The following is a 64,019-nucleotide window of genomic DNA, read 5'->3' as shown; positions in this document are numbered from 1 at the left end:
GTTTGGACACAGACCTGGATAACATGACAGAACTCTGCAGGCTGTCTCTGCAGTAGATTGCAACTCCACCCCCTTTGGCAGTTCTGTCTTGGCGGAAAATGTATACACATACATAGAGGAATTTTTCAGCTATGATTTTACCACTCAGAATCCAGAATGGATATGACAATGGGGCCAGCACAGGACGTAATACACCCTTACAACAATCTACGTTTTGATCTTCTTGACTTCTTATCTGGTAAACTGCTACTATGTGTCAAGAAAAGAGCCCCAATTAGGGGTTAGTGTCCTCCAGTAAAAAAGGGCTTGTTTCGATTAAAAACTATTGCCCTGTGTCCCCGTTCATAGGGGCATGAGAGACTAGTCAGTGGTAGAATTGAGTTGGCACTTTATTGGCCCAAACACCCATAGACCCACAAGGTTGAGGTTAGGTTCATGGGCAGTAATTAGTAATATATATTTTTTTGCATTGATGCTTTTTTTCTTCTAACTGTCCAAGAATAGCATCCAAAGTGTTAGGAAATATTTGTTATCATATGTGGTTGTACAGTTTTTTTGGATCAATCCTCGGTGTGATCGCTCAACGACGTGGTTGTTCTCATTTGGGACCGCGATGGTTATGGATCAAACGGATTAGTAGCAACATTTGTTGCGAAGCGTTCAACTACCACCCAACCTACCGTCAGACCGGATACCTGCACCCTCCAGACGACAGCTAAATCCCTCTCTTGTTCTCTTTCTCTCTTTCTCTTCACGCTATGTTCCAGTGCTTTACACTGCAACCGACTCTATTTCCTAAGTACATTGAAGTTTCATTGGAGCTGGACTAGTGTGTATATGAACACCACACATTCATACCCTCTGCACTCCTTCCCAGGAAGAAAATACAAACTATTGCAAATCCTCTGTGTGATGACTGGGTTCATTCATTATTGTATGAAGTTGCTGTTTATTTGCTCTGCCATTATTGTTATATGAGGTATGTTTGGTGGGGTTACCAAGAATTGTGGAAGGACTGATGTGATGTGGGATCTATAGGGTGTGTATTCTTTTTTCTCTCCGCTGGCTATCTGGTCAACAGGCTACACTCTAGGCCAGGGGTGTCAAACATACGGCCCGCGGGCCGGAACCGGCCCCCAAGGAGGTTCGATCAGGCCCGCATGATAATTTGAAAGTGGAAAAAATGAATAAAAGACATGGAATTAATATTTTTAATTCGCTGCAATTCATGGATTATCCGCTAAGGGGCGCACTCTTTCCATCAGAGTAGAAGACAAGCCGCATCACTGAGACAGACTGAAAACAGCAGACGGTATCAATGCGCCATCTGCTGCTTGTTACGACGTTGTTAATACCTTGGTCTCTACCTCTCCGCTACACCCTCATTAGCCAAAATGTCGTTATCCAAACGGAGAAAAGTAGATAAGGAGTGTAGAATTTTCAAAGAAAAATGGACCACGTCCTATTTATTTACAGAGATGCACGGAAAACCTTCGTGCTTGGTGTGTTTGCAACAAGTTTCGGTATTGAAGGAATATAATATTCGACGCCACTACGAGACTCATCACAGCGAAAAATATGACGGCTTGCAAGGACAACTGAGAAGAGATAAGATTAACGAATTGCTGGCGGGTCTGAGGAAACAGCAGTCAACTTTCATCCAGAGCCGAGAAGTCAGTGAAGCAGTGGTAAAAGCCAGCTACCTAATTGCTAGCGAAATAGCATTAGCATCGAAGCCGTATTCCGACGGTGACTTTGTTAAACGATGCATGATGAAGGCGGCTGAACTTGTATGTCCCGAGAAGCGACAAGCTTTTGCCAATATTAGCCTGACGAGGAATACTATAGCAGAGAGGATTTCGGAACTATCGGCAGATTTAGACAGTCAATTGAAACAGAGAGTCAAGTCATTTATTGCATTTTCCGTGGCAATTGACGAGAGCACTGACATCACAGACGTGGCCCAACTGGCCATATTTATTCGAGGAGTTGATGAGACATTGACTGTTACTGAAGAGTTTCTTGAGTTGGTGCCAATGATGGACACCACAACAGCCGAGGACATTTTCGGCTCTGTCGTTGCTGCATTGGACAGAGTTGGAGTGGACTGGTCCCGCGCTGTCAGCCTGGCTACAGACGGCGCGCCATCCATGGTCGGAAAGAAAGCAGGTGTCGCGACAAAGTTCAAAGACAAAGTACAAGCCCTTAATGGAGGAGATCGTTTCTGGACATTTCACTGTATTTTGCACCAGGAGGCATTGTGTTGCAAGTCGCTGAAAATGGACCACGTCATGGAGGTGGTTGTTCGCACTGTAAATTTCATCCGGTCCAGAGGTCTGAACCATCGTCAGTTTGACAAACTTCTCAGCGACAGCAACATTACCCACAGCCTGCCATACCACACTGAAGTGAGATGGTTAAGCCGAGGCGCTGTGCTGAGGCATTTCTTTGATCTACGAGAGGAAATCGGACAGTTCATGGAGAAAAAAGGAAAACCGGTGTTGGAATTACAATCTCAGGAATGGCTACGGGACCTTGCATTCTTGGTTGATATTACTGAACACTTGAACAATCTGAACAAAATGTTGCAAGGCCGCAAAAAAGTTGTCACACAGTTTTCTGACAACATACATGCATTTAAGTTGAAGCTGACTTTGTGGGAGATGCAACTGGCAAATGGCAACCCTGCTCATTTCCCCTGTCTGAGAGATGTGTGTGTGACCAGACCTGATGCGGACATGAAACGGTACAAAGACAAAATTGCAGGACTACTGCGGGAGTTTGAGAAACGTTTTCAGGTATTTGGTGAACTTGAGACAGAATTTTCAGTTTTTCGCTCACCTTTCACAGTTAAAGCTTCTGATCTGCCGGTCGAAATTCAGCTAGAGATAATTGATTTGCAGTGTGATGCAGATTTGAAGGGCAAATTTGCCTCTGTAGGTCTGGACAGATTTTATCAGTATCTACTACCAGGGTACCCCAAATTAACAGCCCTGGCTGCTAAAATTTTGTGCATGTTTGGGACAACCTACCTTTGTGAACAAATTTTCTCAGTGATGAATATCAATAAAACAAAAATGCGTTCAAGGCTCACAAACAAGCACTTAAATGACATTCTGAAAGTGACAGCTAGTCAGGACATGACACCTGGTGTTGATGCACTTGTACAGGCCAAAAGATGCCAAGTTTCAGGAACAAATACAAGTCCAGACTAGACTAACACCTTTAAAATGCTGCCTTAGATACTGTTTGCATTGAAAGAATACAGCTCTGTGAAGATGAATCCTTACTGTGGTGATTTAAAAAATGTGCACTTTAATGTTAGTCAGCAGCTTCAAAACAAAAGTTGTGTGATGGAATTCTACTGTTCATACAACTCCATAAATTTTCAGTATGTATTGTAGGTGTATGTATGTTTCATGTATGAAGTTTACAGATTTACAGGACAGGCGAACACTTTCTTCATTACACATTTAAAATCACTCTCCTTAGTTTGTAAGGTGTACGCAGGGATTACATTTAGATTTTATATGCGTATGTGTAAGTGGTTTAAAAATTCCTTTCTTTAAAAGTCTCATTTAATCTTAAAGTGCATTACTATATTTTTCAGTACCAATTAAAGTTTTGTGCCTTTGTACAATCAGTGGGATCAGTTGCAATGCATATTTGTGAATGATAAAAGTAAATTGCACATTTGTCTAAGGAAATATGAGGTGTTTCATGAAATGTTTTGTAAAAGGATAGTTCATTAAATTTCAATATTTTCCTAATGTTCTTGTGCTTCTTTACACCAAAACAAAGGAAAGACATGATATTTTGGTTATTTATAGCAGAGTATGGTATAATTTTAATGGTCCGGCCCACTTGACATCTCCCTAGGCCGTATGTGGCCCACGATGCGAAATGAGTTTGACACCCCTGCTCTAGGCAGTCTCTTCTGTTGATGTGTGTGGGTCTGGTAGTGGTACTCTCGCTGTTCTACTATTTTCCTTTCGGCAGGGTTAATACCTGCCTGGTGCCCGAACAAAATCTTCTTTACCTTTCTCTAATTAATACTGCTACAACACTTATGAATGTATGTAAAATGCTAATATGTATTAGATCCAGTACAATGGAATAACTAAGACCTGAATTTGAATGCAGCATGTTCCGATTCCTCCTTCTCTTTCTGTCCAGCAGGGTCAACCAAAAACACTGGGCCCGATGGTTCATGCAGATACTGGGGAAGCAATATAGAAATGTATTGATCCCTTAAATAATTTTACTATTAAATGACCCATATCACAACCCTCATACCTCTTCACAAAAATGCACCTAAATCAATTTTGGAAAAAGGATTTTACTCACAAAAGACGTAGGAATTTATTCTCCCAGTTAGAAATAGTAGGCCATGCATCAAATAACTATTTTCATCAGAAAACAAACCCTCAAATGCAATATTGCATTTTGTAAGTTGTCTGCAGGTGGCTTGTTGTGAATGCACTCAAATATCGTCATTATCAGGTTATGTAAACTGCGTTCTAATACTCAACGTAGGAGGAGTTGTCTTAATGTACAGTGTATGAAAGTGATGCTATGAAAAGGATTGACTGACAAATCACTGCCTATTACTGTGACTAAAAAGAGCATATGAAACATTGTTTTTCATGAGGCCTACCTGTGTGCCTTCCTTTAAGCACCTCTGTTTGAACACCTCTCCTGTCCTTGATCCATTCCACATACAGCCATTTGCAGATCTTTTCAGTGTCCATGTGAAAGATAGTTATTGTGAGGATGGAACATTTGTTGACTTAAATTTTTTTTTTAAACACCCATGTAAAATGAAGGCCTGCAAAGCTTACATATTTAAGTCTAATAGCATGAGATGAAAGTAGACACACATCAGAGTGTGCGATATGAAGGTATGACATTCTGTGGACATTCTGAACCTTATTTGAGGTCAGTAGGTCACATGACCAAGGAGGTATTGAAATTCTACATTTTGAAAAATTATTTTTTTAATCCTGTGAGATGAAAAAGGACAAACTAAGGGGTGTGCAATATAGAAGGGTAGTCAGTGGACATTCTGAACCTTGTTTGAAGTCAAAAAAAGTTTGTACTTTGTTTACGCTCCCTAACTAATTCAACTTGGAATACAAAATGCTGCTCACATTTCCACATGTTTATTAGCTTTGGAAAGCGAAGTAATGTCCAAATCGTGAAAATAAGACCTGTGCAATGTTGTGTACAATTTTTCCAACATCATGATACTTATTTGGAGTCTGTGGCTCAAGTGGTTTGTCTGGATTTTAAGTGGAGGTCCTCTCTGTAATGTGATTCTCTCCTTATAGAGGTCTGCAGATGGCGTGGTTGAGTGCCTCTGATCAATGTCGTTTCTAAGGTTAGCAAGTTTTGTAAGATGCCCTGACCTCTTATTCATGCCGGCGTTATATGATACGATCTGGCCACGTAGGTATGCTTTCAGCGCTTCAGGGTGCACATTATTGTCTCTGAAAGCCGATTGAGCTCAAGGAAAAAATCCTTTTGGGCAGATAGATACGTATGTGTTCAATTCTTCATCTGAGAAGAGACGTGGATTGAGTCGCCAAGTGCGTTGTGGGAGAACGTTATCAGGAAAACACAATACCATTACCACTGCACTGTGGTCCGAGATGACAATACCCTCATAATCAGAAGACTTTAGTATTGGGAGCAACTTGTTGTCTAGAAGGAAACTATCAATTCTGGAATACATCTGATGGACTGGGGAAAATAAAGAATAAAGTGTTTAGAACTGATAATTGATTGCATGGTGCGAGAATGAATGCAATGTATTTTGACTACTGAAGGCTATGATGGACTGAGCTTTGTACACTGAACAAAAATAGAAACTCTCAGGATGGAACAATTGAGTTACAGTTCATGTAAGGAACTCAGTCAACTGAAATAGTCATTAGGCCCTAATCTATGGATTTCACATGACTGGGAATACAGACATGCATCTGTTGGTTGCAGATACCGTGGGAAAAAAAGGGAGGGGCGTGGATCAGAAAACCAGTCAGTATCTGGTGTGACCACCATTTTGCCTCATGCAACGCGACACATCTCCTTTTGCGTAGAGTTGATCAGGCTGTTGATTGTGGCTGGTGGAATGCTTCCCCACTCTTCTTCAATGGCTGTGCCAATTCGCCGGATATTGTCATTAACTGGAACACGTGGTCAATCCAGAGCATCCCAAACATGCTCAGTGCGTGACATGTCTGGTATGGAAAATTTCTGGGATCTTTTATTTCAGCTCATGAAACATGGGACCAACACTTTACATGCTGCGTAATGCTCAGTGCACTACTTTTGTGTGTGTGGGGGGGGATTACTAGTTCCCGCGGCTATGACTGAGTGTACAAAACATTAAGAACACCTTCCTAATATTAAGTTGCTCCCCACCCGTTTGACCTCAGAACCTCAATTTGTCTGGGCATGGACTCTACAAGGTGTCAAAAGCATTCTACAGGGATGCTGGCCCATGTTGACTCCAGTGCGTACCACAGTTGTTTCAAGTTGGCTGGATGTTCTTTGGGTGGTGTACCATTCTTGATACACACGGGAAACTGTTAAGCGTGAAAAACCCAGCAACGTTGTAGTTCTTGACACAAACTGGTGTGCCTGGCACCTACTACCATACCCCTTTCAAAGCCACATTGCATTTTTCTTGCCCATTCACCCTCTAAATGGCACACATACACAATCTGTGTCTCAATTGTCTCAATGCTTAAAAATCCTCCTTTAACCTGTCTCATCCCCTTTATCTACACTGATTGAAGTGGATTTAACAAGTGACATCAATAAGGGATCATGGCTTTCACCTGAATTCACCTGGTCAGTCTGTGTCATGGAAAGAGCAGGTGTTCTTAAAGTTTTGTACACTCAGTGTATGTGAAAAGTGGTGCCATTCCCCTACAGGCCCTGGTTACATCTTACAAATGGTTACATGTGTTTTTTTTAATCTAATCAAGGTGATCCAGATACAACAAGTCCCTGTCTACCTCAGTAAGTGGTCAGGAAGATAATCAAAATCAGTCATTTAAATTTTCTACACCGGTCTAAAAATGTGGGCCCAATTTTAACACCAGGTATAAAACAGGACTTCCGTGTGCTGTGATGAGTCTGTGCTTTCTGGCTTGTCATTGTTCCCGTGCGTCCTGCAGCTCCACTGAAGGCTTGAGGATTAGTTGGCTGTGCACAGACAAAGCCCCCCTTGGAGTTCCTAGTTCCCGTTCCTCCATAAGACAGTTGCCATGGCAACGTACCATTTTTCCCTGTGAGATTTGGGAGGAGGACCAAGGTCTGCAGACTGCAATGCAAAGCGGGCGGGGGCGCTTCAAGTAGCTTGGCTGTATTGTACAGGGTTCAGTAGGCACCAAACGGAAAATGACCGGGAAGAACTGCTCATTTCTGTGTTCCGTTCCAAAACGTTTTGCTATGGTGTCAACAACCCAGATTTCAGTAACACAACATGCCGCTCCAATGCTTTTCAAACAATCACTGGTTGGATAGAGAGAGGGATTCTTAAAACCTTGTAATACAAACACTTCAGGGTTTATTTGCAGCTCTGAATAACACGGATGCTGTTGCAATGTCAATGTTCAGCATTGGGAACAAGACAAATTGTTCCCCTAGTTTTCTAGCACATATGTTACAATGTCAAACAGCCTGGCTGGCAGATCTGAAGTCAGTCGTAAGACACAGTGCTCTTGTTAGAACATCTAGTATCAAAACATGTTATCACTTCTTTACCAGTCTTTAATGAGCAAGTATTAATGATTGTAGTAGTTGTGCAACATTGTGAATGCTACTCAGATTTATGACCTTAAACTGTGTATTGGCTCCACATTATCAGAGTTTGTTCACACTAATCAGTGATTTACAGTAATTCAATCAAATGCATAGAAAACCAATCAACGCTAACTCCCTTTGGCCATAAGTCTTGGTATAGCACAGTGCAGTGTTAAGAGGATCGGTATTGTCACATGACCCCAAACCCTACCAAGCTGATCACGATCAAGCACTGAGAGCTTGGTTACTATGGCGCCCATCCACTGTAATAAGTCACTCAAAGCATTGCTTTCATGATGGGATGAAATCACGCACACGCAGACACACACACACACACTTTAAACAGTTACAGGTTGCAATGTGGTCAAGTTCAACACAATTCTATAAGCCTATGGGTCAACAACACACGGGCACGTAACAGGTTTATAATATTAATGACGAATGAGAGAGGAAATGCATTAAACACATGGTTCCTTTAATAAAATCTTTACGAGAATGCTGGTGGGTTGAAATGATATTGCTGCTTGATACATACAGTACATCATGGAGCACAGAGCACAGTAGTTTAGCATGAGTTATTATTAGTACGACTTAGTTTGACCCGTGTCTTATTAGAACTTCAGCATACAAACCCCTAAGAAGTCTTTTCAGTCCAACATGGTTGTTGTGCTGCATTCAAGTCCATTCAAGTCGTCATCTATCACTACATGGTTACACTTTGGGTGTAGACTACCACAAATGGATGGATTACACTACCGTAGCAGTATAGCATATAACCGTGCTCCTCCATATCCCGATACAGAGGGAAGACGAGGAAGTAGTAGTATCGGACACAGAGTATAGGACATGCTGTAGTCTAGGTGTAACAGGCCTAGGTGTCAGGTTGGGGGCTATTAAGTAGAAGGAGTTCCATTGCATATAGTTGCATTGGGATTAGAGATATAGGTATGCACTAGAACATTCTAAATGTGCATTCCTACCGGAGTGTAACGTTCTTGGAACATTTGGTGCCATTTTAAATTCGACATCTCAAACAGAGTTGGACTAAATCTGGACATTACCTATGGTTCTGATGGGGATGACACAGAGGTTGGTAGGAAGAGGTATATCTGGGTTGGGAGTTGGGGGATTAGTCTACTTCCTGACCGGCAGAGGGATCTTGATGTCCTGACCCTTCTCCAGCTTCTTCTCACATTCGATCAGGTAGTTGACGCCGTCTACCACCGTCTGCACTAGCTGGACCTGATCACAGAGAGAAAGTCAGTGGGCGCATTCTTTCTTTCACTCACAGACCTTGCCCTTGCATTCCTCACCGATTGGTTCTGGAGAGCTGCAGTGTGTACGCCCCCCCCCCCCCCCCCCCCCGTACCTGGTTCAAATAATCAACCGCATCGTGATTGGTGTGTGTGTGCGTCTAAATGCAGTGTTAGCGGAGGATCTACAGGTAAGTGCCAAAATGAAAGGAAACACCGACATAAAGTGTCTTAATAGGGCGTTTGGGCCACCACGAGCCGCCAGAACAGCTTCAATGCGCCTTGGCATAGATTGTACAAGTGTCTGGTACTCCGCACACATTGTGGCTCTCCAGGACCCACACCAGCAACACACAATACAGAATAGTCCCATTGTCGTCTTTTATCTATGTCACCATCTCGCATGCAGACACAGGCATGACAGCATGACTGGGTACACAAGGGTGTACACAACACACAGAGGCAAGACGGTCTCTCTCCTCAAGACACTGTTCAATCCTTCCAGTACAACCCATGGCCGCATCTCAGTAGTCTAAAATGGCTTCCTCGCTTGTGTCCTCTCATTTACTATACAGAGCTGTAAAGAAAATGCATTTGGTACTCTTCACCCGTATTGTTTTGACCTACCTTCTCAGATTCTGAATAACAGCTTTTGACTTGCCTTCTTAAGCCCTTGCCTCCTAAGGAGCTGAGGCTATTGATGAATGTCCGCCATCTCAGTCGGTTCCTGGCAAGTTTTTCCAGGTCGTACCTTAGTTGTAATATTCTCATTTGGGATAATAACTTATTGCATTGCCTTGTATTGTAGGCGCAGGTAAAGGAGAAGAGTGGAGAGTACGCCATTTTAGACTATTTGAGATGCACCCCGTGGCTGTGTGTGTGAAGGTCCCCAGTACAGATCTAGGATCAGCTTCCCCTTCCCAATCCAAACGGACTCAAGATCAGTGTCTAAGAGAAACTTCACCCTACACTATGTATTCCTTATTACCTCTGACTGTCCCAGTCTGTCCAGGTTGGAGATGTCAAAGGTGCTGCCCACGGCTGCGGTGTCCACTCCTCCGGTACCTCTCTTCTGCAGACGCAGGTTGTCCAGAATCTTTGCGAAGCGGGGGTCCTGCAGTGGGGTTACAGACACAAACTTTTACAGATGCACCATTGAGAGCATCCTGTCGGACTGTATCACCGCCTGGTATGGAAACTGCACCGCCCGCAACGGCAGGGCTCTCCAGAGGGTGGTGCGGTCTGCCCAACGCACCACCGGGGGCACACTGTCTTCCCTCCAGGACACCTACAGCACCTGATGTCACAGGAAGGCGAAAAAGATCACCAAGGACATCAACCAGCCGAGCCACGGCCTGTTCACCCCGCTATCATCCAGAAGGCGAGGTCAGTACAGGTGCATCAAAACTGGGACCAAGAGTCTGAAAAACAGCTTCTATCTCAAGGCCATCAGACTGTTAAATAGCCCTCACTAGCCGGCCTCCACCCAGTAGCCTGCCCTGAACGTAAGTCACTAGCCGGCTACCACCCGGTTATTCAACGCTGCACCTTAGAGGCTGCTGCCCTATGTACATAGACATGGAATCACTGGTCACTTAATGTAACACTAGTCACTTTAATAATGTTTACATACGGTGTTCTACTGTATTTTAGTCAATACCACTCCGACATTGCTCATCCTAATATTATATATCTCTTAATTCCTTATTATTTATTTTTTTACTTAGATTTGTGTTAGATATAACTGCACTGTTGGAGCTAGGAACACAATAATTTCGCTACACCCCCAATAACATCTGCTAAATATGTGTCACGTTTCTGACCTTATTTCCTTTGTTTAGTCTTTATTTAGTTGGTCAGGACGTGAGCTGGGTGGGTATTATCTATGTTGTCTGTTTCTATGTGGGGTTTCTTGTTTGGCCTGATATGGTTCTCAATCAGAGGCAGGTGTTAGTCATTGTCTCTGATTGGGAACCATATTTAGGTAGCCTGTTTTTGTAGTGTTTTGTGGGTGATTGTTCCTGTTCGTGTGTTCATCTGGTCTCTAGTTCGGGACTGTAGCGTCTTCGGTTCTTTCTGTAAGTTTGTTGTTTTTGTTCGTTGTTTAAGTAGCCTATTAAAATATGGATTATCATCACGCTGCAGTTTGGTCCTCCTCTCTTTCACCCGAAGACAGCCGTTACAATATGTGTATGCGACCAAAACAATTTTTATTTGATTTGATTTTAATGGGGCACAAAACGTAGGAAATTAAGAGATAATATCTGAACTTGTCCAACAGGAAACACTCATTTCCGATGTAAAAACGTTTTGCTAGGGCGTGCCCTCACAAGCACTGCCCTGGTTAGCGAGCGGAGAGGAATTTACAGAAGACAGATGGGCCTCGCATGACTGGAAAGTGGGTATCTTGTTGGTCGCTGGTGTGAGGGTAAACAGGTCTGTGTGTTTGTGAGTGTGTGAATCTGTATAGGGACAAGCCAAACATCTATTATCTTAGTAAGACGTCTTATTAAGAAAAAATATCTTGAAACAAGATTAATTATCTTACCCCACATGTGTCAAGCTTTTTTAGGTCAAAATAAGCAACATTATCTGCTGATGTAGTCAGATAATGTATCTTGGTAAGAAAAAAAATGAATTTTAAATGTATTATCACTCAAAACAAGATTTATATTTTTTTAGGTAAAACTGTTTTTGCCGTGTATATTTGTTGAGGCTCTGAGTAGATATTGCAGTGTGTGTGTTACCTTGCTGAGCTTGGGCAGGTTGACGTGTACTCCAGCGCGGAGCCCAGTGCCCAGGTTGGAGGGGCAAGTGAGGATGTAGCCCAGTCTCTCATTCCACATGAACTCCCAGCCTTTCTCCTGGATCAGCCTCTCCACCTGACCAAACATTACATGAGAACTTGAGATTAGATAAAAACTAGATTGTCATTATATTTCCCCTTGAAATGTGTCTTGCACACATAGACTGTCGATCAACAGCCATACAGTGATCGGGTGGGTGTGTGTACCTTTGTCTTGTCCAGACATCTTAAAAGAAAACAGGTTATTGTACGCTACCATGTTTTATTGTGGGTCCTTCACATGGACTGTCAACTGTGGGACCTTTATATATATGGTATGTACTTCAGGAAAGTATTCAGATCCCTTGACTTTTTCCACATGTTGTTACATTACAGCCTTAATCTAAAATGGATTAAAACAAATTATAATCCTCAATCTACACACAATACTCCATAATGACAAAGCAAAAATATTTTTTTAGACATTTTTGCAGACGTATAAAAAATGTTAGTATTTTTATATATACACACACATATATAGACAATTTGCTATAAGACACGAAATTGACGTCAGGTGCATCCTGTTTCCATTGATCATCCTTGAGATGTTTCTACAACTTGTTTGGAGTCCACCTGTGGTAAATTGAGTTACACATGGAGTAAACAATAGACAAGTCAATAATATGGTAGAAAGAGAATCTATATACAATGTGTGCAAAAGGCATGAGGTAGGCAATAAATCGAATAATTACAATTTAGCAGATTAACACTGGAGTGATAAATCATCAGATGATCATGTGCAAGAAGAGATACTGGTGTGCAGAAAAGTAAAATAAATAAAAGCAGTATGGGGGTGAGGTAGGTAAATTGGGTGGGTAGTTTACAGATGGACTATGTACAGCTGCAGCGATCGGTTAGCTGCTCGGATAGCAGATTTTTAAAGTTGTTGAGGGAGATAAAAGTCTCCAACTTCAGAGATTTTTGCAGTTCGTTCCAGTCGCAGGCAGCAGAGAACTGGAAGGAAAGGCGTCCAAATGAGGTTTTGGCTTTAGGGATGATCAGTGAGATACACCTGCTGGAGCGCGTGCTACGGGTGGGTGTAGCCATCGTGACCAGTGAACTGAGATAATGCGGCACTTTGCCTAGCATAGCCTTGTAGATGACCTGGAGCCAGTGGGTCTGACGACGAACATGTAGCGAGGGCCAGCCGACTAGGGCATACAGGTCGCAGTGGTGGGTCGTATAAGGTGCTTTAGTAACAAAACGGATGGCACTGTGATAAACTGCATCCAGTTTGCTGAGTAGAGTATTGGAGGCTATTTTGTAGATGACATCGCCGAAGTCGAGGATCGGTAGGATAGTCAGTTTTACTAGGGTAAGTTTGGCGGCGTGAGTGAAGGAGGCTTTGTTCCGGAATAGAAAGCCGACTCTAGATTTGATTTTGGATTGGAGATGTTTGATATGAGTCTGGAAGGAGAGTTTGCAGTCTAGCCAGACACCTAGGTACTTATAGATGTCCACATATTCTAGGTCGGAACCGTCCAGGGTGGTGATGCTAGTCGGGCGTGCGGGTGCAGGCATCGAACGGTTGAAAAGCATGCATTTGGTTTTACTAGCGTTTAAGAGCAGTTGGAGGCCACGGAAGGAGTGTTGTATGGCATTGAAGCTCGTTTGGAGGTTAGATAGCACAGTGTCCAGGGAAGGGCCGGAAGTATACAGAATGGTGTCGTCTGCGTAGAGGTGGATCAGGGAATCGCCCGCAGCAAGAGCAACATCATTGATGTATACAGAGAAAAGAGTCGGCCCGAGAATTGAACCCTGTGGTACCCCCATAGAGACTGCCAGAGGACCGGACAACATGCCCTCCGATTTGACACACTGAACTCTGTCTGCAAAGTAGTTGGTGAACCAGGCAAGGCAGTCATTAGAAAAACCGAGGCTATTGAGTCTGCCGATAAGAATATGGTGATTGACAGAGTCGAAAGCCTTGGCCAGGTCGATGAAGACGGCTGCACAGTAATGTCTTTTATCGATGGCGGTTATGATATCGTTTAGTACCTTGAGCGTGGCTGAGGTGCACCCGTGACCGGCTCGGAAACCGGATTGCACAGCGGAGAAGGTACGGTGGGATTCGAGATGGTCAGTGATCTGTTTGTTGACTTGGCTTTCGAAGACCTTAGCTAGGCAGGGCAGGATGGATATAGGTCTGTAACAGTTTGGGTCCAGGGTGTCTCCCCCTTTGAAGAGGGGGATGACAGCGGCAGCTTTCCAATCCTTGGGGATCTCAGATGATACGAAGGAGAGGTTGAACAGGCTGGTAATAGGGGGTGCGACAATGGCAGCGGACAGTTTCAGAAATAGGGGTCCCAGATTGTCAAGCCCAGCTGATTTGTATGGGTCCAGGTTTTCCAGCTCTTTCAGAACATCTGCTATCTGGATATGGGTAAAGGAGAAGCTGGGGAGGCTTGGGCGAGTAGCAGCGGGGGGGGCGGGGCTGTTGGCCAAGGTTGGAGTCGCCAGGTGGAAGGCATGGCCAGCCATTGAGAAATGTTTGTTGAAGTTTTCGATTATCACGGACTTATCAGTGGTGACCGTGTTATCTAGCCTCAGTGCAGTGGGCAGCTGGGAGGAGGTGCTCTTGTTTTCCATGGACTTTACAGTATCCCAGAACTTTTTGGAGTTAGAGCTACAGGATGCAAATTTCTGCTTGAAAAAGCTGGCCTTTGCTTTCCTGACTGACTGCGTGTATTGGTTCCTGACTTCCCTGAACAGTTGCATATCACGGGGGCTCTTCGATGCTATTGCAGTTCGCCACAGGATGTTTTTGTGCTGGTCGAGGGCAGTCAGGTCTGGAGTGAACCAAGGGCTATATCTGTTCTTGGTTCTGCATTTTTTGAACGGGGCATGCTTGTCTAATATGGTGAGGAAATAACTTTTAAAGAATGACCAGGCATCCTCAACTGACGGGATGAGGTCAATATCCTTCCAGGGTACCCGGGCCAGGTCGATTAGAAAGGCCTGCTCGCAGAAGTGTTTCAGGGAGCGTTTGACAGTGATGAGGGGTGGTCGTTTGACCGTGGACCCGTGGCGGATACAGGCAATGAGGCAGTGATCGCTGAGATCTTGATTGAAGACAGCAGAGGTGTATTTGGAGGGCAAGTTGGTCAGGATAATGTCTATTAGGGTGCCCATGTTTACGGATTTAGGGTTGTACCTGGTGGGTTCCTTGATGATTTGTGTGAGATTGAGGGCATCAAGCTTAGATTGTAGGACTGCCGGGGTGTTAAGCATATCCCAGTTTAGGTCACCTAACAGAACAAACTCTGAAGCTAGATGGGGAGCGATCAATTCACAGATGGTGTCCAGGGCACAGCTGGGAGCTGAGGGGGGTTGGTAGCAGGCGGCAACAGTGAGAGACTTATTTCTGGAGAGATTAATTTTTAAAATTAGAAGTTCGAACTGTTTGGGCATAGACTTGGAAAGTATGACAGAACTTTGCAGGCTATCTCTGCAGTAGATTGCAAGTTGTTCAATCAATTGAATTTACCACAGGTGGACACCAATCAAGTTGTAGAAACATCTCAAGGATGATCAATGGAAACAGGAGGCACCTGAGCTGAATTTAGAGTCTCGTAACAAAGGATCTGAATAGTTATGCAAATAAGGTATTTCTGTTTTATATTTGTCATAAATCTGCAAACATTTCTAAAAACCTGTTTTTACTTCGTCATTATCGGGTAATGTGCAGATTGATGAGGATTTTTTTTAATTGAATTCATTGGGGTCTGAATACTTTCCGAATGCACTGTAGTAATACGCCAGCAGCATACCACCCTGCATACCACTACTGGCTTGCTTCTGAAGCTAAGCAGGGTTGGTCCTGGTCAGTCCCTGGATGGGAGACCAGATGCTGCTGGAAGTGGTGTTGGAGGGCCAGTAGGAGGCACTCTTTCCTCTGGTCTAAAAAATATCCCAATGCCCCAGAGCAGTGATTGGGGACACTGCCCTGTGTAGGGTGCTGTCTTTCGGATGGGACGTTAAACGGGTGTCCTGACTCTCTGAGGTCATTAAAGATCCCATGGCACTTATCGTAAGAGTAGGGGTGTTAACCCCGGTGTCCTGGCTAAATTTCCAATCTGGCCCTCAAACCATCATGGTCACCTAATAATCCCCAGTTTACAATTGGCTCATTCATCCCCCTCCTCTCCCCTGTAACTATTCCCCAGGTCGTTGCTGCAAATGAGAACGTGTTCTCAGTCAACTTACCTGGTAAAATAACGGTAAAATAAAAAATAAAAAAATACCTGTGTGTAGTGTAGTCATTGCTACTGTTTGGCCATTACTACTGTTCAATAACAGTCCTTGCTTTAACAATTTGGCGTCTCCTGCATCTAATGAGGAACGTGGAACAATTAGATAAATAACTCAAGTGTGTGTGTGCACCTCTTTCAGGCCTGTGCAGAAGCGGTCAAACACTCTCTTCATGTTGCCTCCCTTCTCCATAGAGATGACCCTGGTGTGATCCTCTTCATTGATCCAGATGAGGAAGGTCTTCGTGTTGTTGTGCCTGGGTTTTGGTACAAATGAGTGGATGGTTTAAAAATCACAAAACACTCTCTTAAATCAATACTTCAATTTATATTGAAATCAACAGATCCCACCGCTGCCACCAGTGTACGTAGACAATTTTTGGAGGAGCTGACCTCAACCATTGATATCGATGCGTTTCCTTAACGTTGGTAAAAAATAAATACAGTGCTCGGAGCCCTCGTCATAATGGATTGAGTTAGACAACATCAATATATGACTAAGAGATCATTTTCCTATTCTCCATTGCACCAGCTAGAGTTAATGTCCCGGGTTCCATTTACCATACATGTACCTACTTTATAACTTCATGCACAAAACATTGAGGTGATGGTCGCCGTATACAGTACTGCCATATACGCAATAATCTCATAGCAATGCATTGTTATGCATACAGTAATGCCATACAATTAATAATCTCATTGTAATGCACTGTAATGAATTGCATTCAGTAAAAACGGACTTCCTAAAAACAATTAGAGAAAGTAATGGATAGGTCTGGAGCCAGGAGAGCGGAGGGCAGGATGAAAGGAGGAGAGCTGTCAAACGGAGAGAGAGAGGGTGAATTATAAAGGAGAGGAGAAGAGTTTGGTATGATGTAGGCACAGAGGGGGGAGGGGTAAGAGGAAAGCTGGTGATCGATGCTGGAGCAGCACCAGGCTATTTCTGGGCACCAGGCTATTTCTGGGCACCAGGCTGAAACTCAATGCGGAGAGGGCATTGTCTGCAGGGCCATAGCCAGGTTCTGAGTTTTAGCGAGGTCTTGAGGGTGGTGAGAGGGGGTTAACTTTCTTAGAAACGTAAAGAAAGTTGAAGCTCATTTACTGCGTTTCTATACAATTTACAAACTCTAAAACGTCATTTGGAGAACAGCAAAAACAAGCACAAATGACCCCAGCTATTATCACATTGGTTGCTGTACTTCATTCACCTCAGTCAATCTACAAACACATAGCCAATTGACTTTTCCCACATTTTGTTATGTTGTAGCCTGAGTTTAAAAAATAATTTGTCACTGGCCTTTAAAAAATACCCCATAATGTCAAAGTGGAGTTATGTTTTTAGAAATGTGTACAAATTAATTCAAAAATAAAGATGAAATGTCTTGAGTCAATAAGTACTCAACCCCTTTGTTATGGCAAGCCTAAATTAGTTCAGGAATACAAATGTGCTTAACAAGTCACATAATTAGTTGCATGGATTATGTGTGCAATAATAGTGTTTAACATGATTTTTGAATGACCATCTCATCTCTTTACGCCACACGTACAATTATCTGCAAGGTCCTTCAGTCGGGCAGGTAGCTTAACGGTTAGTGCGTTGGGCCAGTAACCGAAAGGTTGCTGGATCGAATCCTGAGCTGACAAGGTAAAAAAAAAAATCTGTTCTGCACCTGAACAAGGCAGTTAACCTGAACAAGGCCGTCATTGTAAATAAGAATTTGTTCCTAACTGACTTGCCTAGATAAATAAAGGTTCAATAAAAAAATACATTTAAAAAAAAAGCTGTGAATTTCAAACAGATTCAACCATAAAGACCAGGGAGGTTTTGCAAAGAAGTGCAGACCTTTGAGCATGGTGAAGTTATTAACACTCCGGATGGTATATCAATACATCCAGTCACTACAAAGATAATGGCGTCCTTCCTAATTAAGTTGCTGGAGAGGCCAATGGTGACTTAGCCATTAAACTCTGTAACTGTTTAAGATAGGAGAAAACTGAGAATGTGTCAATGACATTGTAGCTACTCCACAATAGAATACTAACCTAATTGACAGAGTGAAAAGAAGGTAGCCTGTACAGAATAAAAATATTACAAAACATGCATCCTGGTTGCAACAAGGCACTAAAGTAATACTGCTAAAAAATGTGGCTGTAACGACTCCTACCGAAGGTGGCTCCCCTTCCTGTTCGGGTGGCGCTCGGCGGTCGTCGTCACCGGCCTACTAGCTGCTACTGACTTTTCCTCCCCCTCCTTTTTTGTTTAGTGGTTACACCTGTTTGTGGTTAGGGTGATTAGTGGGGCTTTATTACCCAGCAGCCCGGCCTGCTGGGTGTACGGGATTGTTTTGTGTACAGGTTGTACATGCTTGTGTGTCACGGTTCGTGTACGTTGCCTCATGGTATTTCGTGTGCTCGTTTATGTGGTGGAGCATTCATTTTAGAGTGGCGTCGTGTTCACCTGTTTGTGGTATTAAATTAGAACGCTACTCTGAACTCTGTCTCCTGCGTCTGACTCCTTCCTCCACTACACCCCGGGCATTACAGAGGCAAAGAAATTAACGTTGTGTTCTGAATACAACGTGTTATGTTTGGTGCAAATCCAATACAACACATTACTGAGTACTTCTCTCCATATTTTCAAGCACAGTGGTGGCTGCATCATGTTATGGGTATGCTTGTAATCGTTAAGGACTGGGGAGTTTCAGGATAAAAAATGATGGACCAGACACTGGGAGATCAATTGATCTTTTAGCAGGACAATAACATAAAACACAAGGCCAAATCTACACTGGAGTTGCTTACCAAAAAGATGTCACTTAAATCTACTTGAAAATCTATGGCAGGGCCTCCCGGGTGGCGCAGTGGTCTAGGGCACTGCATCGCAGTGCTAACTGCGCCACCAGAGTCTCTGGGTTCGCGCCCAGGCTCTGTCGCAGCCGGCCGCGACCGGGAGGTCCGTGGGGCGACGCACAATTGGCATAGCGTCGTCCGGGGTAGGGAGGGTTTGGCCGGTAGGGATATCCTTGTCTCATCGCGCTCCAGCGACTCCTGTGGCGGGCCGGGCGCAGTGCGCGCCAGCCAAGGGGGGCCAGGTACACGGTGTTTCCTCCGACACATTGGTGCGGCTGGCTTCCGGGTTGGAGGCGCGCTGTGTTAAAGAAGCAGTACGGCTGGTTGGGTTGTGCTTCGGAGGACGCATGGCTTTCAACCTTCGTCTCTCCCGAGCCCGTACGGGAGTTGTAGCGATGAGACAAGGTACTAATTACTAGCGATTGGATACCACGAAAATTGGGGAGAAAATGGGATAAAATTTATAAAAAATGAAAAAAAAGAAGAAAAAAAATCTATGGCAAGACCTGAAAAGACTTACCCAGAAAGACTCACAGCTGTAGTCGCTGACAAAGGTGCTTCTACAAAGTATTGACTCAGCGGTGTGAATACTTATGTAAATGAGATATTTCTGTATTTCATTTTCAATAAATTTGCCAACATTTCTAAAAACATGTTTTCACTTTCATTATGGGGGATTATGTGTAGATGGGTGAGATTTATTATTTAATTAATACATTTTGAATTCAGGCTGTAAAACAACAAAATGTGAAATAAGTCAAGAGCTGTGAATAGTTTCTGAAGGCCCTGTATATAATTAGCCGCTGCGGATTAACTCACATTAACACAGCACCGGGATTAAAAACTATAATTGACAGAGCGATCCATTGGCAGAAAGTATTTTATTAACAAAAGGTAAACAAATACATTTGCTTTACAGATGCTATTTTTTGTTGTTGCAGTTTTACAGCTAATTTCCTGCAATTCTACACATTTTGCCATGCCTTATGCCACGTTAATATGATACCTGAGCAAGAGTGACTAGCTAAAGCAATGGGGGCCCCCTGGAGGTCAGGGCCCCTGGACATGTGCCCTGCGTGCCCGGTCAGTAATTCGGCCATGATAACTCGAAATGTAGATAGCTGGCTAGACTAACTAGACTCATTTGCCAATTTAAAACATTTAAACTGACATGGGCTAATTGAGTGACTTTCTATAGCTAGGTTTCCATCCAATTGGCAACAGATTTGAATGTGAATATTCTCAAATTCGATATTAAAAACAATAAGCGTGTTTTCCCCTCCAAAGATGTTTCCATCAAATTGGCTTGTTGCAGATAAAAGGCTATGTGTGATGAGGTAGTGCACATAAAATACCTTTGGCATTTTCAACTGTACTGATGGTTTAGCTCATCATTTTTTTGCCTTATATAGCAAGTGTGCCCACCCTGGTATTGGCAAATGCGCACACCGCTACCTGCACACTTTTGGCTAGAGTGCACCTGTAGCCTACCAGATGAGATTATTATTATGGACAAAAGAGCAAGATTACTTTTATTTGTCAAACAGCAGTCAAGCATCGATCATCATGTCACCAGAATAAGACCCCCCTATTTATTGGAAAGGAGCATCAAGATCACCATGCCCTTTCACCACCCTGTGACGTTCATCATCATTTATTGAATCTATTGCCTAATAAACTGCATTCTTTCCCAATAAATCAGTGGGAGGACCACACAACATGTCATCGTGTGACTTCAACTTCAATAGGATGGTTATTATATAAATATTTGCGCATAAGAGTGTTTCCACTGACATTTCTCGCATAATTAATTTTAGTGATACACAAAAATCCCACATTGTCTAACGTATTTTGTTTTGTAGACATTTGGAAAATTTACCGAAAAATTTCCTGCAGGCCTGTCATGAAATTGTACTTTATCGCATAAAAAGGTTGGATGGAAACCTGGTTAGTGAGTGACATATAACACGAGAAAAATAGTCCAAATTAAATCAGGAAATCTGTTATCAATTTAGCTGTTTTTGCCCAGGAGGTCTGTCATGTAATTTTACATCTAACTAAGATGTTAGATGTTTGGTGCAGTATTTCTAAAGTGAACAAAATGTACATAAAAACTAGTCTTCTCTCGTTGAATGACAACAAACACGTAATTAAAGAATCCCTACTGTTAACCAATCACAGACGAAAGGGTGTAGACTTCATCTACTGAACTGCGACTACCCTCAAGAAAAAAGATGTGCTCGAACAACAAAAAATTAAATAAAAAAAAGCACCAAAACCAACACAAATTTCACAACATTTTGTCAGAATATATGCGCGAACAGTATCAACTGGGAAGCATACGGTAAGCTATACTAGTACGTTGGCCCTAGAGCAAATTAAGGTTAAGTGCCTTGCTCAAGGACACATCGACAGATTTTTCACCTTGTCGGCTCGGTATTCGAACCAGCGGCCTTTCGGTTACCCGACCAACACTAACTGCTAGACTACATGCCACTAATGCACGTTTAAGCCTCAATCTAGAGGAGCTACAAGCTAGTGGGCATTATTTTGCTAGAAGAGTCATGATGATTTGTAGTATGAACTGTATGCAAATAACTGTGAAACAATCAAAATCACCTCTCACTGTTATGACTGTTAATGACCACTAAGGGTCCGTATCTATAACTAACAGGTGCTTACCAGATACCGCGTGCGTCTGGCCAATCACGAGCCATCCCCGAACAGGTCAGCAGAGGAGACACGGGTTTGTCAAACAGGAAGTGGTCCTGTGTTAACATAGTAGAGACAGGAAATGCGGTCTTAATGAAAGTGGAGCAATATCAATGTCCTCCCCAAAAATCCTTGCTATTATTTCCCTTTTCTCACTCTCCTTTATGCCCTTACAACACTTAAAATGGGCCTCTTGACTCACGTCGATGAGCTGCTGCTGCTCCTGGTCTGTCATGTGTGTGAGGCTGTAGTAGGTTCCTGCCAGGTCCCCCTTCAGGCCAGCCAGGGCGTCAACCACCACCCTCTCCACCTCGCGGCGTTCCGCCCGGGTACACGCCGGGGGCAGGCTCAGCCCCCTGATGCTACGGCCAGTCCTGACCCGTGACGACAGCACGTAGCGCTCGTCAAAGTTGCCAGACGTGAGCTGCAAATGGAGAGAAATAGAAGAAAAAATTACTGGCGTATCGTAAACAGTATCACAACACCAACATTGATGGAGGAAATTTGTGAATGATCTATGATCCCCAAAGAGCAAAAGGGTTTAAGCAAAAGGGTGTATGCCATATAATTCATTGTAGCTTATAATATATTCACGTAACATAACATTCCAGTATGCGCAATGGATGTACTGCATAATTATATAATATTAGCTAGTATAACTGATTAGTGTAGTGCATTGACTGTATATGAATGGACAAAGCCAACGTCACACCACTCATTGCTATGTGACGACTCGATGGCGCATTTGAAGCTCAGGAAGACTGTTTTATCTTAGTAAGAGGTCTCATTGGGTGGGATTCTCAAGACATAACATTTGCAGCTTGAGCTACTTCAGGAAGTGATGTTACAAGCTGCGACCAGGGGAGTACGACTGCCCCGTCTCATGGAGCATCTCAAGTTGAAGGCCGACCGGGGTACTGCAGGCTGCAACTAAGCTATCCTTAACTTATTCTGTGTGTGATTTTAAAATAATTGGTTCAAGGACATACATCTGGTGTAATAGAAGCAATTATTGATACCATGATTGTCTTCGAATTTGTTCTTTATTTGCATGAAGATTGACCACAAAGATGGCCATTTTCCCATTGACCATAATAGGGGACCCTGCTTTGTTAAAACAACAGCCTCGGTCGGTCTTGAACCTCATGGCTTCAATGAAAGGGGGCAGTCGTTCTCCCCTGATGTAGTGTCCAGTGAGTGAATCTGTCCACCTTCTAAACATTAGATAACTTCATTGTCACATCTAGGCAGCGTCCCAAATGGCATCCTACTCCCTATGAAGTGCACTACTTTTGACCAGGGCCAGCACCCTATTCCCTATGGGGTCTGGTCAAAGGTAGAGCACGATCAAAGGAGTAGGGCGCCATTTGGGACGCAAACCCTATACTGTTGTTTTCAGGGAAGTTGCATCTCTGTACCTTGCTGGAGTCCAAGTCGGTGGGATGGGTCATAATCTGAGGGTCGTAGCCATTGTGCCGCTCCTTGATGACTGGGTCAAGGAGGTCTGCAAACACCTGAAACCCCCACATCCACATCAGAAGTCTGACCATATAACATCATCATATAGCCTACAATAGTTGTCACACCTAAGCTGAAAGGATGGGAGTTCTTCAAATGATCATTGTCACTTTATAAACTACTAGACAGGCTTACAGTATAGTATTGTAATGCAGTTTAGTTAAGCAATAAGGCCCGGGGGGTGTGGTATATGGGCAATGTCCACTCACTGGGCGGGGCACTAATGCAGACCACAGTCAGTCACATGAGACAGAGCATCATCTGCATACGAGTGAGGAAATAATAATGATATCACTTTCTATTTTGAGAACCTTTCAAGTTCATAGCAAGCAATGAGATTGCAATAGAATGTGGTCCATGAACCATTGCGCACGCTACTGATCATTGTACATGCCAAAAGTGTTAAATAGGCCACAGGGTAGTCATTCATTCTCAATGTCTCTGAGATAAATGTAGTCCATTGACTAAATTGGCTATTTATGGCTAAAGCGATTGCTTTTCTTTGTCGTTAAATATCACAGCTTGACCTTCAACCATACATTTAGGGGGCGTCTGAAAATGTTAATTGCTGTCAAATCCTTTCTTCCTCCTCGTGCTCATTTCCCCAAATCCTCACCTTCCTCTCAAAGCTCATTGGAGGATGAGGTCCAAAGGAGGGACTTCGGATCCTCTCCTCCTACTCTTTGAGAGAACAAACACAGCCTATGGCTTCACTACACTGACCTTGAACTACTGCCTCCAACTAATTCCCCTTGCTCTGACCTCGTATGACTCCTCGTCCCCTGCCACCATGCCCACAGTCTTGATGAAGGGGTGCCCGGGGTTGTCCACGCCAGTCTGGATGGCCTGGTCCAGGGAGTACCCGTTGGGTGTGGTCTTGTCCACCAGCTTGGCATAGATGGCTGGGGTCAGGTGGCTGGCCATGCAGTTGTTGTGCTTGCGTAGGTCCGGGTACTCCGCACTGTCAGGACACAGTCAGTCACTCACCAAAAAATGCCTATATCATTGTAACTGAGAAACAACCACATGGACAGTTTAAAATTCTAAATGAAATTGGAAATGTGCACATGACTAATTAGCGTTCATTATTATGACGCTCCTGAGAATTATAACCTAAGACTCACTGCAAGTCAACACCTACACAGATTTCCATCTATGGCTCTGATTGTCAAGAGGTAGCTATAATTATAGGTTGGTTACCTGTGATTTTATTTGGCATAGCCTACCACTAGGCTTTTGGCATGAACTGCATGCATGCGCTATGTACACACCTGGCACAGAGCGCTGTCATCACCAACAACATAACAGTGTATAGTAGCCAAACATGATACAATCTGGTCACACCAGAAGTTGAGTATTCTTTGGAAATGGAATATCCAGTCATTCTTAATACACATGATGCAATCAGATTTTCCAGTTGAGCATTTTGCCTACAGCACACCTCCACTCGGTGTTGGGTGTGCAGTAGATTCTGCCTATTATTAGGCCTATAAAGTCACAAAAACAGAGTTTTCCCAGACCCCATGCAGGTCATATAAGGTCAAATTTAGACAATTCCACCATGGTTCTGGAAAAAAACTGTCTCATCAACAATTAGAACATATCAATGTGGCCTAGTATTTGTTAGCAAAACATTCCCTCGTGGAACCATGTAGCATTCAGAGAATGATTTTGAAAATATGCATATTTAATTCTTTATATCTATATTAATTATTCATCATTAGGCATAAAGAACATGTGGTGCAATATAAGTTAAATATATCTCGAAAATAAACAGGCCTGGGTCGGTTATAATTTTCACAAATAGGTTAGTTTATGATCGAAAGACTCGAAATACCACATTCGTCTCCCAGTTGCTGGCATTGCTTTGATAGTAAAATTATTTAATCGAGGTCAGCATATTATCCACGTATTAAACTACTCTATCTAAATCCTTAATGACAATATGACAATACACTCTCGCACCTGACATGGCTAAACTGAAAATGTCCATATATATCAGTAAAGGGCGTCGTGGCTTACCTGGCGGGGTACACTCTCCGTGCTTGCGCTCCGGCGGTGACATGTTCACGATTGAGCAGAAAACCCGCTGTCAAAGACCCGGCTCCAATTAATGACAGAATCCCCACATTTCGTTTGGAGGACAACACTCTGGCGAAGTTGTTTGCCATTGTTTTATTTCCACAGTTCAAGAGGTAGGAAAGGATGAAAGGGAGCCTTGCTGATGCTAAGCGTCTAAAAGGAAGGGATGAAATCAGAGAGAATGGATGAGTGAGACTGGAATAGAGGAGACTGCGTGGTGTGAATGCTAAGGGGTCCAAGAGAATACAGCAATAGACGAAGCAGTCTACACTACACTAAAGCAGCTGTAGGCTACGCTGTAGTCTGTCTGTATTTCCCCCTCCCATAGGTCTACACACTGGACACATAATGACTTAATTTATTTGTGGCTATACCGTGAAAGCAGGGTGCAAAGGACGTCTGTGGATTTCTGAATATACTTACGGACAAACGTCCCACAACTACAAGTAACCATGCAATGCGTCATGGATGGGTGTAGTAGGCTATAGCAAGCGCTATAGTTGAATCATTAATGTGAAATTCGAGCAAATCGATAACTCTTGACATTTCCTTAATTGGATTATCAATCAATGTATTGGGGTTTGGGTTTGCGTAATTACCGACCAGTCGGTAATGTATTGCAGGAACGAAGAGTTTAGAAAGAGGCTGACTTTGACCAGGGATTAAGGACAAGTATAGTGACTAAATAACTTGCTTTTGAGAGACACAACTTTTAAAGATGCGTAGAAAAGCACACAGCCCTATTCAGCTACAGCCTAATTCAACTGAATATATAGGCTATGAAAGGGAAAGGGAATATTATTACAATACTGTATTGCCTTAATTAAGAGATACTTTTATGGTATTTAAACAGGCTCTATTGAGTGGAAATCCCTCTTAAAATGATCTGCATGGGTAGCTACTTTATGCCATCATGTGGAATAAAACAAGCATTTCTGTAGAAAACCAAATGCATTATTCTGAGGCGAGACTTGTAGGACGGGCTATTTAGTAGGGGATAATTCAGTGATCCAGACATGAAATGAGGAAATAGCAAGCTTACTTGGGTTATCTGTTCAAAGTTCACAGGAGTAAATTATGCAAGAGGTGTTTTATATACAGGCCTTTGGCAATTCCATTGCAAGATAGATGATTGCATAACATGATTTTGCAATATAAATGAGCTAGTATTAAAAGATTAAATTTATATGCTACATGACCAAAAGTATGTGGACACCCGCTCATCGAACATCTCATTCCAAAATCATGGGCATTAATATGTAGTTGGTCCCCCCTTTGCTGCTATAACAGCCTCCACTCTTCTGGGAAGGCTTTCCACTAGATTTTGTAACATTGCTGTGGGGACTTGCTTCCATTCAGCCACAAGAGCATTAGTGAAGTCGGGCACTGATATTGGCGATTAGGTCTGGCTCGCAGTTGGCGTTCCAATTCATCCCAAAGGTACTCGGTGGGGTTGAGGTCAGGGCTCTGTGCAGGGTTGTCAAGTTCTTCCACACCGATCTCGACAAACTATTTCTGTATGGACCTCGCTTTGTGCACGGGGGCATTGTCATGCTGGAACAGAAAAGGGTATTCCCCAAACTGTTGCCACGAAGTTGGATGCACAAAATCGTCTAGAATGTCATTGTATGCTGTAGCTTTAAGATTTCCTTTCACTGGCACTAAGGGGACTAGCCTGAACCATGAAAAACAGCCCCAGACCATTATTCCACCTCCACCAAACTTTACAGTTGGCATTATGCATTGGGGCAGCAAGCGTTCTCCTGGCATCCGCCAAACCCAGATTAGTCCATAGGACTGCCTGATGGTGGAGCGTGATTCATCACTCCAGAGAACGCGTTTCCACTGCTCCAGAGTACAATGGCTGCAAGCTTTACAGCACTCCAGTCGACTCTTGGCATTGCGCATGGTGATCTTAGGCTTGTTCAGCCATGGAAAACCATTTCATGAAGCTTCCGACGAGCAGTAACAGTTCTTGTGCTGACGTTGCTTCCAGAGGCAGTTTGGAACTCGGTAGTGAGCGTTGCAACCGAGGACAGACGATTTTTACGCCCTACACGCTTCAGCATTCAGCGTCGGTCCTGTTCTGTGAGCTTGTGTGGCTTACCACTTTGCGGCTGAGCTGTTGTTGCTCCTAGACATGTTCACATCACAATAACAGCTCTAGCAGGGCAGACATTTGACAAACTGACTTGTTGGAAAGGTGGCATCCTATGATGGTGCCACGTTGAGTCACTGATCTCTTCAGAAAGGCAATTCTACTGCCAATGTTTCTCCATGGAAATTGCATGGCTACGTGCTCAATTTTATACACCTGTTAGCGACGGGTGTGGCTGAAATAGCCAAATCTACTAAATATTTGCTGTAACTGCAATAAATAATAATCGTTAAACATAATACAGTACAGAAACAATTGCAATTGAGTTAACATTCATGGCAAACCAATTCTAAAAATGTGTACATTTATACTTTGGAAGTCAATTCTTGTGGCACACTACAGATGTAAAATATATGCAGGATAGTCTCACCTTGTTGCAGTACCCAGGTACTGGATGGCACTGCCTGTTGATGCCTTTGGCTGCCTGGCAGACCTGTGAGAGGCGTGGTGTCTCCTTATCTCCCTTAGATTGTGCCTACCAGAGCACCTGATAAGAGACATCATGACTAAGAATTGACATGCTCCCCTCCCCCCAATACCATAATATCTAACCTGAATGTATATATATATATATATATATATATATATATATATATATATATATATTAATGGCATATTTAACTCCCAATAACCTAATAGGTATCTTATCATGAATGATTATCCCATTATGAGGATTATTTGGGTTTCAGGTAAGGGTAGATATTTTGGTATTGTATGCATAGATATACATACACACTGACTGTGCAAAACATAAAGAACACCTGCACTTTCCATGACAGACTGACCAGGTGAAAGCTATGATCCTTTATTGATGTCACTTGTTAAATCTACTTCAATCAGTGTAGATGAAGGGGAGAAGACCGGTTAAATAAGGATTTTTAAGCCTTGAGACAATTGAGACATGGATTGTGTATGTGTGCCATTCTGAGGGTGAATGGGAAAGATAAAATATTAGTTTGCCTTTGAATGGTAGTATGTGCCAAGTGCACCAGTTTGTGTCAAGAACTGCAACCCTGCTGGGTTTCCCACACTCAACAGTTTCCAGTGTGTATCAAGAATGGTCCATCACACAAAGGACATCCAGACAACTTGACACTCTGGGAAGCGTTGGAGTCAACATGGTCCAGCATCACTATGAAACATGACACCTTAAAAATTAATTAACAAAAACAAAAAAAATGCTCTCTCTTTCTCGCCCGTCTACACACAATACCCCATAATGACAAAGTGAAAACATGTTTTTAAAAATGGTTGCAAATTATTTAAAATGAAATACAATCTCATTGACATAAGTATTGACACCCCTGAGTCAATACTTTGTAGAAGTACTTTTGGCAGCGATCACAGTTGTAAGTCTTTCTGGGTAAGTTTCTAAGATCTTTCCATACCTGGATTGTGCAACATTTCCCTATTACTATTTTCAAACTTCTTCAAGCTCTATCCATTTGTGTAACGGCTGTCTAATGCCGCCTCCTCGGATGAGGAGAAGGAGTAAGGGTCGGACCAAAATGCAGCGTTGTATGTAGACATAATGAATTTAATAAATGAAAGACGAAACACGAAGAATTGATTACAAAATAACAAACGACGTAGACTGACCTGAACAAGAACTTACATAAACACGAAGAACGCATGAAACAGGAACAGACTACTTAAACGAACGAACAAACGAAACAGTCCCGTGTGGTAGACACAGACACAGGAACAATCACCCACAAACAAACAGTAAGAACAGCCTACCTTAATATGGTTCTCAATTAGAGGAAACGTCAAACACCTGCCCCTAATTGAGAACCATATCAGGCAACACAATTAACCCAACATAGAAACAATTAACATAGAATGCCCACCCCAACTCACGCCCTGACCAACTAAACACATACAAAACAAGGAAAACAGGTCAGGAACGTGACAGAACCCCCCCCCCCCCCCCCCCCCCCCCCTCAAGGTGCGAACTCCGAGCGCACCACCTAAAGTCTAGGGGAGGGTCTGGGTGGGCATCTGTCCACGGTGGCGGCTCCGGCTCCGGACGTGGTCCCCACCCCACCATAGTCAAACCCCGCTTCCGTAGCTTCCTCCAAATGGCCACCCTCCAAATTAACCCCACCGGACTAAGGGGCAGCACCGGACTGAGGGGCAGCACCGGACTGAGGGGCAGCACCGGACTGAGGGGCAGCTCCGGAATGAGGGGCGGATCCTGGCTGGCTGACGGCTCCGGCTGCTCATGGCTGGCGGACGGCTCCGGCTGCTCATGGCTGGCGGACGGCTCCGGCTGCTCATGGCTGGCGGACGGCTCCGGCTGCTCATGGCTGGCGGACGGCTCCGGCTGCTCATGGCTGGCGGACGGCTCCGGCTGCTCATGGCTGGCGGACGGCTCCGGCTGCTCATGGCTGGCGGACGGCTCTGGCGGCTCCTGTCTGGCGGACGGCTCTGGCGGCTCCTGTCTGGCGGACGGCTTTGACGGCTCTGTACAGACGGGCGGTTTTGAAGGCTCAGGACAGACGGGCGGTTCAGGCGGCGCTTGGCAGACGGACAGCTCAGACGGCGTTGGGCAGACGGGCAGTTCAGGCACCGCTGGGCAGACGGACAGCTCAGACGGCGTTGGGCAGACGGGCAGTTCAGGCGCCGCTGGGCAGACGGCAGACTCTGGCTGGCTGAGGCGCACTGTAGGCCTGGTGCGTGGTGCCGGAACTGGAGGTACCGGGCTAAGGACATGCACCTTCAGGCTAGTGCGGGAAACAGCAACAGGACGCACAGGACTCTGGAGACGCACAGGAGGCATAGTGCGTGGTGTAGGCACTGGTGGTAATGGGCAGGAGACACGCACCATAGGGCTAGTGCGTGGAGGAGGAACAGGGCTCTGGAGACGCACAGGAGGCTTGGTGCGTGGTGCCGACACTGGTGGTACTGGGCTGGGGCGGGGACGTGGTGCCGGATATACCGGACCATGCAGGCGTACTGGCTCCCTTGAGCACTGAGCCTGCCCAACCTTACCTGGTTGTATGCTCCCCGTAGCCCGACCAGTGCGGGGAGGTGGAATAAGCCGCACTGGGCTGTGTATGCGAACCGGGGACACCATGCGTAAGGCTGGTGCCATGTATGCCGGCCCGAGGAGACGCACTGGTGGCCAGATGCATTGGGCCGGCTTCATGACATCCGGCTCAATACTCAATCTAGCCCTGCCTGTGCGGGGATGTGGAATAACCCGCACTGGGGTATGCACACGTACAGGAGACACCGTGCGCTCTACCGCATAACACGGTGTCTGCCCGTACTCTCGCTCTCCACGGTAAGCTCGGGGAGTTGGCGCAGGTCTCCTACCTGACTTCGCCTCACTCCCTTGTAGCCCCCCCCCCCCAATACATTTTTGGGCTTGACTCACAGGTTTCCAGCCTCGCCTCCGTGCTGCGTCCTCATACCACCGCCTCTCGGCTTTAGCTGCCTCCAGCTCTTCACGAGGGCGGCAATATTCTCCTGGCTGTGCCCATGGACCTTTTCCGTCCAATATTTCCTCCCATCCATGTCCATGAATCCTGCGATCGCTGTTGCTTTCTCCCACGCCGCTTGGTCCTTGGTTGGTGGGTGATTCTGTAACGGCTGTCTAATGCCTCCTCCTCGGATGGGGAGAAGGAGTAAGGGTCGGACCAAAATGCATCGTTGTATGTAGACATAATGAATTTAATAAATGAAAGACGAACCACGAAGAACACTTGAATTGATTACAAAATAACAAACGACGTAGACTCACCTGAAGAAGAACTTACATAAACACGAAGAACGCATGAAACAGGAACAGACTACCTAAACGAACGAACAAACGAAACAGTCCCGTGTGGTAGACACAGACACAGGAACAATCACCCACAAACAAATAGTGAGAACAGCCTACCTTAATATGGTTCTCAATTAGAGGAAACGTCAAACACCTGCCCCTAATTGAGAACCATATCAGGCAACACAATTAACCCAACATAGAAACAATTAACATATAATGCCCACCCCAACTCACGCCCTGACCAACTAAACACATACAAAACAAGGAAAACAGGTCAGGAACGTGACACATTTGGTTGTTGATCATAGCTAGATAACCATTTTCAGGTCTTGTCATAGATTTTTAGGTAGATTTATGTCAAAACTGCGACTCGGCTACTCATGAACATTCACTGTCTTCTTGGTAAGCAATTCCAGTCTAGACTTGGCATTGTGTTTTAGGTTATTGTCCTGCTGAAAGGTGAATTCATCTCCCAGTGTCTGGTCGAAAGTCGATTGAACCAGGTTTTCCTCTAGGATTTTGCCTATGCTTAGCTCCATTTAGTTTATTTTTTATCCTGAAAACCTCCCCAGGCCTTAACGATTACAAGCATATCCATAACATGATGCAGCCACCACTATGCTTGAAAATATGGAGAGTGTGTCACGTTTTATGTCTTTATTTTAGTTTGGTCAGGGCGTGAGTTGGGGTGGGCATTCTATGTTGTTTTTCTATGTTTTGTTCTGTAGGTAATTTTCTATGTGTTTGGCCTAGTATGGTTCTCAATCAGAGGCAGGTGTCAGTCGTTGTCTCTGATTGGGAGCCATATTTAGGTAGCCTGTTTTCTATTGTGTTTTGTGGGTGGTTGTTTCCTGTGTTAGTACCATACGGGACTGTTTCGGTTGTTTGTTTGTACTTTTGTTATTTTGTTCAGTGTTCTGTGGATTTATTAAATATCTCATTATGGACACTTACCACGCTGCACATTGGTCCGATCCTTGCTACTCCCCCTCAGACGAAGAGGAAATCCGTTGCAGAGTAGTACTCAGTAATGTGTTGTATTGGATTTTCCCCAAACATAACACTTTGCATTCAGAACAAAAAGTGAATTGCTTTGGCACATTTTCTGCAATATTACGTTAATGCCTTGTTGCAAACAGGCTGCATGTTTTGGAATATTCTGTACATGCTTCCTTTGTTTTCACTCTGTCAATTAGGTTACTATTGTGGAGTAACTACAATGTTGTTTGTCCATCCTCAGTTTTCTCCTATCACAGCCATTAAACTCTATAGCTGTTTTAAAGTCACCATTGGCCTCATGGTGAAATCCCTAAGTGGTTTCCTTCCTCTCCGGCAACTGAGTTAGGAATCAGCACCTGTATCTTTATAGTTAATGGGTGTATTGATACACCATCCTAAGTGTAATTAATAACTTCACCATGCTCAAAAGGGATATTCAATATCTGCTTTTTTATTTGTACTAATCTACCAGTAGGTGACCTTTGTGAGGCATCAGAAAACCTCCCTGGTCTTTGTGGTTGAATCTGTGTTTGAAATTCACTACTCGACTGAGGGACCTTACAGATAATTGTATGTGTGGCTTACAGAGTCAATGCAATTATGTGACTTGTTAAGCAAATGTTTACTCCTGAACTTATTTAGGCTTGCCATAACAAAGGGGCTGAATAACTGCAACTCGGCCTGACACCCTAGACCCACTTGTATTTGCTTACTGCCCCAATAGATCCACAGACGATGCAATCGCCATCGCACTGCACACTGCCCTATCCCATCTGGACAAGAGGAATACCTATGTAAGAATGCTGTTCATTGACTATATCTCAGCATTCAACACCATAGTACCCTCCAAGTTCATCATTAAGCACTAGGCCCTGGGTCTGAGCCCCGCCCTGTGCAACTGGGTCCTGGACTGCATCACCGGCGGCAACTACCAGCCCTCCAGGACACCTACAGCACGCGATGTCACAGGAAGGCCAAAAAGATCATCAAGGACAACAACCACCCGAGCCACTGCCTGTTCACCCCGCTATCATGCAGGAGGCAAGGTCAGTACAGGTGCATCAAAGCTGGGACCGAGAGACTGAGAAAAAACCTATCTCAAGGCCATCAGACTGTTAAATAGCCATCACTAGCACATTAGAAATAGCCATCACTAGCACATTAGAGGCTGCTGCCCTATATACATAGACTTGAAATCACTGGCCACTTTAATAATGGAACACCAGCCACTTTATGTTCATGTTTACATATTTTGCATTACTCATCTCATATGTATATACTGTGTTATATCCTATTCTACTGTATCTTAGTCTATGCCGCTCTGACATTGCTCGTCCAAATATTTATATATATATTTTTTTAATGTTTTGATTTATTATTATTATAATTTATTTTTTTATCCCCTTTTTCTCCCCCATTTCGTGGTATCCAATTGTTTAGTAGTTACTATCTTGTCTCATCGCAACAACTCCCGTACGGGCTCGGGAGCGCGCATCCAACCCGGAAGCCAGCCGCACCACTGTGTCGGAGGAAACACTGTGCACCTGGCGACCTGGTCAGCGTGCACTGCGCCCGGCCCGCCACAGGAGTCGCTAGTGCGTGATGAGACAAGGATATTCCTACCGGCCAAACCCTCCCTAGCCCGGAAGACGCTAGGCCAATTGTGCGTTGCCCCATGGACCTCCCAGTCGCAGCCGGCTGCGACAGAGCCTAGGCTCGAACCCAGAGTAACTGGTGGCACAGCTACAGTGCCTTAGACCACTGCGCCACCCGGGAGGCCCTGACAAATATTTATATATTCTTAATTCCATTCCTTTACTTTAGATTGTGTGTATTGTTAGATATTACTGCCCTGTTAGAGCTAGAAACACAAGCATTTTGCTACACCCCGCGATAACATATGTTTTTTTGTGTTTGTGACAAATACAATTACATTTTATTTGAATAGTTATTGACTCAAGACATTTCAGATAATTAATTTCCAAAAAACATAATTTCATTGATATTATGTGGTAATGTGTGTAGACCAGTGACAAACACATCTAAAATTAATACATTTTAAATTCAGGCTGTAACTGTCACGTTCCTGACCTGTTTTCCTTTGTTATGTATTTGTTTTAGTTGGTCAGGGCGTGAGTTGGGTGGGTTGGTCTAGGTTTGTTTTTCTATGTTGGGATTTTTGTGTTTGGCCTGGTATGATTCTCAATCAGAGACAGGTGTGTATCGTTTGTCCCTGATTGAGAGTCATACTAAGGCAGCCAGGGTTTCACTGGTGTTTTGTGGGTGTTTGTTTCCTGTGTCAGTGTTTGGGCCACACAGGACTGTTTTCAGGTTAGTCACGTTTGTAGAGTTTTGTAATTTGTAGTGTTTGTTGTTTGTTCATTAAAACATGAATACCTACTACTCCGCATCTTGGTCCGATCCATGCTCCTCCTCGTCTGAGGAGGAGAACGACTACGACAACCTTAACAGTAAAAACAAAATGTGCAAAAAGTCAAGGGGTGTGTACTTTCTGAAGGCACTGTACCACTGATTGTCTGCCGTGTAGGATAATGTGCTTTACAGCTCTGACCTTTGAACAGGATAGGGTGATTTCTGATTTAGACTATCAGGTGCCTTTTATGTACTTGCTGATAAGCGAAGAACAATAGAGCTGGACAGGAAAAACCTGGACACTTTTAAAGCAGTTAGGTTTACTGCCCGTTCACTGTGTCCAGTCATGAACCAAAACTGTGATAAATAATAACTAGTAGCTTGTTTAAAAAATTGTGACAGGTACAGAAATTAAAACTGGAAATGAACAAAATAAGAGGTTTAAAACATAACAAAACTGGTTTGCATGATCAAGCCTTGCCTGAGAACTAAATTATAAATGTATCTCCCAAACCAGGGGTCATGACTACATGTGGGGTCAACTGATAAGAAGGGGTTCGCTGGAGAATTTCCAAAATCCTGAAGAAATGTTTTTATGGGTGTGCTTGATTCAGGTAGCGTCAGAGCTTCTCAAAGTCAGGGGGTGTGGTCAACAGTTCACACCTCTTATACAAAAGTTTGGAAACACCTACTCATTCCAGTGTTTTTCTTTATTTTTACTATTTAGAGTAATAGTGGAGACATCCAAACTATGAAATAACACATATGGAATCATGTAATAACCAAAAAAGTGTTAAACAAATCAAAATATATTTTATATTTGAGAATCTTAAAAGTAGCCACCCTTTACCTTGATGACAGCTTTGCACACTCTTGGCATTCTCTCAACCAGCTTCATGAGGAATGATTTTCCAACCAAAGGCTTTGATTGGTTCTGAGTTCTAAACGTGAAAATATGAAGTATCCTTATTCATGTCACTAAGGGTTAGAGGGGAATGTAGAACATTTACATTCCGTCAGAATATTTTATTGTTAGACATCAGGGATCATATGGGGAGGAGTGAGAAATTTGGGGCCAAGGTCAGGTCAGATGAAGTGAGGAAGAACAGATATCACAAAGGTTCTGTCTAGCAACAGAGATGTATTGGCTGTTCAGATGTGTTGGAGACATAGGAAAAAGGTTTAAATACCAGTACTTGTGTTAATATGTTCTTTGTCTTACATGCTGACCAGACCGGACACGTCGCGTGCGCGAGCGTCGCAAAATACATTTAGAAATCAATGTTATTCAATTATTGCACCGACACTGCTCGCGCGTGCCAACGAGTGTCTGCGATGCCAGGGGCTAAAATAGAAGTAATTCCTATTTCTGACGCAGATCGCGCTGAAAGTCATCTCCTCATTGGTTTATAGAAGCAGGTACCCATGTGCCATCTCCTCATTGGTTATACCCACGTGGGTGATTGAAAGACAAACTTTGTTGCCGGTTGTTGTGGTAATACAACGAAAGTTTAGATGCGATCACCATATAAGTTCAAAGATAAAAAAGCCTGGAAGGAGGAGAGATGACTAGAAACGATTCGGTTGGCCGTTTTGTGTGTGGATTAATTGTTGGTGTAGAGGTCCTTGTGCATTTCAGGTAAAATAACAACTCAATGTTTTATATCCCAGGACAAATTAGCTAGCAACAGCCACCTAGCTAAATACGACAAATTAACGTTAGCTAGCAAGTGCAAGCTAGCTAGCTAAATTGCCATACATGTTTAATGCTTTTCGACCTGTCCCCAAATTAATGTAATTGGTTCAGAGTTTGTTTTGATATTTTAACCTGCGTGTCGTGATCGCGTTTGGTGTGGGGGGGCAAAATGCATTTATGCACGATAGCGCACGATGGCGCATGCTCGCAGTCGGTTTGGGTTCCGTGTTATGCAGCTGTATGTGGGTGAATAAACTTGGTTTGAGCTTTACTAAGCATCCGTGAGTTTTTTTACTCTGTTAATTTAGAACCTAAACAGCTTCTATCTATGTAATTATCTGCATAATTTCCAATCCCTCATATATTATTGTTCAATAACTATATATACACACTGAACAAAAATATAAAACTCAACATGCAACAATTTCAAAGATTTTACTGAGTTACAGTTCATAAAAGGAAATCATTGAATTGAAATAAATTAATTAGGCCCTAATTTATGGATTTCACATGACTGGGCAGTGGCACAGCCATTGGAGGGCATAGGCCTACTCAATGGAGCCAGGCCCATCCACTGGTGAGCCAGGCCTAGCCAATCAGAATGAGTTTTTCCCAAAGGTTTTATTACATTATTTATTAAAAGGGTTTTATTACAGACAGAAATACTCCCTCTTCCTCCTCCCCAGATGATCCCACAGGTGAAGAAGCCATATGTGGAGGCCCTGGGCTGGCGTGGTTACACGTGGTCTGCAGTTGTGAGGCTTGTTGGACGTACTGTGTCTATACCTCCAAAACAATGTTGGAGGTATAGAGGAGGTAAGGAGGTAAAATTATGCTAACGGTACAGAAATTAACATTAAATTCTAGGCTCTGGTGGACATACCTGCAGCCAGCATGCCAATTGCCTGTCCCCTCAAAACTTAAGGCATCTGTGGCATTATGTTGTTTGACAAAACTGCAAAAGGTGCACCTGTGTAATGATCATTGTTAACTTAGCTTCTTGAAGTGCCTAATGTTAGCAAGGTTTTAACTTTCCTCTTGAGAATTATAATCAGAAGTACAGTCTTTGAGATGGGCGGACAGAAAACCCAGTGACAACACTCGGGTCTGCAGCTGTCATTTTCCCATGGGAAAATTTACCAGGAAAGGTAGCTCATCCACCATGGCAGAGAGGAAGATCCAGACTGCTGATTGGGAAACAAGAACAAACAATGAGGCATGAGGATTGGTTGTTGAGGGACCATTTGTCACATTGTCCAAGGTGGGTTTGTGTTATGACAAACAGTACATTTTCTGTCCAGATAAAGATGTTGACACAGCACTGACCAAATGTCTCTTGTTTTCCAGTCCAACAGGAGTGAATCGCTCAGGCCATCCAGTGCATGGACATCATGTGCCAGTGTGATCCGAGCTCAAGCGTCCACTTGTAGAGACTACAGCAGATCGAGCCTGTGGACGGACAGGTACTGACCTCCAGTAACTCATCAAATTTAATACAATATTGTGTACAACAATGAATTTGAAGAGATATCTGTGCAGTATGTTTGTGCATGGTTTTCATGACCTAAGATTGGGCGTCGAGGGACCACTTGTCACGTTGTAAAAAGTTGGTATGTGTTACGATTGGATGGTGATACAGCATTGAAAAATACCTACCACTGGCCAAATGTCTCTTTGTTTTCCAGTCCAACATGAGTGCATCCCTCAGACCATCCGCTGACTGGAAATCCTGTGTCAGTCTGATCCAGTTGTGGAGACTACAGCACAATCCTGTGGATGAACAGGTCAGCAACTCAAAATATGATACAATATTGTGTAAAACAATGATTTGTAGATGCATAGGCATTTTGATGTTTCAGACATGAGGCGTGACATGCCGAACATCAGGCTCACCCCACAAGAAGCAGTACATGATCAACGTCACCTTCAGCAAGGAGCTGTGATGGATGTGATGTCTCTCCCATCCTTAAACCGGGTGTACACTACACGATTTTGGCCCCGATTTAGCTGTCCCAGACAAGTTTGAGGTTGGAGACAAAATCCTCATGTCGTTGCCTACAAAGGAGCGAGCAGCCATCGCCTACATTCATTTAATGTGAGAGGGTCAGAGACGCAATCTGAGGGCTAACGATCTCGTCTTTGAGCTGTCCCAGACGTCCCAATATTTTACAAACATGTCGGCACAAAATCTGCAATGCTCTGTAGTGTGAGATGTGCAACGACAAGTTGAGAACAGTGATCAGCAGAGAATAATATTGACGAATGCACGGATACGATGACTGAGTTCATCATGAAGTGTATAGGAAATGTTAGACCCATTGTGATTATTTAAACCTACCCAAACCAGAAACCCTGGAGAGATGGCAGCATTCGTGCAAAACGGAAAGCGGGAACTACCGCACTTAACCATGGCAAGGTGACTGGGAATATGGCAGAATACAAATAGTGTAGTTATTCCCTCAATAAGGCAATTAAACAGGCAAAATGTCAGTACAGAGCCAAAGTGGAGTCACAATTTAACGGCTCAAACACGAGACGTATGTGGCAGGGTCTACAGACAATCACGAACTACAAAGAGAAAACCAGCCATGTCGTGGACACCGACATCTTGCTTCCAGACAAGCAGTGATGTGCAGACTCAGGACAACTGAGCTTTGGAGAAATATGCAGATGTAAAGAGGATCAAAGAAGTTCATGAATTTATCACTGCTGAAGTGAAAGCCCTCCTCTCTTGGGGAATGCTGATTTTTAGTTAGCTTTGTGGCAGTATCAAAAATAAGTTTGGGATTGTTCTTATTCATCTCAATTAAGTTGAAAAAAAATCGGATAATCAAGCAGCAGTGAGGGCTTTCGATACTGCATGGTACTGTCTTTCCAAGCTAGTCGGAAGACTTTCAGTTTGGTGGAGAGCCATTTCCGTTCCAATTTTCTGGAAGCTTGCGTCAGGGATCGGGTATTTTCTGTATACCAGGGAGCTAGTTTCTTATGACAATTGTTTTTAGTTTTTAGGGGTGTGACTGCATCTAGGGTATTACGCAAGGTTAAATTTAGTTCCTCAGTTAGGTGGTTAACTGATTTTTGTACTCTGACGTCATTGTGTAGGTGGAGGGAGTCTGGAAGGGCATCTAGGAATCTTTGGCTTGTCTGAGAAATTATAGCACGGCTTTTGATAATCCTTGATCCTATAGAGATGGCAACAGTCGTTTTATTCAGTTGGGTTTTGACAGGAGTCTTTGGTGACGTTTCAGATCGTGACATTACGGAGGTGGTGTCACACCCTGACCTTAGAGAGCCTTTTTATGTCTCTATTTGGTTTGGTCAGTGTGTGATCAGGTCAGGTGGGCATTCTATGTTCTGTTTTCTAGGTTTATGTATTTCTATGTTTTGGCCGGGTATGGTTCTCAATCAGGGACAGCTGTCCATCGTTGTCTCTGATTGGGAATCATACTTAGGCAGCCTTTTTCCCTTGTGTCATTGTGGGAAGTTATCTTTGTTAGTAGCACTATAGCCCTCGGAAGCTTCATGGTTGTTTATTTTGTTTCTTGTTTTGTTGGCGACATTTTAAAATAAAATAAAATGTAGGCTCACGACGCTGCACTTTGGTCCAGTTCTTTCAACAACCGTGACAGGTGGCTTTTTTTGGTGTGAGCATGCTTTGGTGTGGAGACATGGAGAGTCTTTAACAGGGGTTCCTCCAGAGCAAGTGAGCATGCGGGGACCAAGGCTTGAACATTTCCTGGGGGTTGTGGTGGTGGGAGTGGGTGGAGAAAAGTGGTCAGGAGGTGGTGTGGAACAAGAAGAGGGGGGTTTCTGGGGACCATCAGGGAGATCCTGCATATCCTTAACAGTTTTTTTGAACTTTCCCATAAGCCATTCGGAAGACTTCTGACATTCACTTTTCTCTGGCGTTGTTTCAGCGCCACCCACAGCAGAATTTTCTGTAATCCTAGACAGAGACACTTGTGGGGAATTTCTGTTCGTTCTCTGCACTACTTTTGCTGGAGTCATAAAAATAACCTGTTTGCTTCTAGGACTCTTGAGCAGACTGAAGAACTTGTTGGGTGTGTTCATCAACAGCCATGGAGAGCTTCGGGTGAAAAGAAGAGGCAACTCCGGCACCTTGAAGGGTGCGCTCGTCTCTGTAACTCTGGGTTTCTGTGGAGATGGTGACCAGGTGACACTCTTCCTGGGTGTTCTGGAGCATGGTGGGCTCTGTAGCTGGCAAGCTCCGGAGGGAGAAAGTGAATCTAGTAAGGTCTTGACCGGGGGTCCTCAGGATGCCCTTCAGAGGGGACTCCTTTTGGGGCGTTTCCAATACCAGGCTCCTCCTGGCTGGGGATCTGAAGGGGCTGCATCTCAGGGCCACGCAGCCCTGCCTGTGAGATGGCCTTGCCACCGGGCTGTCTGTGACCGAGTAGCCCTGGACCCTGTAAGGTCTTGGTTGTTCTGGGGTTCTGAGGGCTTTTGGGTGTCTTGTTCCCTTTCGCAAACCTACCGTCTCCACCAGGCGACTTAGGAGTTAGGAAAACCAATCAAGTATTTCCAATAAGTATCGCAAACTAATCGGCATTGTTATTCTTTGCTTGGGAAAAAAACAATATGATAAATGACAACTGAAGAGGTTCAACGAGATGGACCAGTTACCTCGAAGACATGGACAGCTGCCTCTGGCTGGACCTGGTAGCAGGAGACTGAGTGGCTCCAAATAGAAGACGTACCGGAGACCGTACTGATCGCAGGTTTACCGCACCTACAGCATTTGAACGATCAAATTGTCAATATGTGTCAGTTGAAAGACTCCACAGAATAGTGAACAGTAATAACTGTAGTGATACACCTGTAGTAATGGTGTTTAGTCCGCCTGCCTATTTTGCTGTCGTTGCTGGAGCTCAGAAATGTCTGTTTCATATCCACTCTTAGCAGCAGTCACTGACCTGGGGGCTTCACTGGCGACTCCTCCACGATGCACTCCTCTGTCGGGACAGACCTGACGAATCAAACAGTCAGAACATGTTTCTTACGCACCATTGTCCCCACGGTACGGTGTACTGCTACACTGTTACAGTAATAACTTCTCCTAAACAAATGTTAAACTCATATAACAAACTTATTTTGCCTTGCCATACAAAAGGGATTGAATACTTTCAGCTTTCATTTTGTATTCATTTGAAAAAATGTGTCAACTTAATCGATTTTCAATGAAGGCTGTGAAACAACAGCGTGAAACAAGTAAAGGGGTGTGAATACTTTCCGAAGGCCCTGTATAATTTTTTACCTTGTGGGAATGGGCCTACATGGATAGGTCTAAATTGAAATTATTCTTACAGAAGAAATATGAAAAGAATATGCTGGATACATTCAGTAACATGATATGAATTTCCCCTGGACAATGCGGGGAAGGTGCAACATAAGAAAAATATATATACCACGGTTTGAGTGAGAGGAGTAACTGTTGTCTCCAAGTGGCCACACCTCTGCAAATGGTGCACAGTTCAGAAGTAATTTCGATGCACTTTGATGACTCAAAGGAGAGTCTTCAACTATAAGGTGCTTTTCTTAGCTCTCCTAGCTGTGCCGTTGAGGATCTAAAGCAAGCACACTTATAGTTGTTTTGGTTGAAACACAGCCCTGCATCCCGCCATCACACAATTATTGCAGTGTTAATCGTTCGCAATGCAATTCAGGGAAACTGTTCGTCATTTTGGTGAGAATAGAAAGAAGTCATGAGTGTATTCAGGTGCTGGTTTTCTTCACAATAGACAGTCTCATTTTGTTCAGAACAACGCAGGGTATAACGACTTGTCATCTTGTAACTGTACATCAAACATAGTGATCATAAACATTGACACTGTTTATGACATGGGTTTTATTCTATGGAAATGTGCACATTTGGACTCAAGTGTTTGGCTTTTATGACATCAAAGCGGTATTTATTACAGTCCTCAATGTCTCATCTTTCAAAATACAGTCTTCTTAATTTATAGCATTTCACTCACTCAGACAACAGAACATTTGCAAAAGTTGCCCAATTAGCGGGAGGTATGGGGGTTACTTTTTATGCCGCGAGGTGCTCAAGTTCAGAACAGCTGTCAGTCAAAACCCATACAGGGCTGTGAAGCGCAGAGCCAGAGCTCTGACGTTACTGTACAGCATGTTACTGTACAGCCACTGTTTTCCAATTTAGGCATTTATCAGTGTCCAAATCTGCCATTTTTAACCGAATACAGGAATGAGTGGTTTTAAAAAAATCACATGTCCAACTCACCTGCCCATCTTTTGCCTGTGCACCAGGCGATTGGACACCTGCTTGTGAAGTGGCGTCTCCATCACCTTTTTGGTCCGGAGGGCATGTCGATCTAAAAGGGCAGATTTTCTCTGGGTCACAGTGCTAACAAAACCTTTTCCCTTGTTACTGATGCTATGAGCTCTTGGAATGCTGAAGTATCAGGGAATACATACTGGCGAGCAATTAAGTATCAGAGTGTCTCTATACCGCCACCTTCTGTCGTCTGAGGGCATTTGCACTTTAGTCCCTCCACAGCCAAGACAGACAGGCTCCTGGGCATCTTGGCCTTCTCGGAGGGGCAAATGGTCTCCTGGTTGAACAAATTCCTCCGGAACTTTGTGACCTCTATGGACCAAATAAAGTTGTATTGAATTGGACTATCACAGTATGATGATCTAATAGAGGAGTTGGAGGATGGCATTGAAATAACTTACCTTGTGCAGCCTGCACAGCAACACAGAGCCTTGGCCTGTTCATAGGACACACAGAGAGCAATATATGGGTGAGTACTTAGTTCATACTGTCTAGCCAGACAGGACTGTGAATGAAGCCATATTGTTTCTGATGTAATACTATTGAAGCCATATTTTATTTTATCTGACTTTACAGCTGTTACAGAATACAAAATAAAATCCTGTGTTAGCTCACCGCTCTGATGGACATCCTTGGCATCTCTATCCGGCGGAGACTCTGGGATGCTTCTGTCATACTCTGATGGTGAGTCGACTTCCCACTCCTAAAACACAACAGAGGTTCGTTAAAGAGGGCTATATCAAATAACATTTTATTTGTCACATACACATGTTTAGCAGATGTTATTGCGGGTGTAGTGAAATGCTTGTGTTTCTAGCTCCAACTGTGCATTAATATCTAGAAGTGTACTAACAACAACAACAAACACACATTCGTGCACTTTACCAAGGAAACACTTGGAACGGTCATTCTGTAAAATCCACACAGCTGCACCACAGCAGATAACACCTAGGTCAATGAGCAGAATGTCCCTTTTGTACCAGGCAACTCCCCTTCTCTTGCTGGCGGAGCGGTTGCGTAGCTCCTGAAGTTTGCTCCCCGCAGGCGGAGGCCATGCTGAGGGCCGCAGAGAGGGGAGGCGAGGAGGGAGAGATGCTGTCCATGGTCATTGACTCGTCGCTGAAGAAGTCAGAGGGCAGCACGGCTGACAGGGCGGCGGGCAGCTGTTTTTTTTTTCTTCAACAAGCAGGACGCACGGGATATACTATTAACACTCGACAAGGCCAACATCCGCGTTATTGGCAAGAGGAAGAGACGCAGGGACAGAGGACACAGAGCGGGGTGCCTCGTAAGGATACGCAGAAGGCGAGTGGGAAAGCTGCCGTTACCGTCAATATTACTCACTAACGTGCAATCATTGGACAATAAATTAGACGAGGTACGATCATGAATATCCTACCAACGGGACATCAAAAACTGTAATATCTTATGTTTCACGGAATCGAGGCTAAATTATGACATGGATATTCAGCTAGCGTGATATACACTGCACCGGCAAGATAGAACAGCACATTCCGGATGAGGGGGGGGGGGGGGGGGGGGGGGCGGTCTGTGCACAAAATCTATGGAAGTCTATAGATTTTGCTCACCTGAAGTAGAGTATCTTATGATGAACTGCAGACCACACTATTTGCCAAGAGAGTTTTCAGCTATACTTTTCGTGGCTGTTTATTTACCACCAAAGACGGATGCTGGCACTAAGACCGCACCCAGTCAGCTGAATAAGGAAATAAGCAAACAGGAAACCTAAATGACTACAGACCCGTAGCACTCACGTCCGTAGCCATGAAGTGCTTTGAAAGGCTGGTAATGGCTCACATCAACACCATTATCCCAGAAACCCTAGACCCACTTAAATTTGCATACCGTCCTAACAGATCCACAGATGATGCAATCGCTATTGCACTCCACACTGCTCTTTCCCAACTGGACCAAAGGAACACCTACGTGAGAATGCTATTCATTGACTACAGCTCAGTGTTCAACACCACAGTACCCTCAAAGCTCATCACTAAGCTCAGGATCCTGGGTCTAAACACCTCCCTCTGCACTGGATCCTGGACTTCCTGACAGGCCGCCCCCAGGTGGTGAGGGTAGGTAGCAACACATCTGCCACGCTGATCCTCAACACTGGAGCCCCTCAGGGGTGCGTGCTCAGTCCCCTCCTGAGCTTCATGAAATGGGTTTCCATGGCTGAGCAGCTGCACACAAGCCCAAGGCCACCATGTGCAATGCCAAGTATTGGCTGGAGTGGTGTAAAGCTCGCCGCCATTGGACTCTGGAGCAGTGGAAGCACATTCTCTGGAGTGATGAATCACGCTTCACCATCTGGCAGTCCGACAGACGAATCTGGGTTTGGCGGATGCCAGGAGAATGCTACCTGCCCGAATGCATAGGGCCTACTGTAAAGTTTGGTGGAGGTGGAATAATGGTCTGGGGCTGATTTGAATGGTTCAGACCCCTTAGTTTCAGTGGGAAAATCTTAACGCTACAGCACACAATGACATTCTAGATGATTCTGTGCTTCCAACTTTGTGGCAACAGTTTTGGGAAGGCCTTTTCCTGTTTCAGCATAACAATGCCCCAAGGCACAAAATGAGGTCCATGCAGAAATGGTTTGTTGAGATCGGTGTGAAAGAACTTGACTGGACAGCACAGAGCCCTGACCTCAACCCCATCGAACACCTTTGGAATGAATTGGAACACCGACAACATCAGTGCCCGACCTCACTAATGCTCTTGTGGCTGAATGGAAACAAGTCCCCGCAGCATCTAGTGGAAAGCCTTCCCAGAAGATTGGACGCTTTTAAAGCAGCGAAGGGGGACCAACTCCATATTAATGCCCATGATTTTGGAATGAGATGTTTGACGAGCAAGTGTCCACATACTTTTAGTCATGTAGCGTATTTACTGTGTGAGTGCGTGATATGGGGGTAGGAGACAACGTTTATTTCGACATTACAAAGAAAATATTTTATAAACAACATTAGCACTAAGCCATGCTGTTGGAAAACCACATCAGTGTCCAACTTCCGGTTGTCGCAGATGCACTTCCCCCGACTTCATCCTCGATTTTCGTCTACAGTTGGTTGATTTTACCTTACCACTCAAATGAGCCAATTCACATTCAATGGAAGGAAAGCGAGATAAGCGGACTGTGTCGACCACTGAGCGACGCGAGCATGGGCGAGGGAGCTGAATAGGACGAGACTAAAGTTGGGGAAAGCTGAGCTTTATGCAAATCCTCTGCAATATTGCGAAGTGAGTGACCAATCGATGCTCCCATGGCTATTGGATTAGCTGACAATGGCTGTAGCACTATCTAACTTGCTTGTTAGCACCCACACGAGGGCGAAGCTAGCGTGGCTAGGCAAGTGCCACTTGTATAGTGTGAACGCTCTGTCAGTGCGCACTGGAGCAGCGCTAGTATCGATGACGTCGTCACATCATGCAGAAACATGACAGACCATTGGATGAAAATACATTTTTTATCTTTGGCCGAAGTGTGATGGATAAAAAAATTGTCCTTGAAGACAATTACTTGAATAATTCAATGGATATTTTTGGCACAAAGATGATAACGAAAGCTTTTCTTGATGGGGCTTGTCTTTTTGGGCTCGCTGTCAGCTAAACTGCAGTTTCGAAAGTGTCCTCTGAGCACAATAGAAAGCGTGTTTCTAGACCGGAACCCTGGGGCCTTGGTGAGATCAGGTGGGAACATTCTAGCCAATGATCTTTTGTAGAAAACATACTGTATCAATACATTCGTTACAACCTAAGCATTATGAAACTTCGATTTTAGTAAATAAGCCTCACCTTTTAAATAGAAAATTCCACACTCTCTCATTAGCACCCACACAAAAACTCCTCACGTGGTCTGGTTAGTCTGCTTAATCTGCATGGAAAGCTTTTAGGGCGGAGTCGACCCTCTCGCTTCACCTCTTCCTCTCTGATTGTGCTCAATCTGTTTTCTCTTCTTTTTCTTCTTCTTTTTAATTCTTGTTCTTCTTCTCTGGTATAATGGCGCTCGCACAAATGTAATGTGTATGCTGCCACCTCCTGTATGGATAGTGAACTGGAGAAGAAAATTATATCCTTTGCGGGAAAGGGGAAAAAACGTAATCACAAAATAATTACATAAAATACCTTTGCATCAAAACCCAGTCCCAGTCCAACCGAAATCACATCCCTACACAGCGGCCTCCGACTTCTTGTTAGTTTGGCCCGTACAGTTCATCATATGCGCAATAAAAGTAACAAAATGTACAGCTATTTACATTGCGGCCTTTGTGGAGCGATAGGTAACGATGCTTCGTGGGCGACCGTTGTTGATGTGTGCAGAGGGTCCCTGGTTCGCGCCCAGGTCGGGGCGAGGGGACGCCGTAAAGTTATACTGTTACATTGATGCTGTTGACCCGGATCACTGGTTGCAGCGGACTTTGTGGAGCGATGGGTAACGACGCTTCGTGGGTGTCAGTTGTTGATGTGTGCAGAGGGTCCCTGGTTCGCGTCGGGGCAAGGGGACGGACGTTTCGTTGAACTGTTACAAAAGTTCCTTCCAATTGTAGCTGTATTGTCTCTAGTCAGAACCCTGTACACCCTCCAACTCTTCAACAACACATTTCTTCAGCCTGCAAACACTTGACACATGGACAAACTTTTTACAATTCTGGCGTATTGCAGTGGCGTATCTCATATACCCCATTTTTATATGTGTCGGGAGCTCTTCATTAAACAACAGTAAAAACGATAGGCGTTCCTCCATATTCCCACCCACCTTATGGGTCAAGCGGCGTGCACCAACTACTCCTGGAATGTTCAATGTGAAATATTGAATTGCAATGTCCAACGGAACACCAGAGATAACACCCTTTACTGGTACCACAAAGAGTTCTCCTTCTGCTATTTGACACAAAGGAAATTACAACAAAACCACTCCTGGTCACTCGAACTGACGCCACCTTTCCCAATGCATCCTTCACCATGTTCGTAACATCAAATGGATCTCCCAAAAACGAATCCTTATTAATGAATCACACTTGTACAAGAAACTGATGTTCATTTCCAACTTTAGCCCTTTTAGCTTCATTCTTCTTCATCACCGTCTTCCACTCATTCTCGTCAACTTCACTCGCGCCAACAGAATCTAACAATGCTTCTGTTTCTGCCATTACTCCTACTGGACTGGACCAAGCCGAACAAAAATATCTCTCCTGGTCAGTGTGTTTTCTCATTTGAACAATATGAGTAGAATACCAGTCTATAAATTGAAACCACTGTCATAGTAATCTCAGATTGGATGACTATAACATCAATCATCTCTGTAATATTAAAATAAGGACGGAGATTGGGTACAACATTTGGATTGACAAAATGCTCAGAGTGTTTAAACTTTTAAAAATTATGTTTATTTTGTGTCTCTGAATGCTATAAAGGACTGAGATGTTGCTACTTATTAAAGCTACTGTACAGTGATTTAGAATTTCCTACTGACAGACGGTCAGTGGTGTAAAGTAACTGAATTAAAAAAACTTTGAAGCGCTACTTAAGTATTTTTGGGGGGTATCTGTACTTCACTTTACTATTTATATTTTTTGACAACTTTTACTTTTACTCCCATACATTTTTCCTGACACACAAAAGTACTCGTTACATTTTGAATGCTTAGCAGGACAGGTTAATGGTCCAATTTACTCAATTATAAAGAGAACAGGTGGTCATCCCTACTCCCTCTGATCTGGCAGACTCACTAAACACAAATGTTTTGTTTGGAAATTATGTCTGAGTGTTTGACTGTGCTATCCATAAATAAAAAAAATCAAGAAAGTTGTACTTTGCTGGTGTGAGGGAAAATGTTGTTGTCAGAAGAGATAGCATTGAATTGTACACAGCATCTCCTCTCCCTCTATCTTGGTTCATGCAGGTGACTGTGACCTCCTCCTCAAACCAATTGGCAGTCCCCCAGAACATTGTTCTGGGAACCAAAACGGATATCTCAGTTTCAAGGTCTCAGCTTAGAGAGAAGAAGCCTCGTGAGGTATTGATCGGTCACATGCAGGAACCAAATGTTAATGATGAATTCATTATGAATAATTAATCATGTAAATCATGCAAATATAACTTGTCTATCTATAAGAGAACTAACGGGACTGCCCCGGCAGAGCTCCCGACCGACGTGTACTATGGTGCAATACGTTTGTTTGAACTTCTCCAGCTTGCTGATAATAATGAATGATTAATTAAGTTTGACTGAGTCCCTGGTGGTAATTTCCATGACAATTTGGCGTCACACAGTGGATGACTGATTCTGTCTGCGGAGCTTTCCAGTCTGTGAGGAAAACTGGTAGTGCATTTTATGAAGCACGAGGGAAATTCCCATCTGACCAAAAGACGACAAGGGACCCGCCCAGACCTTTACTGCGAGCTGCCCAGGAGGAGACACATCATCCGTGAACAATTGTGAGGGTAAAAGGTTTCTTTTTTTTTTTTTTTTTTTTACCCCCTTTTCCCCCCAATTTTCGTGGTATCCAATCGCTAGTAATTACTATCTTGTCTCATCGCTACAACTCCCGTACGGGCTCGGGAGAGACGAAGGTCGAAAGCCATGCGTCCTCCGAAGCACAACCCAACCAAGCCGCACTGCTTCTTAACACAGCGCGCCTCCAACCCGGAAGCCAGCTGCACCAATGTGTCGGAGGAAACACCGTGCACCTGGCCCCCTCGGTTAGCGCGCACTGCGCCCGGCCTGCCACAGTAGTCGCTGGAGCGCGATGAGACAAGGATATCCCTACCGGCCAAACCCTCACTAACCCGGACGACGCTAGGCCAATTGTGCTTCGCCCCACGGACCTCCCGGTCGCGGCCGGCTGCGACAGAGCCTGGGCGCGAACCCAGAGACTCTGGTGGCGCAGCTGGCGCTACGTTGCAGTGCCCTAGACCACTGCGCCACCCGGGAGGCCCCAAAGGTTTCATATTTTGACTAGTTGATGTCACAGGGAATTTCAGTAAGTCAATTTAAATGAATTTGTATAAAAATAAGTAATAATAAAACCAATCCGGAAACCAGCCACACCAATGTGTCGGAGGAAACACTGTTCAACTAGTGACCGGTGTCAGCCTGCAAGCACCCGGCCCGCCACAAAGAGTTGCTAGAGCCAAGTAAAGCCCCCTGGGCCAAACCCTCCCCTAACAATTGTGTGCTGTCCTATGGGACTCACGGCCACAGCCGGTTGTGTTACAGCCCGGGAATAAACCCAGGTCTCTAGTAACGCCTCTAGCACTTGCGATACAGTGCCTTTGACCGCTGCACCACTCGGGAGGCCCCAAGCGTTTATAGTTTTATTGGTTAGAAGTAAGTCAGGTCCCGTACTTTTAACAAAAGTGGATATGCACCAATCTTTGTCTGAGACATTTATTTCCCAGACCCTTTAGACAGTCATACAACGGTTTAACCTTATCTTTATCAAATGATCCGTAAAGGGACCACTCTGAACATTTATATGTTTTATTTAACTTTTATTTCACTAGGCAAGCCAGTTAAGAACAAATTGTTATTTACAATGACGGCCTACACCGACGCTGAGACAATTGTGCGCCGCCCTATGGGACTCCCAATCACGGCCGGTTGTGATACATCCTGGAATTAAACCAGGGTGTCTGTAGTGACGCCTCTAGCACTGAGATGCAGTGCGTCACTCAGGAGCCCCATGAGCCACTCGGGAGCCCCATTTCTCTGAATAATTTGTACACCACTTACGTACGTCTACGTGTGGGTATGCAAGTTGTATATACATTTTTTTTCCATTGTTACTTCATCAAATCTCTAATAACTCATTATACTATACATACGTTGTTACTTCATCAAATCTCTAGTAACCCATTTTACAGCATATTCGGTAATAGTACTCTCTCTTTTCAGATCTTCACATCACACAGAATCCCTATATAACATTATCAATTAAAAACGTAGCTATTCACACCCACACCACCAGCAACGATCACAGTGCAGCCAGCCCGAGAGGTACACATATCATGTTCTTGAGGAAATCTCAGTAGTCCCAGACACTACAGTAGTCCCAGAGACCAGAGACTACAGTGGTCCCAGAAAACAGTGGTCCCAGACCACATAGAACATTCCCAGAAATGCCTATAGACAGCTGTCAGTGGGGCTTCTCTACCCTCACTCAGTAGTCTTAGACTACTCTAGCCTCCCAGAGACTATGGTACCTTTCTAGTAGTCCCAGATTGTGCTATAGCAGCTTCCACTGCTATAGACTCTATAGTCTTGCAGCTTCCCATACATATAGAATAGCACCTTGTGCTCGATAACGCCTCGTTTGAGAGTGTTTGAGAGTGAGTCCATGGGTATTAGCAGTAGTGAATGAGAGGGTCTTCCTATTGGGAAGAAAACATCCTAGTTGAAGGAAACAGATATGAAGAATAGCGAAAGTAACAAAGTGAATGGTAATATTAGTGGCTTTCAGATAGCACTCTAATAATGACATATTTTAGTAATTTCAATACAATGTTGCATGAAGAACAGAGGGATTGAGCTTGGGACTGATATTAAATTAGAGGCCGCCATATGGTGCTTGGGTTAGAGATAGCTTCCCCTGGCAAATAGATAAGTCGCCAGTAAAGGACCTAGCAAATTTGTTAAACAACAGGTTTCATATTTTGACTAGTTGATGTCACAGTGACAGTCAGTACAGGACATACAGTACCAGTCAAAAGTTTGGACATACTTACTCATTCCAAGTTTTTTACACCCGTGAAGCATGGAAGAGGAGGAGGTGTGATGGTGTGGGGGTGCTTTGCTGGTGACACTGTCTGTGATTTATTTAGAGTTCATGGCACACTTAACCAGCATGGCTACCACAGCATTCTGCAGTGATACGCCATCCCATCTGGTTTGCGCTTAGTGGGACTATCATTATTTTTCAACAGGACAATGACCCAACACACCTCCAGGCTGTGTAAGGGCTATTTGACCAAGAATGCGCTGGCCTCCACAATCACCCGACCTCTACCCAATTGAGATGGTTTGGGAGGAGTTGAACAGCAGAGTGAAGGAAAAGCAGCTAACAAGTGCTCAGCATATGTGGGAACTTCTTACATTTTACATTACATTTAAGTCATTTCGCAGACGCTCTTATCCAGAGCGACTTACAAATTGGTGCATTCACCTTATGATATCCAGTGGAACAACCACTTTACAATAGTGCATCTAACTCTTTTAAGGGGGGGGGGGTTAGAAGAATTACTTTATCCTATCCTAGGTATTCCTTAAAGAGGTGGGGTTTCAGGTGTCTCCGGAAGGTGGTGATTGACTCCGCTGACCTGGCGTCGTGAGGGAGTTTGTTCCACCATTGGGGTGCCAGAGCAGCGAACAGTTTTGACTGGGCTGAGCGGGAACTGTACTTCCTCAGAGGTAGGGAGGTGAGCAGGCCAGAGGTGGATGAACGCAGTGCCCTTGTTTGGGTGTAGGGCCTGATCAGAGCCTGAAGGTACGGAGGTGCCGTTCCCTTCACAGCTCCGTAGGCAAGCACCATGGTCTTGTAGCGGATGCGAGCTTCAACTGGAAGCCAGTGGAGAGAGCGGAGGAGCGGGGTGACGTGAGAGAACTTGGGAAAGTTGAACACCAGACGGGCTGCGGCGTTCTGGATGAGTTGTAGGGGTTTAATGGCACAGGCAGGGAGCCCAGCCAACAGCGAGTTGCAGTAATCCAGACGGGAGATGACAAGTGCCTGGATTAGGACCTGCGCCGCTTCCTGCGTGAGGCAGGGTCGTACTCTGCGAATGTTGTAGAGCATGAACCTACAGGAACGGGTCACCGCCTTGATGTTAGTTGAGAACGACAGGGTGTTGTCCAGGATCACGCCAAGGTTCTTAGCACTCTGGGAGGAGGACACAATGGAGTTGTCAACCGTGATGGCGAGATCATGGAACGGGCAGTCCTTCCCCGGGAGGAAGAGCAGCTCCGTCTTGCCGAGGTTCAGCTTGAGGTGGTGATCCGTCATCCACACTGATATGTCTGCCAGACATGCAGAGATGCGATTCACCACCTGGTTATCAGAGGGGGGAAATATTCTTCAAGACTGTTGGAAAACCATTCCAGGTGAAGCTGGTTGAGAGAATAGCTGTCATCAAAAAAAAGCTGTCATCAAGGCAAATGGTGGCTATTTGAAGAATCTAAAATCTAAAATATATTTTGACTTGTTTAACACTTTTTTGGTTACCACATGTTTCCATGTGTGTTATTTCATACTTTTGATGTCTTCACTATTATTCTACAATATAGAAAAACCCTGGAATGAGTAGGTGTCTCCAAACTTTTGACTGGTACTGTATGTCAATGCAAGAGGTCAAAATGATAAGATTACAAGAAAAGGGCTTTGGGCTTGTTTACTTTAGAAGGTGCCTATTAACAGGGCACTGTATACGCATGGTTTTATCAAGACTTCCTGCCCAAGATCCAGTAAGCTCGATTAAGATATAGAATTTGTAGGATTGATTAACTAAGTACATGCTTATTTTCTTTCGTCCAGGACTGATGGAATGTCCCCTACCAAGTTTTCTGATGAGTTTGGCAATGATTCTGTATCTCTCCCTTTGAAAGGCAGGTGTCTTAGGAGAGAAGTTAGTGAGACTGTGTACTATACACTTTAAAGCTACCTGGAAGAGGCTGTTAAGGGAGCTCACAAATTAAGTAAGGCCAGGCCATTTTGTTTGTTTTTACCATACGTTTGTAATTCAAATTTTATTTGTTATCATTTACTTTGACAGGCTACTTAAAGTAACTGTCCAGTGACTGTCCCACCTCAAACGTAAATCTCAAACGGACCGTTTAAAAAATTATTGCTATTTCCTCATAGAGAATGACGTCACCCTGCCTCATTGGCTGAGCTGGCCAATCAGTGGTCTACTAACGTGAATATTTTTAATGAACAGTATACGCCCACACCATTCTGTTGTTGGGTATGCCCACACCGTTCCAACACAGAAAAGGAAATGTCACGGCCGGATCTTTTTCCCCTGTTCTTGTGATTGTCTCCATCTCCTCTAGGTGTCGCTTATTTTCCAAAGTGTATTTATCCCTGTGTTTCCTGTCTCTCTGTGCCAGTTCGTCTTGTATGTTTTCAAATCAACCAGCGTGTTTTCCCGTGCTCTTGTTTTCTATTCCCTTTTTCTGGTCTTCCCGGTTTTGACCCTTGACTGTTTTTTCTGGACTCCGTATCCGCCTGCCTGCCCTGACATCGAGCCGGTTTGCCACTCTGTACCTCTTGGACTCAGAATCTGGTTTTGACCTTTTGCCTGTCCACAACCATTCTCTTGCCTACTCCTTTTGGATATAAATAAACAACTAAGACTAACCATCTGCCTCCTGTGTCTGCATCTGGGTCTCGCCTTGTGCCCTTATAGGAAAAGTATTTCACTCATATTGTAATTAATTATTGGTCATCTGTCATAGAAATCTGGACGCACGGGACAGGTACTTTAAGTATAATTGAGCATTTACTATTACTTTTATACTTAAGTATATTTAAAAGCAGATACTTTTAGACTTTTACTCAAGTAGTATTTTACTGGGTGACTTTCACTGTTACTTGAGTCCTTTTCTATGAAGGTATCTTTAAGTATGAAAATGGGGTACTTTTTCCACCACAGCAGACTGCTTACACTTGGACAGAATACATGTCGGGTTATTTTGACACCACCAGATGGGTCACTTAGTTGGGTTGTTTTCTTTTTTATGACTGGAGGCATGTCTTAGTAAGGGTGTGATTTTCTGATCGTTATTTTTGGCCACCCGTAAGAGTAAGTACATTATGGTTCATGTGTTGTATTGTCATCACGCACTAAGTTTGAGCACTGACACTTCTGTAGCTTTAATGAGGCTTACACAAGAGTATGAGTTTCTTAACACATTTAAATGTTATATTCAAATGCTGTTTTATGCTTTTATGCCGTTTTTATGTGTATACAATGATGTACAAAAACATATATGAGCTGTTTTTAAAGGAAATGTCACAAAACGTCCAAAATAAAAATAAATGTTTCTCAAGTGCCTATGCATATCCCAATGTTGGGATAATTACCACTTTGTTAAAATATTTAAATAATGTTATTAAATTTATATTAAAATATGTAATGTGCAAAAATATTTAAGGAAGATTTTTGTTTACAATGTACAACTTAAATTGATGAACAGGAATGACATTTACTCTCACGGGTCTCCAAGAATAACTAGGAAAGCCACACCCCCAATAGGCCACGTGACCTGAAAATAACCTATGGATTACAATAAAAAAGATCCAGCTGCTAGGTCAACCCAGCATGAGTGAATAAAAACCAAACTGATGGTTAAATTAACCTATGTTTGAGTAATCAGGTTATTGGGGCCCACTTTCAGATGGTCACCCACTTTCAGTTCTTCTTTTTTGCAGTGCGGTTATGTTGGGGTTAAAGTTAGGGTTAGGTTTAAAATCAGATGTTATGACTTTGTGATAGCCCTAGCTAGTGACCACTGCAGAGCTGCCTCCAGAATAAGATTCATCCCAAAAAATTGCTGGACTGCTGTAAATTTGCAGACTCAAAATGCTACTCCTGAACTCAATATTTCTTACATCATAACCCCATCTAAAGCTCAGGTCATATAAATGATTATCAATTCCCCTTCAGGGGACAAAAACACCTGTCACGCCCTGACCATAGTTTATTTGTATGTTTCTATGTTTTGTTTGGTCAGGGTGTGATGTGAGTGGGCATTCTATGTTGTATGTCTAGTTTGTCTATTTCTATGTGTTTGGCCTGATATGGTTCTCAATCAGAGGCAGGTGTCAGTCGTTGTCTCTGGTTGGGAGCCATATTTAGGTAGCCTGTTTGTCATTGTGGGTTGTGGGTGATTGTTCTTGTGTCTGTGTCTACCATACAGGACTGTTTCGTTTTGTTGGTTTATTGTTTTAGTTCTTTGTTTAACCTGTTTGGGCTGCAGGGGCAGTATTGAGTAGCCAGATAAAAGGTGCCCATTTCAAACGGCCTCGTACTCAATTCTTGCTCGTACAATATGCATATTATTATTACTATTGGATAGAAAACACTCTCTAGTTTCTAAAACCGTTTGAATTATATCTGTGAGTCAAACAGAACTCATTTGGCACAAACTTCCTGACCAGGAAGTGGAAAGTCTGAAATCGAGGCTCTGTTCTACTTCCTGCCTATAAATGGGCATGATACGTATTAGTATACATGCACTTCATAGACCTTCCCCTGGATGTCAAGAGGCGGTGAGAGAAGAAATTGAGTGTTTATCTTGGTCTGAAGTGGAATACAAGCTCTTTGTATGACGTGTCCCCCATTTCCTGTTTTCTGGAGAGCGCGAGGAGGTACCTGGATTTGCCTTCTGTTTAGCTGCCGTTATAGGCGACTACTATCTCCGGCTTTGATTTTATTTGATACATGTGACCATATCATCGTAAAGTATGTTTTTTTCAATATAGTTTAATCAGATGATTTAAATTTTTTCGGGAGTTTTGCCGTGTTCCGTTCTCTTCCGTTTGTTAACATGGAGAGATTCGTGCCACTTGGCTAGTGTGCTTGCTAAATCGAGAGGGAAAGAGGCCGTTCTAAATCCAAACAACGATTGTTCTTGACAAAGGACACCTTGTACAACATTCTGATGGAAGATCAGCAAAAGTAGGAAACATTTTATGATGCTATTTCATATATCTGTCGTACATGTGAACTAGTCGTCGGCGCCCAGCTTTTGGGTACTCTAGCTATACCGAAGCTGTATGTCAAAATTAAGTTATTTTTTTGAATTCTAACACGGCGATTGCATTAAGAACTAGTGGATCTATCATTTCCTATACAACATGTATTTTTTAGTTATGTTTATGAATAGCTATTTGGTCAGAATATGTGTGTCAGAAAAAGTGTCAAAAAATACAGAGGTTGTGGGAAAAAGTAGCTAAGTTAGCACAATGTATAACCATTGATTTCAGCTCTAAATATACACATTTTCGAACAAAACATAAGTGTATGTATAACCTGATGTTATAGGACTGTCATCTGATGAAGAATATCAAGGTTAGTCAAAAATTATATATCTTTTACTGGTTTGTTACGATCGCTAACTTCTACTGCTGGGAAATGGCTTGTGTTTTTGGCTATTGTGGTAAGCTAATATAACGCTATATTGTGGTAAGCTAATATAACGCTATATTGTGTTTTCGCTGTAAAACACTTAATAAATTGAAAATATTGGCTGGAATCACAAGATGCCTGTCTTTCATTTGCTGTACACTATGTATTTTTCAGAAATGTTTTATGATGAGTATTTAGGTATTTGGCGTTGGTGTCTGTAATTATTCTGTCTGCTTTCGGTGCAATTTCTGATTGTAGCTGCAATGTAAACTATGATTTATACCTGAAATATGCACATTTTTCGAACAAAACATAGATTTATTGAATAACATGTTATAAGACTGTCATCTGATGAAGTTGTTTGTTGGTTAGTTTGGTTGGTTCTTGGTTAGTTAGGTTGGCTTTGTGCATGCTATCTGTGCTGTGAAAAATGTCTGTCCTTTTTTGTATTTGGTGGTGAGCTAACATAAATATACGTGCTGTTTTCGCTGTAAAACATTTAAAAAATCGGACATGTTGGCTGGATTCACAAGATGTGCACCTTTCATTTGCTGTATTGGACTTGTTAATGTGTGAAAGTTAAATATAAAAAAAAAATAACTTTTGAATTTCGCGCCCTGCACTTGAGCTGGCTGTTGTCATATTGTGGGCGGCCTCGGGCTGCAGCCATAAGAAGTTAAGTATTCTTATTAAAATGAATACTTACCACGCTGCGCATTGGTCCTCCTCTTCTCATTCCAACGACGAGCGTTACAGAATCACCCACCACAACCGGACCAAGCAGCGTGGTAACGGGCAGCAGCAGCAGCGGTCGAAATCCCGAGAGGAATGGACATGGGAGGACATAGCCGTATCTCTCATTCAAATGTTGGCATATTGGAAACAATTACAAGATTGATACTGTAACATAATGTCAAGTTATTAAATAAATCCTGTGACTTCTAGTCTCTATTTCTCCATCTTCTATCCTCCCGTGTGTACCCGTTTGTGGCCAAATACAGATGGCTATGGCTATGCCGGATTAAGTGATATGACATGCTATTCTATAAAATCCTTTCTCTGTAATTAATATGACCTGATTAAGCTAATGATGTAAATGTAATTAACTAGAAATTCGGGGCACCACGAAAGAGTGTTTATAGAGCTGTTATCTTCCAAAAAATCTCTTAAAGACCTAGTAATATTTTACATCAATAACAGTCAATATAAATCGTCACCTTATTTCAGTCTCATCTGAAAGTTTTAAATTCTTGGTTATCTTCACGAACCCTGGCTAACAAGTTGAATCAGCAATACAAAATTGGGTTTAATTATGTATTTACTAAATACCTAACTAATCACACAGAATTACATATACACAGAATGCAAATTATGTCATACAGAAAACGTCCCTGGTGGACGGAGCCGACATGACGGCTGGTTACACAAAGGAAAGGGGGTTGGGTTTGAGTGAAAGAGGGGAAGACTGAGGAACAAAGGGAGAAGCTATGCTATCGTAAATACAGTATCTTATGCATTCTAAATTACCGCCCATTTGGAAAAGGGAAATGCAATAAATATTTACTCTGAGCTGCGCTTCGGTAGGTTGGTCGTAGATGCTGGCTGTGTTGCCCAACAGAGATCTTGCTGTCCTCGGAAGAATGTCTCTGGTGGTAAATGGGATATGTTGTAGTATCGTCGTTGTGTGTTAGACTGCATATGTCGTCCGTCCTTTCCTAGCCCACGTTTACAGCGGCCGTTGCTAACTCATAGACTAGGAGGTATCACTTCTGTAGTGAATAAGAGTTCAAAGTTCATACCATTCGTAACAAAAGCACACGCTGAGGTTGGCTTAGTTCTGTGATTATTATCTGAATCCTTCTGACATCAGACCGTCGCCCTAATGTACCCGGAACAGCAAGTTATTTGCCCTTTTAACGCAGAGGCTGCAGGCCTCGTGAACTAGGAACCGGGCGTTACATTTTCGTCAAGGGGTTATATAGTGGAGGGAGAGAAGGGTGTGTTTCATAGTTTATAACCAATGTCTCTTCACAGGGGCGGGCCACTGATTGAGCAGAGCTCTAACCTTATGAAAACCCAATTCTCTCATTTGGAAGCTAAGATTACATTTAATCTTTTCACAAATAGTTTCATATTTAAACATTTAAATTACACAACAATTCCATGTGAATCTGATAACTAGAATGTGTAGACTTTCCCAGATACAGTTTATGTCGTCCTGCCATCACTCATAATGTCTCATTAAGTGCCAACGCATATTCTCCACTGGTTGGATTGCCGAAATATGGTTCCTTTCCCCCACCGTTTGATGCTCCCAGACTCTCTATGTTTAACAAAGGCTATTCAAGAGTCCTTCAGTAGAGTCAAGAGAGAGAGGGAAGGGAGAAAGGTATATATGGGGGGGGGGGGGGTCATAAACCTTACCCACAGGCCAATGTCATGACAACAGTGTAGTGTTGTTTGACAGTTTTATTCCAAGCAGTTGAAACAAGGACAAAGTGATGTCAAGACTTCATATTTCTTAGTTCCAAACCCACGAAAAGTAGCTGATAGGTTTTGAAACATTTTGTATATTTAGGTTAGACAGTTATCCTACACCTTTGTTGATACAGACTAGCTGGTGTGTGTCATCACTGTCATGGTCTCCCATCTCTGTCAGCTGTCTATGAGCAGATGACTGGCAGAGACTGCAGAAGGAAAATAGCTGGTCACTAGAGACTGTTTGTCTGTTCTGGCATGCTAAGTGAAGTGTTGAGAGACATTGCATTCCTCTATCGGCCTCTCTCTCTCTCTCTCCCTAAAATGGAAAATTCTCTGCTTCACTGCATTTGGCTTTGATCTCCAACTTCATGCATTCCCTCTGGCTGTCCCACCATCCAATCACTGGTCAAATCAGAAACAGATATACTCCATATGGACTTTTGGTCATGCTTTACATGGGGCTCCCGAGTGGCGCAGCGGTCTAAGGCACTGCATCTCAGTGTAAGAGGTGTCACTACAGTCCCTGGTTTGAATCCAGACTGAAAAACATACGTCCTTGATTGAGAGTCCCATAGGGCGGTGCACAATTTGACCAGCATCGTCTGGGGTAGGCCGTCAGTGTAAATAAGAATTTGTTCTTAACTGACTTGCCTGGTTATATTTAGAGTCCCTGTACACACATTTGGCACTGTCTATTGTGTCACCAAAATATCAGTTTCATCACAACCAAATGTGTTGTACAACCTGAGTGTGTACTGGTTCTAAACGTTCCCACAAAGAGAGATGGTCTCTACACAAACAAGAAGCTTTTGGCATTCAAGGATCAATGATTATTGTTGACCTGAGACAGAACAGTTCACTAGTTCATGTATGGTAACAGAGCAATACATATATTTTTCTACTCAAATTTGAAATGTAAATGTCTTCTTTTCAAGCCTGTTTATGCAAACTACGGTTCCAAGGCCAGTTTAGGTTTGTCATATAGGCAGGTTGGCTGTTTAGTAACAAAACCGACGCGTGTGCAACTATGGTGCAAAACAGACAGGGTTGGCTTAGATTGTTGACAACATGTAAACTATATATCGTCTCCAATGTATATTGAAAACATAAATAGATTTGCACAATGAGCTCTTGTTGTCTTTCAAATACATTGTTACAGTTGTTGGTTAGCTAGCTAGGGAATTTTAGCCATATTAGCATAGACGTGACATCAGTTAAAACACTTCAATACAAGACATGGTATCAAGAACAAGATCAAATTAGCTGAAACGAGCAACCACGAGCTTCCTGTCATTGTTGCTAACTATCGGGCCATCCAGAATCACAACACACTGTAGGGACTGACACTGGACAGGAGAAGCAGGTACGGGGAGTCAGACATTTATTCGGGAACTGACAAGGAAACCAGACAGGAACAGCATCAGAACACTGGTAACACGAACATGAGACAATTAATCCCGAAGCAGGGAACAAAGCTTGGGAACAGACAGATATAGAGAAGATAATGACATAAGTAATTGAGTCCAATGATTGCTGATGCGCGTGACAGGGGGGAGGCAGGTGTGCGTACTGATGGTGGCTTGAGTGCTTAATGCTGGGACCCTGGCGCTGCGCCGGGGGGAGCAGGCGTGACACACACAGCTTTTTGCCCCATTGAAGTGCGCACATCGTTTCTGTGATGTTCCCAGCTAACCCGTCTCTATAGTAAACAATTAAGTACCCACTAAACAAGAGACTGCATTTATTAGCCTACTTTAAATATCAATAGATGGAATTATTAATAAGGGGGTTATCAGCAGAACATATGTACACCCATGCACACTCTCACCCGAACAATGACAAGAGCCCACTTTACATGTACAAGCAGTGGGTGGATTTTCAAAGAGGTGCTTTGAAACTACAGTGAAAGAAAATTGTTCCAAAGCAAATATTGAGGTGGAAAATATCCTTTAATGTGATTAGGTATTCTACATGAGTGGCTCAACAAAAGGTCTGGTTGGCGTCAGTGCTAGTTGTGGGCTTACGTGCCAAATGGTACCCTATTTCCTTCATCACGCACTACTTTGTTTTGACCAGAGCCCTATGGGCCCAGTGCACTAAATAGGGAATAGGTTGCCATTTGGGAAGCAGCCATCCAGGTAATTGGGCCAGCTGGGGAACGAAACTATTAAGACATGTTTCCAGCCCACTCACAGGCCCTTTTTCTGTGTGTGTGCGTGTCTTCCTTCCTGTCTGACAGTAAAAAAAATTACACAGCCCTAAAGAAGGTTGTAGTGTATGTTACCCTGTAATAATATATCAATTGAACAAAAAATACATTCAGCCAACATGGCCAGAAGTGTGTGATGGTAGTCATAATCATATAAAACCTTAGAGAAATGGGGACAGGGTGAAATATCAAGGGCCATTATCTCCAACTTGGTTGATGGCTATAGGTTATAATGATTGTACACTCTGTATGAACAGTATGTGTCAGGTACCAGAGGTGGGACCAAGTCATTGTTTTACAAGTCACAAGTAAGTCTCAAGTCTTAGCACTCAAGTCCCAAGTCAAGACAGTGAGTTTCGAGTCCTAAACAAGTCATAATGTGTTCTTCACCAAATGTAATACCATTTTTAACAAGAGTAATAGTTAGTATATTACATTTACGCTAATCATGAATGCTTTCAAAAATATCTACACTGCTCAAAAAAATAAAGGGAACACTTAAACAACACAATGTAACTCCAAGTCAATCACACTTCTGTGAAATCAAACTGTCCACTTAGGAAGCAACACTGATTGACAATACATTTCACATGCTGTTGTGCAAATGGAATAGACAAAAGGTGGAAATTATAGGCAATTAGCAAGACACCACCAATAAAGGAGTGGTTCTGCAGGTGGTGACCACAGACCACTTCTCAGTTCCTATGCTTCCTGGCTGATGTTTTGGTCAATTTTGAATGCTGGCGGTGCTTTCACTCTAGTGGTAGCATGAGACGGAGTCTACAACCCACACAAGTGGCTCAGGTAGTGCAGTGTGATTGACTTGGAGTTACATTGTGTTGTTTAAGTGTTCCCTTTATTTTTTTGAGCAGTGTATATATTTATTACTTTCCAAATAAACTTTATATTTCCATTGAAATACATGGGTAGCCATGTGATTGACTATCGGGGATCGCTATGGGGCGCAATCGGGCGATGTAGGCTTGTACACAATCGCCCAACCTTAAACTCTCTCTCTCTCTCTCTCTCTCTCTCTCTCTCTCTCTCTCTCTCTCTCTCTCTCTCTCCTCTCTCTCTCTCTCTCTCTCCTCTCTCTCTCTCTCTCTCTCTCTCTCTCTCTCTCCTCTCTCTCTCTCTCTCTCTCTCTCTCTCTCTCTCTCCTCTCTCTCTCTCTCTCTCTCTCTCTCTCTCTCTCTCTCTCTCTCTCTCTCTCTCTCTCTCTCTCTCTCTCTCTCTCTCTCTCTCTCTCTCTCTCTCTCTCTCTCTCTCTCTCTCTCTCTCTCTGTGTGTGTGTGTGGTTACAGTATTCTGAATTCACTCGCCGACGATCCTCTGCACTGCCACGCACAACTTTTTCTCAGCTGGCAAATTTGATTGGCTTCTGTCCGATTCAAACTGAAATCCGTTAAATGAAGAGTTGATGCACCGCACACTTTTTTAATAGCATCATTTTTCATATTTGGGCTTGAGGAGGGTATCAAGTCAGGTCGAGTCATAAGTCTCAAGTCCAAGTCAAGTCACGAGTCATTGGTGTTAAAGTCAAAGTCGAGTTGCAAGTCATCATATTTGTGGCTCGAGTCTGACTCGAGTCCAAGTCATGTGACTCGAGTCCACACCTCAGTCAGGTACAATCATTATAGGTACACCTCTGGAACTGATAGACAAATAAGATACAACCATTCAAACCCTGTTACCTCTGATCTCAAGCACAACAAAGATAGAGGTTGACATGACAGAAATGTTCTGCCTCGCTAGTGTTGCACTTATAGAAAGGATTTCTGCCTATTTCCCAAATTCTGGGTAGAATTTCATCTAGTTAAGGACGGAATGATTGTCATCAAACAAACAAACTGTATGCATGAATTGGAGCCCAAATCACATGTAGCAAATAGCATGACCAAGAGAGTCGTGTTCATGAGGCATCAAATGAAAGAAAACGGACTAAAATAGGGAGGGACTACCTGAACTTGTCCATTACAGTTTTTTCCAACTGCTTACACACAAAATCGTTTCGTGTCACACGATTTTTGAAACCTCTCACTCAAAGTACAAAACTACACACCAAATATCCGAAACCATAAGCTATTTCTCAGCCTTTGACTCAGTTGTCAATTGCATAAAACACTTTTTTCAAATCACTACACACAATTCTCTACCTAAAACACAAAAATCGAACAGAAAGTGACTTGATTTCCTTTCCCAAACACAACCAATCAAAATGCTACACTTATTCACCAGGTCACACACACACTCCTCACATGTGCAAACACTAATAGCTTAACTGATCACTAACCAATCACTGCTTTACTGTAGTATAGGCCTATAAATAGGTCAAAGGTCAGATTACCTGTTTTGAACAATGGATTCCAACAATGGACAGAGAGCAAGAGGAGTAGGAGGGAGAGGAAGAGGAAGAAGAGGACGAGGGCAAAGAAGAGAAGGAAGGAGAGCCATCTCTAATGAGATTAGGGCAACACTTGTTGATCATGTGATCAACCACGGTTTGACCATGAGAGAGGCTGGACTGAGAGTCCAGCCCAAC

At 43.6% G+C, this 64,019-nt stretch overlaps 1 protein-coding gene and 1 long non-coding RNA gene across 5 annotated transcripts; both read right to left on the bottom strand.

Moving 5' to 3' along the window:
- Nucleotides 1–8,266: 8,266 nt before the first annotated feature.
- Nucleotides 8,267–25,603, bottom strand: LOC129862795 (creatine kinase U-type, mitochondrial-like). The gene is made up of 9 exons (XM_055934772.1): nucleotides 25,263–25,603; nucleotides 24,003–24,201; nucleotides 23,141–23,236; nucleotides 21,925–22,146; nucleotides 21,693–21,778; nucleotides 16,294–16,417; nucleotides 11,813–11,947; nucleotides 10,054–10,179; nucleotides 8,267–9,054 (listed from the first exon to the last, which is right to left on the bottom strand). Exons 1-9 carry the CDS (start codon nucleotides 25,409–25,411, stop codon nucleotides 8,947–8,949), a joined length of 1,245 nt encoding a protein of 414 aa, XP_055790747.1. The 5' UTR covers nucleotides 25,412–25,603; the 3' UTR covers nucleotides 8,267–8,946.
- Nucleotides 25,604–36,739: 11,136 nt separating this feature from the next.
- On the bottom strand, nucleotides 36,740–59,174 carry LOC129862794 (uncharacterized). 4 transcript variants are annotated; one of them, XR_008760826.1, is made up of 10 exons: nucleotides 57,494–59,173; nucleotides 43,258–43,345; nucleotides 43,044–43,078; nucleotides 42,783–42,954; nucleotides 42,589–42,679; nucleotides 41,258–41,310; nucleotides 40,968–41,073; nucleotides 37,980–38,093; nucleotides 37,650–37,772; nucleotides 36,740–37,507 (listed from the first exon to the last, which is right to left on the bottom strand). It is a non-coding gene; the product is annotated as an uncharacterized LOC129862794 (long non-coding RNA). The 4 variants fall into 4 exon arrangements; XR_008760825.1 differs by having other exon boundaries at nucleotides 36,740–37,510; nucleotides 42,589–42,954; nucleotides 57,494–59,174; XR_008760823.1 differs by having other exon boundaries at nucleotides 42,589–42,954; nucleotides 57,494–59,174.
- Nucleotides 59,175–64,019: the final 4,845 nt, after the last annotated feature.

The sequence above is a fragment of the Salvelinus fontinalis genome, chromosome 9, assembly GCF_029448725.1.
Source record: "Salvelinus fontinalis isolate EN_2023a chromosome 9, ASM2944872v1, whole genome shotgun sequence".
In the NCBI taxonomy this organism is placed as follows: Eukaryota; Metazoa; Chordata; class Actinopteri; order Salmoniformes; family Salmonidae; genus Salvelinus; species Salvelinus fontinalis.
Note: the sequence above shows the minus strand (reverse complement) of the source record. Positions and strands in the feature narration are given on the sequence as shown.

Excerpts from the sequence above, each read along its gene's own strand:
- LOC129862795 (XM_055934772.1), bottom strand. The coding sequence starts at position 25,411 with ATGGCAAACAACTTCGCCAGAGTGTTGTCCTCCAAACGAAATGTGGGG. Across the intron at positions 24,202-25,262 it reads CGGAGAGTGTACCCCGCCAG|TGCGGAGTACCCGGACCTAC; the intron begins GTAAGCCACGAC and ends GTGTCCTGACAG. Across the intron at positions 16,418-21,692 it reads CCAGACGCACGCGGTATCTG|GCACAACAACACGAAGACCT; the intron begins GTAAGCACCTGT and ends ACCAAAACCCAG.